General features: G+C 42.0%; 2 long non-coding RNA genes across 2 annotated transcripts; one reads left to right on the forward strand and one right to left on the reverse strand.

Annotated features, from left to right (window-relative positions):
- Positions 1 to 27,253: 27,253 nt before the first annotated feature.
- Positions 27,254 to 27,762, reverse strand: LOC115086227. The gene is made up of 3 exons (XR_003855173.1): positions 27,698 to 27,762; positions 27,513 to 27,613; positions 27,254 to 27,421 (listed from the first exon to the last, which is right to left on the reverse strand). It is a non-coding gene; the product is annotated as an uncharacterized LOC115086227 (long non-coding RNA).
- A 7,524-nt stretch (positions 27,763 to 35,286) lies between these two features.
- LOC115086228 lies at positions 35,287 to 35,832 on the forward strand. Its single transcript, XR_003855174.1, has 3 exons — positions 35,287 to 35,388; positions 35,473 to 35,573; positions 35,665 to 35,832. It is a non-coding gene; the product is annotated as an uncharacterized LOC115086228 (long non-coding RNA).
- Positions 35,833 to 72,089: the final 36,257 nt, after the last annotated feature.

Consider the following 72,089-nt stretch of genomic DNA (forward strand, 5'->3'; position numbering starts at 1 on the left):
GTGAGGTGAGGGGAAAGTGGAAAGGGTAGGAAGGTTAGGTAGGAGTATAGGGAACTGGGGAAGCCCTACTCATATCACCGAATGTTGCCTTTTAAAATTTCACCTCCCTGCACACGGAGGAGGCCACCCGCCTGTACATATGCACATGTGGACAATAAAATCTAGTGCACGTGAATGCTCGGGAAATGGATTTTATAACATGCATGTGCTGACGCGCATATTATAAAATCAGTGCGTCCACGTGCGCATGTCAGGAACTGCGCATAGATGGACGCGTACGCGCAGCTTTGAAAATCCGGCCTTTAGTCTCATAGCTCTCACTGGGCTTGATTTAACCAAATTCTGTACTAAGAAAATTTTATGGTCAAACGTTTTTCTTGACTTTGTGGAATAAAAGCAAATTCATCTTATCTTAAAAATGTAACTTAGAGGTCCTCAGTATCTTGGGAAAATTGTTTATGCATCTTTTTAGACCATTCCCAATACAGAATAACATATTAAATTATTAGCTTCATTATGTAGGGACCCTGGAGCTATTAGGACTTGTAACAGTTCCTAACTGAGGGATAATAATGGTTTGCACCATAAATAATTTACCCCTGCCACAGAGAACATTAATAGATTGAGCCATAGAAACTAGAGAAGCACATACATTTCGCAAAGGTAGAGGCTCTCTAAACTTGAAGGAGTGAGAATTCTCATCAAAGAGAAGCATAAAGAGGGGAAGTCTCTCAGAAACAGGAGAGCTTTTTGCTAATTGTTTCCAAAATCAATTGTCTTCATAGTGTGTAGTGAGCATAAGAAGAGTCATGCTGGATCAGACCAAGGTCCATCTATCCCAGTATCCTGGTTCCAATACTGGCCAGACTGGGTCTCAAATAAAGAAAGCTTGTTAGTGGAGTGCCCCAATTGTCTGTATTGGGACCTATGCTATTTAGCATATTCATAAATGATCTGGAGAAAAGAATGATAAGTAAGGTGACCAGATTTGCAGATGACACAAAGTGTTTTGAGCGTTAAAAACAGCAGAGGATTATGAATAACTGCAAAAGAATGTTGTGAGATGAGGACAGACACTGGGATTCAAAAATGGCAAATGCAATTTAATGTGGGCATGTGCAAAGTAATGCATATAAGGAAAAAATAATCCCAACTACAGGTAGATGTTGCTGGGCTCCATGTTAGGAGTCACCATCCAGGAAAAGGAACTCAGTCCTTATGGACAATACTTTGAAATCTTTGGCTCAGTGTGAGGTGGCGGTCAAAAAGGCAAATAGAAGAATGTTAGGAATTATTTGTAAAGGAATCAAACAGAAAACTGAGAATACCATAAAACCCTTGTATAGATCCATGATGTAACCATACCTTGAGTAATGAGTGTAGTTCTGGTCACCTTATCTCAAAAAAGACACAGTGGCCATAGAAAATGTGGGGTACCTTTGATCCCCCACTAGCTGGTTCTAGATCCCTGCCTGGTAGGTAACAGGTAAGAGGGACAGACCATTCTCTGCAGCATCTTCCCCTGTGGATGCCTTAAATAGTTCAGTCTTTGTCCAGATGGGGTGTTTGGAGCCTTAGTGAGTGTGGTCAGTTTAGTTTGGGTTTTCTTGAGAAAAGAGCTGGTTTTTGCTCCTGCACTGTTTTTGGTTGGGAGACTGCCCAATTTCAATGTGCCTCTTGCCTACTAGGGTCTATGTCTTCTTGAGAGGAGAAAGGACTTTAGTAAGAAGATTTTCTAAATTTGTGCCTGAGTAATTCTGTTCCTGTTGGTGAGGTAACCCACATAACCACCAGGCAGGAGGAAGAAGACCTGGTTATTCATTTCCATCCAGTGAAAGGACTACAGTGACTTCTCACACAATGGTGAAGTTTGGATTTTTGAAAAGTTGTGTTTTAGTGAGGACATTTGTTTTGTACAACCCCTCCTCACTGTTTGGCTGGACTGTAAAAACCCTGCTGGTATCCAGAAACAAACTTTTCCCCCTAAGAGGTCAAACTATAGAAAGAGTCCAGAGGAAAAGAGTTTTATGATCAAACTGGAGTCCCCAACCTGATCTCCACCCTGGGGAACACAGGACCGAAGCTGGGAACATCTAGGACTCTGTTGGACTGCAGGTACTATGAGACTTTTTTCAGGATTTAGGGAACTCCCCTCAATAGGTTTCCTTTCCCAGCTGGGACCCTTACCCCACAGACAAGAAAAGGTGATGAGCTGCTCCCAGAGAGTAGTACTAAGGATGCCTGCACAGAGTGAAGAAGCGAGAGTTCCCTATGTATGACTCAGATTGAACACAGATGTGAAGTAACCCATACATTGGATATTTATTTAATTTCTGCAAATCAAAGTAATGTTTCTTTTGAACACCCACATCATGTCTCGCCTGCTTCTACAGTTATAACATCACTTAAGGGGATACTAACACACCTCAGAGAAGATTCACATTCACTGCCTGGGCCTAAAAGTTCCAAGGAGTGGATTATTTTCCGCATAGAAAGAATCCACTCCTTGGAACTTGTAAAATTGGGGAAGTGGAAAAAGGAGATAGCCCTAAGAGAAATTCTTTTGTGTGCCCTTGGACTACCATAAAATCCAAAAAAAGGTTATAAAAAATACAGAGAAGGGTGACAAAAATGATAAAAGGAATGGAAAAGCTCCATTTTGAACACAGACTACATAGATTAAGGCTCTTTAGCTTGGAAAAGAGTTGACTGAGGGAATATGATTCAAATTTATAAAATCATGACTAGGGTGGAATGGGTATGTGGGGAATGGCTACCCTTTCAAACAACTAGGACTAGGGGACACTCCATGAAACTAGCAACTTGCAGATTTAAAATAACTCATAGGAAGTATTTTTTCACTAACGGCCCAATTTTAAATGGCTGGGGTGCATAAAAAACGGGGTTACATGCTTGGCCGGGCCTTGTGCTTGCTGTGCGCATTTTAGAAGAGGTACGGCTGCACGCTTAACCCTCGTTACGCGCACAAGAGCCAGGCTGAAGAAAAGGGGCGGGGAGGGGGGCAGGAAGGAGTGGGGCTTGAGGTGCTGGTACAGCGGCCATTTTCCACTGTGCCGAGGAAGTGTTGCGACCATCATTGCCCAACGTCTTCACTCCACCCTCCTCACCTCCTTGGCAACTCCCTCTTGCTCAAATAGAAGGTTGGCCAGCCGCGGCGTCTTTCTGCCGTCTTCCTCCGGCATCCCCGGAGCGGCTTGATGCTGCAATCCACCATGTTTCACAAGGGCCTAAGGGCACGCGCACAACGCGGCCCTGACTGATGTACCAGCAAGGGCACGAACCTCAGGGGCGTCCCCCTGAGATGACATCAGCAGTATCGGATATATAACGTCTTAGAAATCGCTAACTAATCGAGTTAGCAAGGACCAGTTTCGCACTCTCCTAGCTACTCTGCCTCCTCGGACTTACCAGAGGTACCCGCTCCTTGGGGGCCTCACTCTCTCTTTGTTTTTCAGGTCACAGTCAGGAACCGGCACTTGCTCCTCGAGGGCATTTCCTGTTGTCTAATCTACATTATTGCCTAAACGGCCTTCTTAGATAACTTACCCTCTTGTTTTATTGGTCCGATGGTCCCAGGGGCAGAAGGCAACTTCAATCTCAGACTTCTAAGGGAAGAAGTGAGGAGTCCCTCCATTAAGCTGGAAGATACACTATTGTGTCATCTTTTGAAGTGCTCTATGGACATTCCCCAACACCGCCACTTCCACTGAAGCTCAGTGACGTCCCAGCAGCTCATCCACTGCTGCTGATATTCATAATGCTTTCCACGTTTTCATTTGAAACCACTCATACTCAGAAAATTTTCTTCCAAACCTCAAGATCCGCCTGTCATCAATGCAGAAGATGACTTAGAATTCAGTCGAAGAGGATCTGGATGTTCGTATGAGGCAAGACTTTTGAATACCTTCTGAAGTGGAAGGTTTTGGCCCCAAAGAAGATTCTTGGGAGCTTCAGACCAATATCCTGGACAAGGAGATGCTTCATCAGTTCCACCTCGCGCATCCTTCTAAACCTAAGCCTGATACCCGAAGAGGAAATCGCCCTTTGAAGGGGGGTACTGTTGCGACTGTCGCTGCCCGACATCTCCACTCCGCCCTCCTCACCTCCTTGGTGACTCCTTCTTGCTCAAATGGAAGGTTGGCTGCCGCAGCGTCTTTCTGCCGTCTTCTTCCGGTGTCCACAGAGCTGCTCGACGCTGCAATCCGCCATGTTTCACAAGGGCCTAAGGGTGCGCTCGCGGCACGGCCCCGACTGATGTACCAGCAAGGGCACGAACCTCAGGGGCGTACCCCTGAGATGACGTCAGCAGTACCGGATATATAAGGTCTTAGAAATCGCTAACTAATCGAGTTAGCAAGGACCAGTTTCACACTCTCCTAGCTTCTCTGCCTTCTCGGGCGTACCAGGGGTACCCGCTCCTCGGGGGCCTTGCTCTCTCTTTGTTTTTCAGGTCACAGTCTGGAACCGGCACTCGCTCCTCGAGGGCCCATGTTCCCAGACTGGTTGCTGAATACTTACTCTGCCTGGAAGTTATCGCTGCCTACTACACCGGTGAGTTACCATCTCTCTCTCAGAGCTTTCCCTGGAACCAGTTACTCGCTCCTCGAGGGCCTAACTCATTCCAAAACCTAGACTACCTCTAGAGACTATTGTGTGAGTGTTACCATCAAGGTTCTGTTCCTGAACTCTGCATACTCTGTCTACTCACTATATTCAGTTTCTCTACAGCTCAGTTATCCAGGATCGCTGTTCCAGTACCTGAGGGACTACAGCCCTGCCGGGCATTTCCAGCTCATGACTGCCGCCTCTGGTGGTTCAATATACTGTTTAATAAAAGAACTAGTGTGTGTCTGAGCCTGATCGGTGGTCCCTCTCGGGATCTTCCCCCGGGGGCGTGGTCATCTGCCACCAGCCCAAGGATCCACCCACAACTATCTCAAACACCAACAGGAAGTGCACACTGGCAGGGTGCCGGCGCACGCAACTTGCTACTGCTCCTTTGGAGGAACAACAGGTAAGATAAAAAAACAAAGATAGATAGGATAGGGATAGGGGGAGGGGAGGAGAGAGGAAGGGGAAGGCAGGATAGGTTAGGGGGTAGGGAACTGAGGAAGACCACGATGTGTCGCCACGTGAAACTTGCAAAATTCTACCCCCCCTTGTGCTCGCCACTCTGGATTTTATAACATGCGTGCACCGGCGCACACATGTTATAAAATCACGCGCCGGGTAGCGCATGCACGTGGACGCGTGCGTGTATGTTTTTAAAATCTACCCCTAAGTGCACAATCAGGCTATGGAATCTATTGAGGACATGATCAGGGCAACTAACATAAGTGGGGTTCAAAAAGTGGGCTGTACAAGTTCCAGTAGGAAAAGTCCATAAACATATAGTAGTCAGGTAGACTTAGGAAGGCCAGCGCTTATCCCTAGGAGTAATATACAATAAGTAGATCAACTACTGGGGATCTGCCAGGTACCTGGTTGGAGCCCAGAAGCTAGGATTGATGGATCTTGACCTGATCCAGCATATCATTTCATATGCTCTTATGTTCAAGTAATCTGCTCTTTAGAGAGCTTAGCACCTCCTTAACTGTACAGGTACTCCTCTCTGGATTTTCTGCTTCTTTGAAATATTGTGTGACTTTAATTCATGTGGGTACTACTGTTTTGATTTTTTGATTTTGTGACTGCCTCCTCTGGATGTGGTAGTTTGAAATCTTATAACAATAAAGGGTATAAGGTTAATGATGCTTAAAGTGCAGTGGTATTTTAAGCGAATGAAGCAAATGAGCTTAATAGAAAAACTCCTTGCAGCAGTGGTGATTTTAAATCTATGCATGCACTTGAGACAGTTGCTGGTTCAGCAGTGGTGAGTTTAGGTCTATGCATGCAGTTGAGAGAGTTGCTGGTTCAGAATATTAAATTGCTAAGCCTGGAAAGGAGCCTGAGAAAAGCAAGCTAGTGGCTGAGATAAAAAATAAAATAATTTGGATTTCTATTTGAAGTTACACTGCTTGCTTTATGTCATTATACCATTTAGCTCTTCTCGTTCCTGTACTTTGACACCAATGAGCTGGAACATTTGATATAAAACAAAAACTATGCACTTCTCTGTAGCTCATTCAGATACAAATCTCCATTTGTTGTTTTCTTCTTTCTCACTGTAATTGGGGATGTTGGCAAGGAATTTAGCCTTGTCACAGTGTGATACGTGGCTAGCTTCCACCAATTGAATGAATCAAGGAATGAATGGATTATACTTAACAAGAGACCAGCTTTTCTCTTTCCTACATCTTTTAAAATATTTTTCCTACAGCACCCACTGAGATTTCTCAGCTACATACAATTCCCATGCACGTACAACAATTTCCTATCTTCCCCTCAAAGTTTTGGAGTAGAAAAGCAGTGACACGTATAATATGAAACACTAAAAAGGTAGTTATTTGAAGTGCTGGTGAAATCCCTTCTTCAGTACTCCATGTAATTAGAGAATTTTTCCATACATGAGGAGAAACCAGTATCAGAACCTCTTACTAAAAAAAAACCAAATAGACTAAGCTAGAATTCAGATCCTGTGTGGTTATTGAGTCCTCCTGAGATATTTATGATTATCTTACTTGGTAGCAAAGTCAGAAGAGCTCACATCTCTTCCATGAGAAATCTGTCCATAGGGTTTTACCTATTCATAGGGAGAGAGCAGTTTTCTCTGCATTGTATAGGTACTATATTATACAATTTGGGGGTTCATTTCTTACCTAGAACAACCTGAAATTAGAGGATAATTTATGGCTAGATGTAATTTTTATTCTGTTAAAAATCTTTGGACTATCCACAGGCACATACTGTGTTTTCTTCTGTGGGTTATCAATCTGGTAAAATCTAATGCATATTTTTATAGTCCCGGCTCAACTATGATGAGTTATATCTACTTTTCACAGAATGCAGCACTAATGCTAGTTCTTTACATGTGAATAATTCAGACTGAATCATATTTTTCAATTGAAACCAAATCTAAGCTGCTTTATTTCATTTATTCACATAATTGTAAAATGATGTCATAGGACAATATTTTCATATAGCAATGAAACTGGTACCAATTTAATATAGCAATATTTTCATATAGCAATGAAACTGGTACTGATATAATCATAATCCACCAACCACCTTCCTCCCTATATTGTTCCTTTTTTTTTTTTTTTCTAAACTCCTATAGTGAAATAAGTTGTTTCCTTCAAATTGGGCAAACTTAATGCTCCCTTATTGAACTGTTGCTTGGGCTCAATCTCCATTTAAACATCAAGCTAGAGAGATTTCTATACAATATCAAACCATAATGTCTTACTGCCCTCCCAATGAGGCCACGTCTCAGAGAAAATCCTTCATCAGGGGGAATACCTTCTTCTCCAGCTGTGCCGTTTCTATGCTGCTTTTAAACTTGTGTCTTTCACGATAAAGTGATACTTGCACAGTTTGCACAATTTGAAGGAATCTATTTCACTATTGAAATTTTGAAAAAAAAATATATGAACAATATAGGGAGAAAGGTGGTGAGTGGTTTATGATTATATAAACAGCATGATACTGGTTACCAGTTTCATTTCTATGTGAAACTATCAATCTCTTCATATATATTTTACAATTTTTAGTATTGTTACAAAGAAAATTGTTATATACATATAAATAATTTTTGGTTCATTTCTGGAAAGTTGAGGAATGGTGTGAATAGTTGATAATTTGGATATTATTATTACACCTCCTTGTGGTAATTTTAGAAATTGGTTTATGAAATAGACAAATATTTGATATTTTTTTATGTAATGGAGATGCAAAAGAATACTGAAATATGTGTACTGATGTTCTTGACTCTGAATTTGCTGATTTTTATGACTTTTTATAACAACCATAATGCAATTCTGAATTTTTAGTAAATGAGAAGGTAGACAAGGTAGACAAGGTAGACAAGGAATGCTTTCGGAAGTTTCTATCTTCTTGCACCTCTCTTGACAGTATGTTTTTGTGGCCAAAGGGAGGTAGGTGAGAGGGGGGTGTGTGTGTAAGGAAGTGGAGGTTGGGCAAATAGGGGAGAATGAGTAGTTATCGTTTGAATTGTGGCAGTTGAGGAAGGGTGGAATTTGTTTCAGTGGCTAGGGACCAGGGAATCATGGAAGTTGGGGGAGGAGTAGACTGTTGCGTGTGCCAGCCGCGGCAGGCCCGCGGCCAGGCCCTCTTACCCTCTTCTGCCTATTCCAGCTTCTGGCTCCACTTCCCTTGCAGCTGTGGGCCGCCGTCTCTGTCCTCAGGTCGTCCCCAGAATTCCTGTCTCCATGATAGACTCCTGTGCTCCGCGGTGGGCCTCTCTGCATGGCCTGCAGAGTGATGCCACCATCCCGCACCACGTTCCTCCCTAGGCGTGCGCATGCGCATCTCAGTTCCTTTTGAAGGGGAATCCAACCCGCAGAACAGGATGATGACGTCACTGGGCTCCGGTATATAAGGCCAGGCTCAGCTCCTGTTAGTCGCCTTTGCAACAGCTCTCCATGCTGGGCGTGTACTTCGTTGCCTCCTTGGTGATTTCCTCGTGTTCCTGGTTCCTGTTCCTTCCATGCTTTTGATCCTGGTTTCATCTTCTGGTTCCTGTGCTTCGTTCTACTCCACTGTTCTTCGGATTGATCTTCTCCTGGACCCGACCACTGCTTTGCCTGACTACACCATTGATCTTCTCCTGGACTCAACCACTGCTTTGCCTGACTACACCATTTATCTTCTCCTGGACCTGACCACTGCTTTGCCTGACTACGCCATTGATCTTCTCCTGGACCCGACCACTGCTTCACTTGACCACGCTACTGATCATCTCTTAGTCCTGACCTCTTCTTTGTCTGACTACGCTACTGTTTATATCCTGGACCTGACTTCTGCCTTGCCTTGCAACTACTCCTTGATTGCCGCTTGCCCTGACTTCATCCTGTTCCATGACGCCTCTACAGTCTTAGTCTTGGACGGCCTTTCAGGCTTCGGCCTGCTATTGCTCAGGCGCCCCCTGTCTGCCTCTTGTTGCTATTGGTGCCCGGGTCTCCAGGACTCTGCCTCGTCCATTACAGATTTTTCTGATCTACTGTTGCTGGTCCCTGGCTGACCTCCTCATCATCTTCCTGAAGACCTCAGATGGAGGCCCACCTAACTCCAACCGGCCCCGGCACCCAAGGGCTTTAGCCGTGGGGAACAAGGGCTGGTATTGGCAAAGCTCCAGCCGGCCTCCGTCAGTCAGCCAGCTCCGGCTGCTGATGGTGGGGACCCGTAGGGCCTCCCCTATGGGTAGCGTCAACCCCACCTTGGTCCAAGGGTCCACCTCCTGCACAACAGGTTGCAAAGGCCATGGACTTGGCGGAGCTGTGTGCCCTCCAGGCTATTCCTGGCCTGGCTTCCAAGGTACAAGAACAGCAACGATTCTTTGAGGCATTGGCCTCCTCCATTGAGCGTCTGCATGCCCAGCTTGATGCCCAATCTGATCACTCAGGTCCAGCACCAGTTTCTTCCAACAACAGCAGTCTCCCTCCATCTCCAGGGCCTTGTTGGCCCTACCATTTCCGCCTCATTTCAATGGTGTCTCCAAGCTCTGCAGAGAGTTTATCAACCAATGCTATAAGCAGTTTGCTCTGCAGCCCTCTGTCTTCCAGGATGAACTCACAAAGGTCATCTTCATCCTGTCTTGTTTGGAGGGGAAGGCGTTGACCTGGGCCTCGTTTCTATGGGAGCACTCGGACTTGCTCCTACAAGAACTGTCTTGTTTTGAGACCGTATTTTGTCGGACCTTCGCCAACCCTAGGCAGCATGCCATAGCAAGTCCTAATCTTCTTCACTTATGTCAAGGCCAACAGAGCCTGTTTGACTATACTATAGAATTTCTGATCCTAGCTACTGAGCTCTCCTGGCAAGAAGATTGCCTGCGAGCTATTTACCTGGATGGACTATCTCCTCAGCTAAAAGTGGAACTGGCAGTTTGTGAGCTCCCATCCTCACTTGAGGACCTTATTGACTTGACTGGCCGAATTGACCATCGCCTCCAAGAGCGCCATCGGGAGAATTGGATGCCCAGAAGGTCCACCTTGGAATGATCCAGCTCACCGCTGATCATCAGCCCTGCCACCGGTAGGGTCCCTCCTGTGGTTAAAGCAGAAGAGCCCATGCTCAAGGTGTGAGGGTGGGGCTGAGATATGCAGCCGGGGCAGGGGGACTGGGGAGACTAGAAGGGGGGAGGTTTGAAATAGGGGTTTAAGTGCACTTGAGGGACAAAGGGAGGGGTCAGGATCAGATAGCAGCAGGGAGTGGGGATGGTATGGTGGGAGTCAAGTTGCCATGGCAGCATAGGGTTGGTGGGGTTCTAGGTCTGGCTTCTGGTGGGGTATTTGTGGTGTGAATAGATCTGGGGGTCAAGATTGGGTATAGATGCTGCTGCTGTTGCAGGATAGTTTGGAGTGGTAGGAGCTATATCTGCTTTGCAGGAGGCGTAAGAATCCAGCAGCTCAAGCTGAGTAGACTTAGGCTGAATGCCAGTATGGATGAGGGCTGCAGCTGGGGCCCTTGACACAGTGGCATACCTAAAGTATGTGGCACCAGGAGCAGATACTACCTTTGGTACTCCTCTCCCCCACAGAGCAATCCTCAATTCACTTGGAAAGAGCCATAGACTCTGTCTCCTCTGGACCCCCTCACTTGAAACTAGTAAAACCATACTAATAAGAACATTTTAAATGAGCTGATGAATAGAATAACATCCAATAATTAAGAGCTCATACAAAATTTTTAATTTTTTCTAAACAGCAATAAAATATTCCAAAATGGCAGACACATCAGACATACAATAATTAAAACTAATAAGGACAAAAAAATTGCCCACTCTCCAAACCTGAAAGCTTTTAATTTCTGGTTACCCTGAGCTTGGTGGGGCAGCACAAAATGTCTTCACACACACACACAACACAGGCAAATTCTCATTGACACACATACACAAACTATCCAGAACATAAGAACATAAGATTTGCCATACTGGGTCAGACCAAGAGTCCATCAAGCCCAGTATTTTGTTTCCAATACTGGCCAAGCCAGGTCACAAGTACCTGGCAGGATCCCAAGGGGTAGATAGATTCTAAGCTGCTTATTCCAATAATAAGTAAAGCAGTGGATTTCTGCAACTCTACCTTAATAATTGTTAATGGATTTTTTCCTCCAGGAATTGTCCAAACCTTTTTTAAACACAGCTATATTAATAGCTTTCATCACATCATCTGGCAATGAATTCCAGAGTTTAATTATGCATTAAGTAAAAAAATATTTTCTCTTATTAGTTTGAAATGTATTACCTAGAAACCTCATTGTATTTCCCCTAGTCTTTGTATTTTTCAGAAGAGTAAGCAACTGATTAAAGTTTACTAATTTCATTCTACTCATTATTTTATAGACCTCAGCCGTCTTTTCTCCAAGCTGAAGAGTCATAACCTCTTTAGCCTTTCTTCATAGGGGAATTATTCCATCTCCTTTATCATCTTGGTTGCCCTTCTCTGTACCTTTTCTAATTCTGCTATATCTTTCTTGATATATGGTGACCAGAACTGAATACAATACTCAACATGAGGTTGCATCATGGAACAATACAGAGGCATTATAATATTTATTTATTTATTTATTTATTTATTTATTTATTTAATGTCTTTTTTATACCGATAGCCGTTCACACATCGTATCGGTTTACAGTTAAACAGGAACCATTGGGCAGAACCCTCTGTTTTATTCTCCATTCCTTTCCTAATAATCTCTAGCACTCTATTTGCTTTCTTGGCTGCTGCTGCACACTAAGGAGAAGATTTCAACTTATTTTCAACAATGACATCTAGATCCTTTTCCTGAATGATCACTCCTAATGTGTAACTTTGCATTTTGTAGCTATAATTTGGGTTAATCTTCCCTAAGTGCATCACTTTGCAATTGTCTACATTAAATTTCATTTGGCATTTTCATGCCGAGTTTCCCAGTTTTGCAATGTCCTCTCGTAATTTCTCACAATCCTCTTGTGATTTGACAACTTTGAATAATTTTGTTTCATTGGTAAATTTGATCACCTCACTTGTTGTTCCCATTTCCAGATCATTTGTAAATATATTAGAAAGCATCAGTCCCAGAACAGATCCTTGGGCACTCAACTATTCACATTTTTTCATTGAGAAAATTTACAATTTAGCCCTACTCTCTGTTTTCTATCTTTTAACCAGTCGGCAATCCACAATAGGACACTGCCACCTATCCCATGACTTTCTAATTTCCTAAGAATTCTCTCATGAGGGACTTTATCAAATGCTTTCTGGAAGTCCAGATACACTTTATCAACTGGATCACCTTTATCCACATGTTTATTTACACCCTCAAAGAAATGTAGCAAATTTGTGAAGCAAGACTTTCCTTGGTTAAATCCATGCTGGCTTTGACCCATTAAACTATGCTTATCTATTAGGGATGTGAATCGGGCTTCGGACGATTGAAAATATCATCCATATTTTCAAAATCATCAGAAATCGGGGGCTCCCCCAAAACGATAGGAAAACCCCACAATATTGTTCGAGGGGGTTCTCTTATCGTTTTGGGGGAGGGAGGGAAAAACGGCACACAAAAATAACCCCTAAACCCACCCTGACCCTTTAAAACTAATCCCTTAGCTTCCCCCACCCTCCCGACCCCCCAAAAAACTTTTTACAGGTACCTGGTGGTCCAGTGGGGGTCCCGGGAGCGATCTCCTGCTCCCGGGCCGTCGGCTGCCACTAATCAAAATGGCGCCGATGGCCCTTTGCCCTTACCATGTGACAGGGTATCTGTGCCATTGGCTGGCCCCTGTCACATGGTAGGAGCACATGGTAGGAGCACATGGTAGGAAACACAAAACACCTGGGAACTTAACTAAATACAGAAAACATCAAGCTTTCTACAAACAGCTAATACTCAAAGTTAAGAGAGAATACGTCAGCAACAAAATAGAAAAATTTGCAAATAATCCAAGAACCCTATTCTCAATAGTCTCAAACCTAACCAGTGACAAACAGGAATCATCAAAAAACCTACCAGAAACAAAATGTAATGAAATTGCCAATTATTTTAGTGACAAAATTACTAAATTAAGAGACAAACTTCCAATCACTACCAAACAAGAAATTAAAATGCAAAAAAGGGATGTCAACCCATGGACATCTTTCACTGAGATATCTGAAATGGAAGTGGAACAGATGCTAAAAAATGTAAACCCCGCCCCACACAAAACTTGACACAATACCTACAATTGAACTGAAGAAATCAGCTAACATAGTCGCCCATATGCTGACTAAAATCATAAACCTATCCCTAGAAGAAGGAACAATGCCAGATAATGCCTGCTTTTTCTGTTTTATGTAAACCGGTATGATTTGCATTTTAATGTAAGAATGTCGGTATATAAAAATTCTAAATAAATAAATAAATATACTGAAAGGAGCAATAATAAAACCAATAATTAAAAAAAAAACCCAGTGATCCCCTTATCTTAAACAACTACAGACCAGTATCAAATCTACCTTTAATAGCTAAACTAATCGAAAAAACAGTACAGAAACAGCTAGCTGAACACCTGGATAACAATAACATAATGTACCCATCTCAACACAGATTTCGAAAACACTACAGCACAGAGACTCTGCTACTCTCTCTAACAGATAACATTCTAAGAGGCTTTGATAGTGGTAAACACTATATTCTACTAATGCTTGACCTATCGGCTGACACAGTAAACCATAAAATACTACTAGATAGACTGGAAGAAATCGGATTACATGGCCTAACATTAAAATGGTTTAGTTCATATCTAAAAAACAGTTTTTTTCCAAGTTCAGATCAACAACAGATTATCAGAAAAAATTAATCTCACAACAGGAGTTCCACAGGGATCAGCCCTATCTGCGACCCTTTTTAACATATACATGCTGCCATTATGCCACTTACTTGCAGGACTAGGAATTATGCACTACATTTACGCCGACGACATTCAACTAATTCTACCCATAGAGGACACTTTAGAAAAAACATTAAACCTAGCCAACATGTACCTAAGCATTATAAAACAACTACTGACACAAATGGAACTTGTAATTAATATTGATAAAACAGAATTTCTACACTTAGAACGAAAAAATTCTGAAATCAGTCAAACATCAATAATAGTCAAAGACAACCAGAAAATTGAACTGGCTGGAAAAGTACGTAACCTAGGAATAATTATAGACCCTGAAATCAATCAGAAACAACACATATCACTAAAAGTAAAGGAAGGTTATGCAAAGCTCATGGTACTCAGAAAACTTAAACCACTACTAACTCAAAATGACTTCCGAACAATACTACAGGCACTAATTTTCTCCAGCACGGACTACTGCAATGCTCTTATGCTAGGACTACCTAATACGACATTAAGACCACTGCAAATACTGCAGAACACAGCAGCTAGAATACTAACAGGAAAAAGGAGGGACAATATAACTGAAACCCTAGCAGAGTTACACTGGCTACCAATTGAACACAAAATTAAATACAAAACCCTATGTATCATGCACAAACTAATTTATGATGAGAAATCAGATTGGTTAAACACAGCATTACGGGTACACACTCCACACAGGAACCTCCGATCAACAAATAAAGCCCTCCTAACCATTCCATCAGTTAAAACAGCAAGACTGACCCAAGTGAGAGAAAGAGCCCTATCATTAGCAGGACCCATAATCTGGAACACAATGCCTCCAGAGATCAGACTACAAAGTGATCTTAAGGCATTCAAGAAAAGTTTAAAAACATGGCTTTTTAGACAAGCATTTTACAAAGTGACGGGAAAATAGAGAGAAATCATTCAGGAAAAGACAGAAAGGCACCAACACACAGTACTTAGGACTTTACAGTAGATTAGTCTATGAACTCTACACAATAAGCATAACTATAATACTATGTGTGATAAAACTACCCGTGTACGTACCTTGGTACAATTGGTTTTGAACTACTTCACTAAATGATTATGTCTAATGATTTATTGTAACCGAACCTTTGATGGCACCTGTTAGAATGTACTATAGAACACTTTCACCTACATTAAATATGTGCCTACATGTAAACCGTTGCGATGGTATTTAACTTAGTAATGGTATAGAAAAGTTTTTAAATAAATAAATAAAATAAAGATGGCGCCGGCCATCCAGTGCTCCCTCCATGTGACAGGGGCCAGCCAATGGCACGGATACCCTGTCACATGGTAAGGGCAAAGGCCATCGGCGCCATTTTTATTAGTGGCAGCCGACAGCCCGAGAGCGGGAGGTCGCTCCCGGGACCCCCACTGGACCACCAGGTACCTGTAAAATGTTTTTTGGGGGGGTCGGGGAAGCTAAGGGATTAGTTTTAAAGGGTCGGGTGGGTTTTTTGTTTATCGGCTCGGGCGCAGCCAATAAATAAAACCGCGATCGGGCCGGACGAAAAAAAAAAAACATGATGTGAATCGGAACCGGAATCCGAACCGATTCCGGTTCCGATTCACATCTCTATTATCTATATGTTCAGCATTTTAGTTCTTTATTATAGTTTCTACCATTTTGCCTGGCACAGATGTCAGACTCTGTTAGGAGTTCTGTTAGGAGTTAGCAATCTGTTAGGGAGTTAGCAAACAGATAGGGATATTTGCGGGTGGATCCTTGTGCTGGTGGCAGATGACCACACCCCCGGGGGAAGATCCCGAGAGGGACCATTGGTCAGGCTCAGAGTTTGGAGACAGACACACACTAGATCTTTTATTAAACCATATAAGGAACCACAGAGGTGGCAGTAGTGAGCTGGAGTGCCCGGCAGGGCCGTAGTCCCTCAGGTAATGGAACAGAGATCCCTGGATGGCTGAGCTGTTGAGAAACTGAATATAGTGAATAGGCAGGGTATGCAGAGTTCACGTAAGGAACCTTGATAGAACACTCACACAATGGTCTCATAGAAGCCCAGGAGCTGGAATGAATAGGCCCTCAAGGAGCGAGTTCCTGGTTCCAGGGAAAGCTCTGAGAAAGTGATAGTAACTCACTGGTGTAGTTGGCAGTGATGACTTCCAGGCAGAAGAGAATACAGAGCAAGTCTGGGAACAAGGGCCCTCGAGGAGTGAGAACCGGTTCCCGATTGTCACCTGAAAAACAAAGGAGAGAGCAAGGCCCCTGAGGAGCGGGTACCCCTGGTAAGTCCGAGGAGGCAGAGTAGCTTGGAATCTGAAGCGAGTCCTTCCATTCCATTCCATTCCATTCCTTGCTAACTCGAAGTATTAGCAAATTCTAAGACCTTATATATCCGTCGCGGGTGACATCATCTCAGGGGGATGTCCCTGAGGTTCGTGCCATTGCCAGTAGTTATGTTGGGGCTGTGCCGCATGCATGCCCCTATGCCTCCAGGAAACATGGCAGGTTGCAGCGTTTAGCCGGACCGGGGACGCTGGAGGACTTCGGCAGAAGTACGCCGCGGCAGTCAATCTTCCTGTGGTCAAAGAGGCAGTCGCCAAAGAGGTAAGGAGGGTGGAGAGAAGGCGTCGGGAACCAATGGACACAACAGTACCCCCCTCGAAAAGGTGATTTCCTCTTCAGGTACCAGGCTTAGGTTTTGAAGGTTTTGCGAGGTGGAATTGACGAAGCATTTCTTTGTCCAGGATATTGGTCTGAGGCTCCCAGGAGTATTCTTCGGGGCCGAAACCTTCCCATTTTCGAAAGTATTCAAAAGTCTTGTCTCTTTTACGAACATCCAGGACTTCTTCGACTTTGTATTCTAAGTTGTCTTCTGCATTGATGACAGGTAGATCTTGAGTCTTGGAAGAAAATTCGCTGAGTATGTTGTAGATATCAGCAGCGATGGATGCTGCTGGGGACGTCACTAAGATCTTCAGTGGAAGTGGTGAAGTTGGGGAACGTCCAAAACCCACTTCAAGTTGTAACACAATAGTGGATCTTCTAATTTGATGAGGGGACTCCTCAGGTCTTCCACTAGATGTCTGAGAATGAAGTTGCCTCCTGCCCCTGAGTCCACCAGGGCAGGAGTCTGAACCTTGATCGGGCCGTTGGTCACAGAGTCTGGGAGAGAGCGTGGAGGAGATGTCGCGGTATGGCCTAAGAACAGTCCTCCTGCAGGACTTAGGCCCGTCCGTTTCCCGGACGAATGGAGCATGTAGAGACATCATGGCCGGACTGACCACAGTAGATGCAAAGGCCGCGCTTCTTCCGAAATCTTCTCTCCTTGGAGGTCAAGCATCCATGACCAAGTTGCATTGGTTCATCTTTATCAGCAGCAGGGGTTACTGGAACCATCCGAGGTGCATAGACAGCACTAGCCTGTTTTAACCCGGGTGACACCTTAGGCCGAGTTCCTTCATCTTGTCCCAGAGTCGGTGATCAATCCGAGTGGCCAGGGCTATTAACTCATCCAGCGAGTCAGGTGTTTGGCGAGTGGCCAGCTTGTCCCTCAAACAGTTATCCAGGCTTCTGCAAAAGAGAGTCTTGAGACATTTGGGGTCCCAGCGGAGTTCTGCTGCAAGAGTTTTGAACTCTATGGCAAATTCAGCCAATGATCTGTTGCCTTGCTTCAATTCAACCAAAGCAGAACCGGCTACAGAAGTTCGAGCAGGGTCATCGAAAACTGATTTAAATAAGTCCATAAATCCTTCTATTTCTTGCAAAATGGGGTCCTTGCATTCCCACAAGGTGGATGCCCAAGACAAGGATCTACCATCCAGGTATGAAAAGATGTAGGTAATCTTGAAGAGAGCTGTAGGAAATAGATACTGCTGTAAGGCAAAATGCATGCAGCACTTGTTCAAAAAGCCCTGGGTCTTCTGGATTTCTCCGGAAAAGCGGATTGGAGCCTCCAGTGGTACAGCAGTCTTTAAAGTTACCTCCTGTAACTGACCTTCTTGGTTGGAGGCAGTGCCTTGAATCTTCTGTGTGTGTAGCTGATGAAATGCTGAAGTAAGTTTCTCCAAGACTTCTTGCTGCTCCGTAATGCGCTGGGCAAGGCCTGGTATGGCTTGCAAGGCATGGAGTTGTGCCGGATCCATGGAGTTAGCAATCTGTTAGGAGTTCTGTTAGGAGTTAGCAATCTGTTAGGGAGTTAGCAAACAGATAGGGATATTTGTGGATGGATCCTTGGGCTGGTGAAAGATGACCACGCCCCCGGGGGAAGATCCCGAGAGGGACCACCGGTCAGGCTCAGAGTTTGGAGACAGACACACACTAGATCTTTTATTAAACCATATAAGGAACCACCAGAGGTGGCAGTTGTGAGCTGGAGTGCCCGGCAGGGCCATAGTCCCTCAGGTACTGGAACAGCAGTCCCTGGATGGCTGAGCTGTTGAGAAACTGAATATAGTGAGTAGACAGGGTAAGCAGAGTTCAGGTAAGGAACCTTGAGAGAACACTCAAACAATAGTTTCATAGAAGCTCAGGAGCTGGAATGAATAGGCCGTCAAGAGCGAGTACCTGGTTCCAGGGAAAGCTCTCTGAGAGCAATGGTAACTCATTGGTGTAGTTGGCAGTGATGACTTCCAGGCAGAAGAGAATACAGAGCAAGTCTGGGAACAAGGGCCCTCGAGGAGCAAGTACCGGTTCCAGACTGTCACCTGAAAAACAAAGGAGAGAGCGAGGCCCCTGAGGAGCGGGTACCCCTGGTAAGTCCGAGGAGGCAGAGTAGCTTGGAATCTGAAGCGAGTCTGTTCCATTCCATTCCATTCCATTCCTTGCTAACGCGAAGTGTTAACAAATTCTAAGACCTTATATATCCGTCGCGGGTGACGTCATCTCAGAGGGACGCCCCAGAGGTTCGCACCATCGCCGGTACTTATGACGGGGCCGTGCCACGCGCGCGTCCCTAGGCCTCCAGGAAACATGGCAGGTTGCAGCGTCTAGCCGGTCCGGGGACACTGGAGGACTTCGGCAGAAGGACGCCGCGGCAGCCAATCTTCCCACGGTCGAAGAGGGAGTCGCTGAAGAGGTAAGGAGGGCGGAGAGAAGGCGGCGGGAACTGATGGACACAACAGACTCACAGGTCTGTAATTTCCTCGATTATCCCTTGATCCCTTTTTAAAAATTGGTATTACATTGGCAACCCTCCAGTCTTCAGGTTATTGAAAGTTTTCAAATTTCCAATAGCAAGTCCACAATTTAATTTCTCAGTTCTTTCAGCACTCTGGGATGTATACCATCTGGTCCAGGTGATTTGCTACTCAGTTTATCAACATTCCCAAGTACAACTTTCAGGTTCACTGAGATTTGTTTCAGTTCCTCTGAATCATCACTCTTGAATATCATTTCTGGCATGGGTATATCTCTTACATCCTCCTCAGTGAACAGTGAAGCAAAACATTCATTTAGTCTATCTGCTATGGCATTGTCATAAGAATATAAGAAGATGCCAAACTGGGTCAGATCAAGGGTCCATCAAGCCCAGCATCTTGTTGCCAACAGTGGTCAATCCAGGCTACAAGTACCTGGCAATTACCCAACAACAAAGTCTATCCCATGCTACTTTTGCTAGTAATAGCAGTGGCTATTTTCTAAGTCAGCTTGATTAATAGCAGGTAATGGACTTCTCCTCCAAGAACTTATTCAAAACTTTTTTAAACCCAGCTACACTAGCTGCACTAACCACATCTCCTGGCAACAAATTCCAGATTTTAATTGTGCATTGAGTGAAAAATAACTTTCTCCACTTAGTTTTAAATATGCCACATGCTAACTTCATGGAGTGCCCCCTAGTCCTTCTATTATCCGAAAGAGTAAATAACTGATTCACATTAACCCATTCTAGTCCTCTCATGATTTTAAACACCTCTATCATATCCCCTCTCAGCCATCTCTTCTCCAAGCTGAGCAGTCTTAACCTCTTCAGTCTTTCCTCATAGGGTAGCTGTTCCATTCCCTTTATCATTTTGGTCGCCCTTCTCTGTACCTTCTCCATCTCAATTATATCTTTTTTTGCGATGCGGCAACCAGAATTGTACACAATATTCAAGGTGCGGTCTCACCATGGAGTGATTCAGAAGCATTATGACATTTTCTGTTTTATTCCCTAAGTGCTCCTTTTACCCCTTTATCTCTAATGGTCTAACTGACTCTCTCACAGGTTTTTCATCTTGAATGTACCTGGAAAAGTTTTTATTATGAGTTTTTGCTTCCTCCACCATTTTCTTTTCAAATTCTTTCATTGCATTCTTATCAATGCTTTGCATCTGATTTTCCAGTACTTATGCTGTTTCCTGTTTTCTTCATTCAGATCCCATTTCCATTTCTTGAAACATGTTCTCTTAGATATTATAGCCTCCATCACCTCACCTTTCAATCATGCCTGTAGTCATTTATCCTACTTGCCACCTTTTCTAATGTGTGGAATATATCTGTTCTGGGCTTCCAATATGGCATTTTTAAACAATATCCATGCCTGAGCTAAATCTTTGCAATTGCTCCTTTCAGTTTTTTCCTAACCATTTTCCTCATTTTATCATATTCACCTTTTTAAAATTTAAATGCTATCATAGTAGATTTCTTTTTTGTGCTCTGTCCAGTTATTAAGTCAAATGTTGTTGTCCTTTTTGCCAAGAGGCTTCAACACTATTTCCTCTCGCACCAAATGTTACAAGACCATTACAATTATTACAGAACTCAGCAACTAGACTTTTGACAGGAACTAGAAGATCTGATCATATTACACTAATATTAAAGGACCTTCATTGGTTGTCTGTTAAATACAGGGCTCAGCATAAAGTTCTATCGCTAATTCATAAAACCCTCTACAACAAAAAAATAGAATGGTTAACCTCAACATTACATTTTCATATCCCATCAAGAATTACAAGATCAGCAGGTACAGGGATGTTACACATACCTTCTCCTAAAATTGCTCATTTAAATAATGTGAAAGAAAGGGCTATTTCCATTGCTGGGCCCCAGCTGTGGAACTCTCTACCACAGTAACTAAGGATGGAATCAGACTTTAAAATATTTAAAAAGGGTATTAAAACATGGCTATTCAAACAAGCCTTCCAAGAGTTTTAACCTAAGGATTATATACCCCCTTTAATATAAATATTTAGTTAATTGTATTATCTCTGCTCTTACCGTTCTGCTTCTTTAACTGTTTAAATTTTATGATTTATTATTTTACTATTTTATTTGTTTTTATTAGTTTATTATGAAAATTTGTATTTACTTCTCTTCATTTAATTGTTACGGCTATGGCTGCTGTGCAACCGCCTCACCACCAGGGGTCCCTCTAGTGCTGGCTCTCCTGACAGGCCCAGTCCATCTCCCTTCTCCTCTCTATGTTCTGGGCTGTCCCTTATAACCCTGCCTGACAGTTCCCTCAGTGCTTCGGCATTGAGCTCGCCTGGGCTCCCTGCTCTGGCCTTCCTTGCTTGCTGTGCATTTGGTCCCTGGACCTTCCCTTGCCTTGCGCGGCCTTCGGGCCTTATTCCTTGCCTTGCCTTGCCTTGCCTTGCGTGGCCTTCGGGCCTTATTCCTTGCCTTGCCTTGCGCGGCCTTCGGGCCTTATTCCTTGCCTTGCCTTGCGTGGCCTTCGGGCCTTATTCCTTGCCTTGCCTTGCGTGGCCTTCGGGCCTTATTCCTTGCCTTGCCTTGCCTTGCCTTGCGTGGCCTACAGGCCTTCTGTGTGTGTGTGGCCTACGGGCCTTCTGATCTGCCTTGCCCTGCTTACTGTGTGTGGCCTACGGGCCTTCTGTGTGTGTGTGGCCTACAGGCCTTCTGTGTGTGTGTGGCCTACGGGCCTTCTGACCTGCCTTGCCCTGCTTACGGTGTGTGGCCTACGGGCCTTCTGTGTGTGTGTGTGTGGCCTACGGGCCTTCTGACCTGCCTTGCCCTGACCCAGCCTGGACCCAGACACTGCTACTTGCCGCCTGCCCTGACCCAGCCTGGACCCAGACACTGCTACTTGCCGCCTGCCCTGACCCAGCCTGGACCCAGACACTGTTACTTGCTGCCTGCCCTGACCCAGCCTGGACCCAGACACTGTTTATAGCCTTTCCTGTCTCTCTCCACCTGGAGCCACCCTGCTGGGTGGTGTTCACGACTCCTGACCGGAGCCCAAGTGTAACATTAATTTTGGAAATGCAAATATTTTTAAATGAATATTTGTTAACTAATGTAAATCAATGTGTTATGTTCTCATGAGACTTTTGTATATAAAAATTAATAAATAAAAAATAAAAATAAAAGTACTAGGTCTAAAATACTTTCCTCTCTTGTTGGTTCTTGTTCAGCTGCTCCATGAAGCGGTCATTTATTTCATCTATGAATTTCACTTCTCTAGAATGTACTGATGTAACATTCACTCAATCAATACTGGGGTAACTGAAATCATCCATAATTACTGTGCTGCTGATTTTGTTAGCTTTCCTAATTTCTTTTAACATTTCATTGTCTGTTAGTTCTTTCCAGCCAGATGGACCGTAATACACCCCCATTACTATTTTATTCCTTTTTTCTCCTGGAATTTCTATCCATAAAGATTCAACATTGCATTTTGTTTCCTGAAGAATTTTTAGCCTACTTGCGGCATAAACCGAGGCAAGGAGAAGGAGAGAGAGACCAGAGCTTACCAGGGGTGAGGAACTTTCCCGGCCCCTACGGAGCGACTGCACCTCCCTGTGACATCAACATTGTGACGTCAACATTGTGGGACTGGCTGGCCCCTTTAAAGCTGACTACACTTGCGGCGCAGAGACCACCGGCGCATCGCCTAAACCGCGTGCGCCGGAGGGGCGTGCAACTTTTTTCGACTTTGTTTTGAGTTTGCTTCAAGGAGATTATGGTGGGAATTTATTAACTCTTGGAACTTCTCTGAGCCCCCAATAAAGGATTGAAGGAGACTGTAAAATAAGGAGAGGCCGGATCTGGTAAGCCCTTCTCTTTTTCGATTAACATTTAATAATGCCTCATACAAAGCATAAGGGACGCTTGCAAATGGAGTCTTCTGCCCCAGCGCTAACTACTGCTATGCAACAACTGATAGAAGGGTATTTCATTCCGGCAGGAGCTTCAACACCAGGTGGGTCTACTGAGGGTTCAGGTAGGGAACACAACCTGACCCTCATGGACATGCAAACTTCTTTGAGCCTGGGAGCACCTGAAATTCCCTCTCACCCAATCCAGGGTCACCTCCAAGGAACCGTTTGTGAGACCCGGCCTGCAGCTGGTGAAGTCACGAATGCAGAAGGAGGAATTGAGAGGGGTAACAAGGAAACAATAAAAATATCTAGCCAGGATATGAGTAATGTTAATGTGAGTGCTGAGATAAGCAATTGTGTAACATCTGTGATTCCTGAGAATGTAATTACTTATGGGAGAGAGAAAAACCTGGAAGGTAAAATCAAATTGATTTCAGAAGCCAGCCAGGAAGGAGGGATGATGACTGGTCTCACCATGAATAAGTTAACTAAACCAAGTACAATTACTTTAGATTCCATCTGGAATGCATTAATAACGATAGAAAAAGCAATTTCATCATTAACAAAAGCAATAAATTCTTCTCAAAATAAGATACAAGACATGGATCCCATGTTAAGCATACATGAGACTAAAATTAATAAAATCTCAGAGCAGTTTTCATCTGTGAAAGAAGTGCAAGTAAATTTAATTCAATCTGATAATATAATGAGAAGAAAATATGAAAACATCGAAAATAAGTTGCGTTATTTGAATTTAAGAGTATTAAACTTTCCATGTATTAGGTTAATATCACCTAGGGAACAATTTAAAAAATATTTCATGGAAGTGCTTTGGATTTCTCCAGATTCATTACCACAGATATCAAAAATGTATTTTGCCCCTACCCCTAAGAATGGTAACGATACAGGAGCAAGACTACCAAATATGAATATAGATTCAGATCTAACTGCTTTCTTAGAAGCGCCAACTGAAGAACAGATTGAATATAGGGGAATATTATTGGTAACTTTTGTTCATATGACTGATAGAGATTTAATCTTGAGACTGTATCTTCGAAGTCATAATAGATTGTACTATGGAAAAAAAAAGTCTGGATCTACCCAGACGTTACAAGGGAGACACAATCTAGAAGAAAAATCTTTGTGGGTATGATTCAGGAAGCGAAATCATTGGGAATTCAGCTAAATATAAGATATCCCTGTAAATGTATGTTGAATTATAAGGATAATAGATATATTTTCTATGAACCTTCGCAACTAAGATCATTCATTGATAATTGTAAGAGTGAGACCAGTAACATCTAACCATTTCAGGTTCTGGTAAGAAATAAGCTATTATCCTCCTGTTAATTATGTTGTAGGTTTGAAAAGATAGATTGAAGTGTTCCAGATAAATCCCGAGACCCTTTTTATTGCCTTATAAAGTGATTTACAGAAATAATAGTTTATATTATCTAGATTACTTGTGTAATTGTATATGAGGTATCAACATATAAGATGTAAACTTTTCTGTTTAATGTTATAAAAAATTGATAAATAAAGAATTAAAAAAATAAATAAAAAATATATGCATGTATATTTTAAGCATGAATATTTACATGTGGAAGTCAGCATATTTTAAAACATGTACGCGTAATTGAAATTACCAGTTTTCCAATTATTTCATCAGTTTGCCCAGTTCTTCTCCAGGTCATTGATACACCTCCTGGTTCTTCAGCCTGAACTCTTCCCATTTTTCCCAGACATCCCACCCAGCCAGTAATACACAATAAACAAGTCTGATAACAAGTAAGCAAGATAATGATCAGGTGTAAAATTACAGGAGTAAGTTGCCAAATGTGCACATGTAAGTCTCTTATAAAATAGAAATTTACATGCCCAACTGTTAGCCCTATCCCGGAACCCCCAGACTGCCCCTTTTTCTTGAGTATGTGTGCACGCAAAACCAAAAGTATGCCCATACGTTTGATTTTTATAAAATAGTAATTATGTGAGTATAGGCTACCTACGCGGGTATATGCTAATTTTTGAAAATGTACCCCATTTTGAACTGTTTTTCCAAAAGTTTGGCTTAGTGACAGGGATTGACACATACTTTGCCAATTTTCTTTCTTTCTTTTTTTTTTTTAGATAACTGAACATGTTTGGAGAAACTTGAATAAAGTAGTGTGGTTACCATATTAGTCCATGTGGATAGTAAAATAAGGGTCAGCAAAGAAGTTGTTTGTGATACCTTTTTATGGGATTTATTTAATGTGTTTGACAGTTAGCCACAAAAGCTGTGCTCCCCTCATCAGTTCAGAGCAGTAGAAGCTACAGAATTTTTTGCCCACGTATGCAAGTATAGATTGCATTTGCTATAATGGTTTGGCAGTATTTGTTTTCAAAGCTGTGCATCTATCACAAACATTCATAATTCAATTAGGTTACAAAATCACAAACAAATCTGTCAAAAGTAAATAGAATTCTTTCATTCACGCACTTCATGCATGAATCAACAAGTTCCAAATGTAAGCTAATTCAACCCTTTTATGCGAATACTACATCGTGTTCATTAAATGTGCACATATTCTTCTTTCCAAGGAGTTGTAAAATAAAAGGAATGGAGGAAGGAGGTATGATGTGCCTGTTGAGCGGGTACGAAAACTGAGAGAGGCTAACAACAAAATGTAAAATTAATAGAGGACTATGTCTGATAATGAGTGAGAAAAATCCATGTTCCTGTTAAGTTCTTTTGAGTTTGTTTCAAAGTGATCATTTTAATTTCAAATGCCTGAATGTACACAGAATTCCCCTTGAACTGTACTAGGTACTCATTATTAAGCTGCAGGATAATTATTTTTAAATTAAAACAATTTCCAGATGCACCTTGATACTGATTAAAGGGAAAATTAACATGAACTCCAGACAAAACGAATAGAAAAATAATTTACTCCCACGTTTCTTCTAAATTAACAGATAAGGACTCTTGTGTAGGAGCTGTTTCTCCAATATTGTGCTGTATTTAAGCTAATGAAGATGAATAATATTCTATAAGAGTTTCCATAGGCCACTATAGCCTTATTTCAAGAATCAAGCATAATTTCACTTGCAAGAACACAGAATAGCTAGTACAGCATTCCCAGGGAGGATCACTTTCAAGTTTGGGTTTTCTGGTTTTCCATGATGGATAGTCATCAGCTGCATTTGTGTATGTATAGTGCCAGTTTCATTGAGCTTTATTTCTCCATAGATATAGAATGGGAGAAAGGGTTTTGTGAATCAGGCCCATAGTTTAAGAACAAGGCTAATTAGCATAGACCCATTTGTGGCACCTGAACTAGTCTAATTCACAAAGGCTGTTGAAAAATGTTTTTTGGTTCGTTTAGGGCTTCATTCCATCTGGGAGTTTAACATAGTTTACATAAAAAAAAAAGATATTTGGCAATTTCAGTGAATAAAAATAATTGCATTCTTTAATTTAAGAACATGCAGTCCTATCTGCTTCAGATATTTGGGGTTTTAGACTGATCCCCCCCATCCTCCCCTATTCAGATATGGTTAATGTATTAACAGACTCATATAACATGAATGATCCTCATCCTCCCGTATTGGCTATGCATAGTCGCTATCCTGATGATACCAACATCTGGAATTGGACCCACTTGGCTTCAGATTTTATCAGTGATCTACTGCCATCAGCAGGCAATACTACCATATGAGTAATAGTCAACAGGTTCTCGGGTATGGCCCAATTTGAGCCCCTCCCAGGACTACCATCAGTACCCGAATTAGCCCAAATCTTCATATAGCACATCTTTTGCCTACATGGCCTCTCCACTCAAATTGTATCTTACTGAGGTGTCCAGTACACTGCTCATTACTGGCAAGACTTATGCAAGAAATTTGGTATCACCCGAAATTTTTATCTACATACCATTCTCAAACTAATGGTCAGACTAAATTGACCAACCAACCACTTAAAATCTTCCTACTGTCCTACATCAATCAGTTATATTACGTCACAGAGAGACAACATACATAATATAATTTAATATTTATTTAGAAAACACAAGGTATTCACCTATCTAAACATTTTAAAATCTAAACTTACACATTCAACCACCATTCACACACCAACATAAAAATTCTGTGTTACATAAACAATTCTGAATTACAATTAACCAATACACATCGTTATTATAATTTTAAGACAAAGATTTATTTTATATTGCTTGACTTATTTTATCCATGTCCTGTCCATATCCTGTCCAACAAAGGATCTCCTTGTTTCGCCTTCCAATCAGGCTTCCTCAGGGACTTGGTCTCAAAAAAGCCGATTGATTTTCTCCCAATATTTCTGTCTTGAGACCTCTTATGTTTATATCCTTACTAAACAACCAAAAACAACATACAAAAACTTTATCATTTTTCAAAAAGTTGATAAATCAACCAATAACCATTATATTAACCCACAGCTTACCTCTCAGAAAATAGAAATCTCCACACAATTTTTATTCTACCTTCAATATAAGTCAGGGTTATTTCCAAACGGACACCTCTTCCAGAATCAACTTTTGATCACTACAATAAAATGGCCAAGACATTATATAAACCTTACCCCAGAAAACTATCCCAAACTTTTACCCCATATCCCAATTTACTCACATAACTCAATAATGAAAAACGTTATAACCAAGCATCAACACTGGTTCCAAGCCTCCAATAGTGTTCCTCCGATAATTCATAAGTCTTAATTCATTATGGAACCTTGCGTGTGCCTCATTGTATCTATTAAAACAACAATAAAACATTCTTTATCACATATCCTTTAAATACAAACTTACCATTTACTTTATAGCACTCCTGACCACAATCGATTCACCTACGCCATACTTACGTGTGACCTAACGTAACATTCTACGCCGGAAATGAAGTAACGATGTTGAATACCTGAAGCTTTATATACTCTCCTTCAAACAATTCATTTCTCCACCCCTTCAATTAATTCTCATTTAGAAAAATGCATGCCATTCAATGGCATCATTTAAACCCAAGGGTATAACAGTACGCCAATTAAAAATGAAACGTTGTTCCATTCTTCTCAAAGCTCCGGACAAATCCCCACCATACTTTAATGTAACTTTATTAATCACAAAGAATCGGATCTCATCAACAGAATGATTTTTTAGCACCCAATGTTCTACCAGAGGGGCATGTTCTCGGCGCGTCCTAATGCGACTGCGGTGCTCAATAATTCTTAAACGTATTGGACGCGCCGTTTGACCCACATAGATCAACCCACATGGGCAAAGTATGGCGTATACTACACCGCTGGAATTACAATCAAATCTCCCCGGAATCTTGTACGAACGCTTTAAATGGGAATGTTCAAAAACCTTGCACACCATTGCAAAAGAGCAAACCGAACAAGCCTCGCATCTAAATTGCCCACAACTGTCATCAGGGTCCCTCGGGTCATTATAGTTTCTTAATTGATCACGTAATGACTGGCGCTTTTTCATTGCGAAAATTGGTGTCTCTCTAAATTGGGAACTATTGGACAAAATATGCCAATGTTTTAAGATGGCTTGTTTTATACCACCAGATTTTACAGAATAAGGAATGGTGCAAACTGGTCGAGTCAATTTTTCTTTGACATTTGGAATCAATAGATTGTCCCTGTTTGAATATAATGCCCGTTTGTAGGCCTTTTTTACTACAGATTTACTATACCCCCTAGATACAAATCGTTCAGATAATTGATAAGCTTGTGCCTTAAACTCTGCTGTCGTACTGCACAGGCGCCTATAACGAAGGAACTGTCCCGTTGGAATATTATTTTTAAGCATCCTTGGATGAAAACTCCCATAATGCAATAAAGTATTACGATCTGTAGATTTTCTATGTACACTGGTTACCAACCTGTGTTCATAAACCGATACTTTCATATCCAAAAATACTGTAAATCCTGTATTTTGAGTCACAGTAAAAATCAAATTTGGATCGCTGGAGTTCATCATATCCAAAAAGCTTTCCAAGTCACCCTTATTGCCACTCCAGATGAAAAATAAATCGTCGATGAACCGTTTCCAATAAACGATATTATGATATAAAGGTGAACTATAAATAAAAGTTTCCTCAAAATTTGCCACATAAAGGCAAGCTGTACTAGGGGCTAATGGAGACCCCATAGGGATACCACTGACTTGTAAAAAATAATCAGTTTTGTAACTGAATATATTTCTAGTGAGTGCTATTTCTGCAATGGTAACCAAAAAATTCAACCTTCGTTTGGGCAAATTCATCTTTATAAGTTCACCTTTAATAATATCAAGTGCCGACTGTTGTGGAATGCTGGTGTACAACGAGGTTATATCCGCAGTCACCAATAACCAATCCGGTTCTATATGCTGTAATTCTGTCAATGAATTAATGAAATCTGTAGAATCCTTTATATATGACCGGATGGACAATACACTAGGTTGTAATAAGTAATCTAACAATTTAGCAATCGGTTCTAATACAGTCCCAATTCCAGCCACTATAGGACGACCAGGTGGATTAACAAGGGTCTTATGAATTTTTGGGAGTATGTAAAAATGAGCTGTAACTGGAAAAGATACTGTTAAATAACGAAATTCTTTTTCAGTAATGATCTTTTCTTTCAATGCAACTTCCAAGGTCTCATTGATATATTGATGTAATGAATCGGTGGGATCATTAGCCAACTTCTTATACGATTTCTCGTCTGCCAACAGTCTATAAACTTCATGATCATAGTCCCCAATGTTCATAAGGACTATTCCACCACCCTTATCAGCGGCTACAATTTTTACAGTAGGATCACTTCTTAACTGTTTAAGTGCTCTCCATTCATCCCTTGAAAGATTATATTGTAAATATTCATTCTGTTCGTCAATATGATCAACTTCCGCCAGTACCAGTGTTTGAAACGTTTGTAACAAGTGACTAGGGGGGGTCGGAGGTACCCATTTTGATGGTTTATACAATCCTCCTCTTTCAAACGGGGTATTTTCATTAGAAAAATATTCACGAATGTGTAGCCGTCTAAAAAATTTTTGCAATTCGGTACGAGTCTGAAATGCATCATTCTTACTACACGGCACAAAAGACAATCCTCTATTCAAAAGATTTAACATAGGTTTAGTAAGTGTCATATCAGATAAATTGAAGACCAAAGTCTCACCATCTATTCTACCATCCACCCTCACCGGCGTAAATTGTAATTCGTGTTGTTTGTTCTTCCTCTCTGGGATTTTGAGCCCCGCGTCCCGCGACTGCCCCTGACTCGTGAATCTAAAAAATTAGACCCAGAGTAATTTGCTGACTCACCTGAGTCACCCACTTTTTCTCCCTCAAGAAACCTCACTTTTCTATTATCTTTCTTTTTGTGCCACTCATCAGAATCTTCAGATGATTCATCTGATGATGAAAAATCGCCCTTTTTCTTATACTTTGGTCTCTTATTTGTCTGCATCCAATGATACACATACCCTCCATTGTAATCTTTATCATCCCTTCTAAACTTTTCTATCTTCATTTGTTTGGTTTCCTGTTTATATTCATCTAACTGAGTTTGTAACTCACTCAAGTGAGTCTGCAACGATTCTGGTGGAATCTCCTCCTGAATCTTAATCAACTCTAAATCAATTTCTTTAGTTAAGGTCTCCATCTGAACTTTCGTATTTTCTATGATCAAGATCATTAGATCATGCGAGCATTTATTGAGTATGGAGTTCCATTTCTGAACAAAACTCTCATCCTCACTAAATAATGACGGTGCCTTATTAATTCTTAACCCCCGTGGGATACGTTTTACATAACAATATTCCGCCAGTGTGGCGGCATGCAATTCCATCCTAATTACTTTTTTCCGATTATTGGCATAACTGTCCCAATTTCCCATCTTTTCACCAATGTTCGATGAATCGAATAAATGAAATCCAGCTAGAATATTATTAGCATCTTTTTCCGAATAGGAGTGCATGTCTTCCATTGTTTAACACCCTCAAAATGGTAACCAACACGGTAATTAAACAGAGGGAAATCCTAACACAACTCTCTGATATCCTATAAGCTATATTACGTCACAGAGAGACAACATACATTACGTCACAGAGAGACAACATATATTACGTCACAGAGAGACAACATACATTAAGACTTATGAATTATCGGAGGAACACTATTGGAGGCTTGGAACCAGTGTTGATGCTTGGTTATAACGTTTTTCATTATTGAGTTATGTGAGTAAATTGGGATATGGGGTAAAAGTTTGGGATAGTTTTCTGGGGTAAGGTTTATATAATGTCTTGGCCATTTTATTGTAGTGATCAAAAGTTGATTCTGGAAGAGGTGTCCGTTTGGAAATAACCCTGACTTATATTGAAGGTAGAATAAAAATTGTGTGGAGATTTCTATTTTCTGAGAGGTAAGCTGTGGGTTAATATAATGGTTATTGGTTGATTTATCAACTTTTTGAAAAATGATAAAGTTTTTGTATGTTGTTTTTGGTTGTTTAGTAAGGATATAAACATAAGAGGTCTCAAGACAGAAATATTAGGAGAAAATCAATCGGCTTTTTTGAGACCAAGTCCCTGAGGAAGCCTGATTGGAAGGCAAAACAAGGAGATCCTTTGTTGGACAGGATATGGACAGGACATGGATAAAATAAGTCAAGCAATATAAAATAAATCTTTGTCTTAAAATTATAATAACGATGTGTATTGGTTAATTGTAATTCAGAATTGTTTATGTAACACAGAATTTTTATGTTGGTGTGTGAATGGTGGTTGAATGTGTAAGTTTAGATTTTAAAATGTTTAGATAGGTGAATACCTTGTGTTTTCTAAATAAATATTAAATTATATTATGTATGTTGTCTCTCTGTGACGTAATATAGCTTATAGGATATCAGAGAGTTGTGTTAGGATTTCCCTCTGTTTAATTACCGTGTTGGTTACCATTTTGAGGGTGTTAAACAATGGAAGACATGCACTCCTATTCGGAAAAAGATGCTAATAATATTCTAGCTGGATTTCATTTATTCGATTCATCGAACATTGGTGAAAAGATGGGAAATTGGGACAGTTATGCCAATAATCGGAAAAAAGTAATTAGGATGGAATTGCATGCCGCCACACTGGCGGAATATTGTTATGTAAAACGTATCCCACGGGGGTTAAGAATTAATAAGGCACCGTCATTATTTAGTGAGGATGAGAGTTTTGTTCAGAAATGGAACTCCATACTCAATAAATGCTCGCATGATCTAATGATCTTGATCATAGAAAATACGAAAGTTCAGATGGAGACCTTAACTAAAGAAATTGATTTAGAGTTGATTAAGATTCAGGAGGAGATTCCACCAGAATCGTTGCAGACTCACTTGAGTGAGTTACAAACTCAGTTAGATGAATATAAACAGGAAACCAAACAAATGAAGATAGAAAAGTTTAGAAGGGATGATAAAGATTACAATGGAGGGTATGTGTATCATTGGATGCAGACAAATAAGAGACCAAAGTATAAGAAAAAGGGCGATTTTTCATCATCAGATGAATCATCTGAAGATTCTGATGAGTGGCACAAAAAGAAAGATAATAGAAAAGTGAGGTTTCTTGAGGGAGAAAAAGTGGGTGACTCAGGTGAGTCAGCAAATTACTCTGGGTCTAATTTTTTAGATTCACGAGTCAGGGGCAGTCGCGGGACGCGGGGCTCAAAATCCCAGAGAGGAAGAACAAACAACACGAATTACAATTTACGCCGGTGAGGGTGGATGGTAGAATAGATGGTGAGACTTTGGTCTTCAATTTATCTGATATGACACTTATTAAACCTATGTTAAATCTTTTGAATAGAGGATTGTCTTTTGTGCCGTGTAGTAAGAATGATGCATTTCAGACTCGTACCGAATTGCAAAAATTTTTTAGACGGCTACACATTCGTGAATATTTTTCTAATGAAAATACCCCGTTTGAAAGAGGAGGATTGTATAAACCATCAAAATGGGTACCTCCGACCCCCCCTAGTCACTTGTTACAAACGTTTCAAACACTGGTACTGGCGGAAGTTGATCATATTGACGAACAGAATGAATATTTACAATATAATCTTTCAAGGGATGAATGGAGAGCACTTAAACAGTTAAGAAGTGATCCTACTGTAAAAATTGTAGCCGCTGATAAGGGTGGTGGAATAGTCCTTATGAACATTGGGGACTATGATCATGAAGTTTATAGACTGTTGGCAGACGAGAAATCGTATAAGAAGTTGGCTAATGATCCCACCGATTCATTACATCAATATATCAATGAGACCTTGGAAGTTGCATTGAAAGAAAAGATCATTACTGAAAAAGAATTTCGTTATTTAACAGTATCTTTTCCAGTTACAGCTCATTTTTACATACTCCCAAAAATTCATAAGACCCTTGTTAATCCACCTGGTCGTCCTATAGTGGCTGGAATTGGGACTGTATTAGAACCGATTGCTAAATTGTTAGATTACTTATTACAACCTAGTGTATTGTCCATCCGGTCATATATAAAGGATTCTACAGATTTCATTAATTCATTGACAGAATTACAGCATATAGAACCGGATTGGTTATTGGTGACTGCGGATATAACCTCGTTGTACACCAGCATTCCACAACAGTCGGCACTTGATATTATTAAAGGTGAACTTATAAAGATGAATTTGCCCAAACGAAGGTTGAATTTTTTGGTTACCATTGCAGAAATAGCACTCACTAGAAATATATTCAGTTACAAAACTGATTATTTTTTACAAGTCAGTGGTATCCCTATGGGGTCTCCATTAGCCCCTAGTACAGCTTGCCTTTATGTGGCAAATTTTGAGGAAACTTTTATTTATAGTTCACCTTTATATCATAATATCGTTTATTGGAAACGGTTCATCGACGATTTATTTTTCATCTGGAGTGGCAATAAGGGTGACTTGGAAAGCTTTTTGGATATGATGAACTCCAGCGATCCAAATTTGATTTTTACTGTGACTCAAAATACAGGATTTACAGTATTTTTGGATATGAAAGTATCGGTTTATGAACACAGGTTGGTAACCAGTGTACATAGAAAATCTACAGATCGTAATACTTTATTGCATTATGGGAGTTTTCATCCAAGGATGCTTAAAAATAATATTCCAACGGGACAGTTCCTTCGTTATAGGCGCCTGTGCAGTACGACAGCAGAGTTTAAGGCACAAGCTTATCAATTATCTGAACGATTTGTATCTAGGGGGTATAGTAAATCTGTAGTAAAAAAGGCCTACAAACGGGCATTATATTCAAACAGGGACAATCTATTGATTCCAAATGTCAAAGAAAAATTGACTCGACCAGTTTGCACCATTCCTTATTCTGTAAAATCTGGTGGTATAAAACAAGCCATCTTAAAACATTGGCATATTTTGTCCAATAGTTCCCAATTAGAGAGACACCAATTTTCGCAATGAAAAAGCGCCAGTCATTACGTGATCAATTAAGAAACTATAATGACCCGAGGGACCCTGATGACAGTTGTGGGCAATTTAGATGCGAGGCTTGTTCGGTTTGCTCTTTTGCAATGGTGTGCAAGGTTTTTGAACATTCCCATTTAAAGCGTTCGTACAAGATTCCGGGGAGATTTGATTGTAATTCCAGCGGTGTAGTATACGCCATACTTTGCCCATGTGGGTTGATCTATGTGGGTCAAACGGCGCGTCCAATACGTTTAAGAATTATTGAGCACCGCAGTCGCATTAGGACGCGCCGAGAACATGCCCCTCTGGTAGAACATTGGGTGCTAAAAAATCATTCTGTTGATGAGATCCGATTCTTTGTGATTAATAAAGTTACATTAAAGTATGGTGGGGATTTGTCCGGAGCTTTGAGAAGAATGGAACAACGTTTCATTTTTAATTGGCGTACTGTTATACCCTTGGGTTTAAATGATGCCATTGAATGGCATGCATTTTTCTAAATGAGAATTAATTGAAGGGGTGGAGAAATGAATTGTTTGAAGGAGAGTATATAAAGCTTCAGGTATTCAACATCGTTACTTCATTTCCGGCGTAGAATGTTACGTTAGGTCACACGTAAGTATGGCGTAGGTGAATCGATTGTGGTCAGGAGTGCTATAAAGTAAATGGTAAGTTTGTATTTAAAGGATATGTGATAAAGAATGTTTTATTGTTGTTTTTAATAGATACAATGAGGCACACGCAAGGTTCCATAATGAATTAAGACTTATGAATTATCGGAGGAACACTATTGGAGGCTTGGAACCAGTGTTGATGCTTGGTTATAACGTTTTTCATTATTGAGTTATGTGAGTAAATTGGGATATGGGGTAAAAGTTTGGGATAGTTTTCTGGGGTAAGGTTTATATAATGTCTTGGCCATTTTATTGTAGTGATCAAAAGTTGATTCTGGAAGAGGTGTCCGTTTGGAAATAACCCTGACTTATATTGAAGGTAGAATAAAAATTGTGTGGAGATTTCTATTTTCTGAGAGGTAAGCTGTGGGTTAATATAATGGTTATTGGTTGATTTATCAACTTTTTGAAAAATGATAAAGTTTTTGTATGTTGTTTTTGGTTGTTTAGTAAGGATATAAACATAAGAGGTCTCAAGACAGAAATATTGGGAGAAAATCAATCGGCTTTTTTGAGACCAAGTCCCTGAGGAAGCCTGATTGGAAGGCGAAACAAGGAGATCCTTTGTTGGACAGGATATGGACAGGACATGGATAAAATAAGTCAAGCAATATAAAATAAATCTTTGTCTTAAAATTATAATAACGATGTGTATTGGTTAATTGTAATTCAGAATTGTTTATGTAACACAGAATTTTTATGTTGGTGTGTGAATGGTGGTTGAATGTGTAAGTTTAGATTTTAAAATGTTTAGATAGGTGAATACCTTGTGTTTTCTAAATAAATATTAAATTATATTATGTATGTTGTCTCTCTGTGACGTAATATAGCTTATAGGATATCAGAGAGTTGTGTTAGGATTTCCCTCTGTTTAATTACCTACATCAATCAGTGACAGGATAACTGGTCATCACTTTTCCTGTGGGTGGAAGATTGCCATAACAACCATGTCAACAAGTCCACCAGCTCCTCTCATTCTCATCCAATATCCTCGGATCCCAGTATCACTATTCACTACTGGAGGATGTCTTGCTGCTGATATTAAGGGATAAGAACTTTTGAATCTTTGGCATTCTACTAATCAACTTCTGAAACAGTCAGTGGCATGTTCCAAAGCACATGCATATACAAACATTGGCCTACCCCACAACTTCAACCAGGGGACTTAGCTTGGTTGAGCACATGCAACCTGAAACTCCATCTGTCGTCCTTCAAGTTCACACCACAGCTTTGTGGGACTTTTTCCCAATGTCTGTTCTTTAGGACCAGAAGCCTATAAGCTGAAGTTAGCTCCCTCATTGCATATCAATGACATCCATGTGTTGTTCTTCAAGCCTGCTATCCTCTTGTGGCCCTCAAGACCCCTCCCCCAAACCAGGGAAGTTCCAGTAGAAGAGGACATGCAATATGAGCTTGCAGAAATTTTGGATTCAAGGAGACTTCGTAGTAAACTGCACTATCTCGTTGCCTCCACAGTCCACGAATGGCTTAGGAGTTGTACAGTCTTAGAGGTTAAAGCTTGGGCAGCTAGGTATTTTTTGTTGAATCCATCAAGAAGTGTTTAATTGGCAGCCACAGAGATAATGTGTTGCCTTATGTATGACATGTGAAAAGAGTATTATGGGAACTAAGAGAACTGTGATGATGAGACCATGCTGATGAACTGCTCAATAGGGTGCTTGCTCAATAGGGTATGTGAGTATATGTTCTAGGGATGTGAATCGTTTTTCAACGATTAAAATTATCGTCCGATAATGTTTATATCGTCTTAAATCGTTATAGAACACGATACAATAGAAATTCTAACGATTTATCGTTAAAAATCGTTAAATCGTGTTAGTGCGCACTAACTCGAGTTAGTGCGCACTAACTCCCCGTTAGTGCGCACTAACTCGATTTAGTGCGCACTAACTGAAAATGATACAAATAAACACTTTCCAGGTCACTGAAGGTCAGTTAGGAATGAATATGTGTTCCTATTGGCTGGCTGCCCTCTTATCTATTGATGTTACCAAGGTTACCACTGAGGTGATGGTTGGGGGGATGGGAAATGGAACTGGAAACTAACGAACACCAACAGAAAATGAAACAAAGTGTTCACACTTCCCAGGTCAGTAAAGGTCACTTAGGAATGAATATGTATGTATGTATTCCTATTGGCTGGCTGTGCTCTTATCTATTGATGTTACCAATATGGTTGGGGGGATGTGAAATGGAAACAGTTGGAAGCTTGACAAAAAAAGTAATGTAATGATCAGCACTCACGTGACTAGAACTTGTTTGTTTATTATTTTTGTTAGCAGGCACCTGAAATGCTAGTGCATGTTGAATTTGCCAATCACTGTGCATTTTAGAAAGGTGGTCCTGGCTGGAACTGTACACAGTTCAAATATATGTAATTGATTGTTGGTAAGTGTATTTTTTAAGTAGCCACACTGGCACCAGTATGTTTACTTTTCCTCCTACTTAACTCACTAGCTCAGCTTTGTAAGAAGGGCTTCTCTGCTTGTGTGTTGTTTTTGTTTGGTGTGAGGAGAGCAGAAACATCAGATCTTTATTCAATCTACTACAGTCATCTCTTACAGTGCCCTATCCCTATTAATACCAGGAGTGTTGTGATCTTCCTGCACACAGTGCCCTAACCCTGATACCAGTCTGAGACAGCTCCCTCCCTGCATTACTAGTGAGAGGCTGGCTTCACAGACAGGGGGGAGCTGCCTGACCCTCACTCCTGACTTCCCCCATGTCCCAGCTAGTGAATGGTGTGTGGGTGAGGGGGGGGGGGGGGGAGGAGGGTGAAGTCTGAGACAGCTCCCTCCCTGCATTACTAGTGAGAGGCTGGCTTCACAGACAGGGGGGAGCTGCCTGACCCTCACTCCTGACTTCCCCCATGTCCCAGCTAGTGAATGGTGTGTGGGTGAGGGGGGGGGGAGGATGGTGAAGTCTGAGACAGCTCCCTCCCTGCATTACTAGTGAGAGGCTGGCTTCACAGACAGGGGGGAGCTGCCTGACCCTCACTCCTGACTTCCCCCATGTCCCAGCTAGTGAATGGTGTGTGGGTGAGGGGGGGGGGGGAGGATGGTGAAGTCTGAGACAGCTCCCTCCCTGCATTACTAGTGAGAGGCTGGCTTCACAGACAGGGGGGAGCTGCCTGACCCTCACTCCTGACTTCCCCCATGTCCCAGCTAGTGAATGGTGTGTGGGTAAGGGGGGGGGGGGGGAGGATGGTGAAGTCTGAGACAGCTCCCTCCCTGCATTACTAGTGAGAGGCTGGCTTCACAGACAGGGGGGAGCTGCCTGACCCTCACTCCTCCGGGGTATTGTGATCTTCCTGCACACAGTGCCCTATCCCTGATACCAGGGGTGTTGTGATCTTCCTGCATGCAGTGCCCTATCCCTATTAATACCAGGAGTGTTGTGATCTTCCTGCATGCAGTGCCCTATCCCTATTAATACCAGGAGTGTTGTGATCTTCCTGCATGCAGTGCCCTATCCCTGATACCGGGATGTGTGCAAGAAGATCACAACACCCCCGGTATCAGGAATAGGGCACTGTGTGCAGGAAGATCACAACACCCCTGGTATTAGGGATAGGGCACTGTGTGCAGGAAGATCACAACACTCCTGGTATTAATAGGGATAGGGCACTGTGTGCAGGAAGATCACAATACCCCTGGTATCAGGGTTAGGGCACAAGTTCTAGTCACATTGACTGATCACATTACTTGTTTTGTCAAGCTACCAACTGTTTCCATTTCCCATCCCCCATATACTGTCAGTAGGAAACTTGGTAACATGAATAAATAAGAGGGCAGCCAATAGGAATACATATTCATTCCTAAACTGACCTTAACTGACCTGAAAAGTGTCAAATTGTATCATTTTCAGTTAGTGCGCACTAACTCCCAGTTAGTGCGCACTAACTCCCAGTTAGTGCGCACTAACTCGAGTTAGTGCGCACTAATCGGAAAAAAACGATTTTTAACGATTTTTTAACTAAAAAATCGTGCCTAAGACGATTTTCTTGCCCTGCCACACGATTTCTATCGTTAAGACGATATGGAAAACGATTCACATCCCTAATATGTTCTATGATTTTGATGTTTAGAACACTTTTCACTATTTTTCCTGGCACTGAAGTCAGGCTAACCGGTCTGTAGTTTCCTGGATCGCCCCTGGAGCCCTTTTTAAATATTGGGGTTACATTTGCTATCCTCCAGTCTTCAGGTACAATGGATGATTTTAATGATAGGTTACAAATTTTTACTAATAGGTCTGAAATTTCATTTTTTAGTTCCTTCAGAACTCTGGGGTGTATACCATCTGGTCCAAGTGATTTACTACTCTTTAGTTTGTCAATCAGGCCTACCACATCTTCTAGGTTCACCGTGATTTGATTCAGTCCATCTGAATCATTACCCATGAAAATCTTCTCCATTACGGGTACCTCCCCAACATCCTCTTCAGTAAACACCGAAGCAAAGAAATCATTTAATCTTTCCACGATGGCCTTATCTTCTCTACGTGCCACTTTAACCCCTCGATCATCTAACGGTCCAACTGACTCCCTCACAGGCTTTCTGCTTCGGATATATTTAAAAAAGTTTTTACTGTGAGTTATTGCCTTTACAGCCAAGGAACAATGCCCGCTCACCTTTAGAAAGAAATTGAAGACATGGTTATTCAGACAAGCCTTCCCTTAATATCACTAACTCGGACTCCTGATGCAGTTAACGCGCAATTCTTGTTGCTACTACGTTGAATTTTCTTTCCCTTCATGACCCTTTGGCCTCTCCCTTCCCCCTATCCCCCCATCCCCCCATCCCCCCTTTCTACCCTGTCTCTATTCAAGATCCGTACTATGTGCAGAGATAGTCTGTAATCTAGTTGTTTCCTCACACGAGGTTTTTTCTACTACAGTGGTTTTTTTTTATCAACCCTTGTTATACGTTATGTCATACCCATTGTTATACTTATTCTCTCATCTATGTTTTATATCTAACAAGCAGTTAAGCCCGTTAAAACGGGCTACATTAACATTTTTTTTTGGATCATTTCCTTCCCCCTCATGCTCCCTCCCACCTCCCCCACTCTCTCCCCTCAGTCACTCCTCTCTCTCCCCCTCCCTCCTCCCCTCAGTCACTCCCCCCTCCTCCCTCCCTCAGTCACTCCTATCTCCCCCTCCCCCAGTCACTCCCCCCTCCCCCCAGTTACTCCTCTCTCCCCCCCCTCCCTCCTCCCCTGAGTCACTCCTCTCTCCCCCTCCCCTCAGTCACTCCTCCCTCCTCCCTCCCCTGAGTCACTCCTCCCCTCAGTCAGCTCCTCCCTCCCCCCTCCCCTCAGTCAGTCACTCCTCCCTCCCCCCTCCCCCTGAGTCACTCCTCTCTCTCCCCCTCCCTCCCTCCTCCCCTGAGTCACTCCTCTCTCCCCCTCCCTCCCTCCTCCCCCCCAGTTACTCCTCTCTCCCCCCCTCCCTCCTCCCCTGAGTCACTCCTCTCTCCCCCCTCCCCTCAGTCACTCCTCCCTCCTCTGAGTCACTCCTCCCCTCAGTCACTCCTCCCTCCCCTCAGTCACTCCTCCCTCCCCCCTCCCCAGTCAGTCACTCCTCCCTCCTCCCTCCCCCTGAGTCACTCCTCTCTCCCCCCTCCCCTGAGTCACTCCTCTCTCCCCCTCCCTCCCTCCTCCCCTCAGTCACTCCTCTCTCCCCCCTCCCTCCTCCCCTCAGTCGATCTCCGCCGAAGACCCAGAGTGGCGGCCCAAAGACCCGGAGCGGCGGCGGCCCGAAGACCCGGAGCGGCGGCGGCATGCGCGCGAGGGAGGGACAGACTTCCTTCCGTCCGTCTGTCCCTCCCTCGCGCGCATGCCGCCGCCGCTCCGGGTCTTCGGGCCGCCGCTCCGGGTCTTCGGGCCACCGCTGCCGCCGCTCCAGCCCGGGTCTTCAGGCCGGTGCTGCCGCCGCCGCTCTTCGGGCCGCCGCTGCCGCTCCCGCCGCTCCTCGGGCCGCCGCTGCTGCTCCCGCCGCTCCGGGTCTTCGGGCCGCCGCTCCTGCCGCTCCGGGTCTTCGGGCCGCCGCCGCCGCTCCGGGTCTTCGGGCCGGTGCCGCTGCCGCCGCCGCTCCGGGTCTTCGGGCCGCCGCTCCCGCCGCTCCGGGTCTTCGGGCCGCCGCTCCTGCCGCTCCTACAGCGCCATTTTTATTTTTAAGAGGCACACTGTGACCGACGTGCTCGCATGCGCGGTAGAGCTGCTCTCTACTGCGCATTTGCGGCACGTTGGTCAACCTTCGTTTATTAGGTTGATTGATTTTGAAGATACTTGTTATTTGTAACTTTTCCTATTTGGTTCGATGGAAACCGGGGTGATAAGAATCTTCGTCTTGAACGTCGGTATAGTAAAAAGATGTAAATAAATAAATGTAAATAAAAGCAAAGCTTTTCTGATAACCCTTCTGTATTATTATTTATGAAACTGTTAAGCAGAACCAGATCAAGAAACTGATCCCTGTGACACACCACTGGTAACATCCCTTTTCCTGAAGTGACTTCATTTACCACTACCCTTTGTTGCCTCCCTCTCAATCAATGCTTAATCCAGTTATTGTAGGGCCATACCTAAAGTGCACAGGCTATTTAGAAGTCACTTATTCAGAACCCTATCCAGGGATTGAAATACAAGAACACTATAACAAGTGTTTCTCCAGATCTAACCCTTTAGTACACATATTTGTCTGACAAGCCTACCACTGATAAAATAAACCATACTGCCTCAAATCTTGAAATCCAGTGGATTACAGAAACTGTGCCATCCTATGTTTTAACCACTAATAGACTAATGGCTAGTGCAGTGGGCTACTACCCAGGGAAACTAGGGTTCAAATTCCACTGCTGCTCCTTGTGACCTTGGGCAAGTCACTTTACCTTCCATTGTCTCAGGTACAAACCTAGGGCTAGATTCATCAAAGTATTTTCCCATAGACACAGAATGGGAGAAAAGCCTTAGTGAATCAGGCAGTTAGATTGTAAGCCCTCTAGGGCTTGGGAAATACCTACAGTACCTGAATATAATCTGCTTTGAAGTATCAATAAGTGAAATATAAATAAATAATGCACTCATCAATGAGATCAGACTACTAACCATCTAGGCCTGAATTTATGCACAGGGCCTACTGGGTCTATGCCTAGGGTGGCAAACTTTTGGGAGGATGGGCAGCACATTTTCTGATCTCTACCACCACCCTGCAAGCTTGTCCTGCCTGCTGCTGCTGCTGTTGCTGCCACCACCATTGCCTCTGCCCCTCTTCCCAGAGTTTGGCTCTCAGCTCCAGCAGCAATCCTCATAGTAAAGTACTCATGGGACTAAGCTTCTGTTTACAAGCCCCATCCTCTCTGGGCTTTTATAAGGCTAGCAGGGACTGTTAGTGCAGGCTTAGTCCTCTCATTTACCGTAAGAATTGCTGCTGGATTCAGGTGCTGAGATCTGAGGGCAGGGGTGGCACAGCCGTGCAATTCTCGGAGATTTGCCTAGGAGGAGGGGCAGCTTGGCACTGGCACTGAATCGGTGCACAGAGGCAGTAGCTGACCAAATCCATCCCTATTACCAGCCTATTGTTCCCATCCTCCTTTCTCCCACTTTTATGAAAAGGAACAAATCTGCCTGTTTGCAGGCCCTTGGGACCTCTCCTAGATCCTCCTGGTTCATTGACACTGCCTGAAGAGTTCAGCCAGGACTAAATATGCATTGCTATTCAGTTGCATGGGTATTCAGTCACTGACCCCTCCATGTCCTAATGTTTAAAGTATTGTTTGTGCCTCCAACAGAAAAGAAGATGCAGAAAAGAAGATGATTCCTTACACTAGATGGATTTCTCCCATGTATATAGGATCTGCTATCTTCTCCATGATCCATAAAATGGCCTGATTTGTGAATTCATTTGGACCTTGCTGGAGTAAGATACAACAGTGCCCCTTTGGTCATTCTCACATTATCCCTAATGCATCCACTCAGAATCAAGGGTAACACTGTAAAGTGAGAGGGCAGAGTCAACTTTGTGTGCTTGGTGTTCCCAGTCCCCTCCAAATGGTAACCAGAACTGCTCACAACAGTCAAAGTGCACTTGCACCATGTATCGATATTGTTTGGGCCCGGCGGACTGCAGGTCTATCCTGCTGCCCGCCTCGCTTACCTCCAGCCTGGGCCCATTCTGACTGCCTTCTCATGGCACAACAGATTCTTCCAACTGAGATGCGGTCACCCACCATAGCACAGCTGGGCTGCCGCTGATGCTGCTGTGGGTCCTGCTGTAGAGCTTGCCTAGGCATGTGTGCAAAAAACTTGCTGGGAGTTAAAGGGCCCGTGATGGAAAATCCACTGCGGAGCAGTCTGATAATATCATGGAGCCATCTCTATAAAGATCCTGCCTGGACACCCCTCTAACACCTCAGCAATAGGTCAACTCCATTGGAGGAGTGTTTTGCCTCTGTGTTCCTGATTCCTGGTTCCTGATCCTTGCTTCCTGGTTCCTGCTTCTGCTGTGTCCTTGACAGTCTGATTTGTTTTCTGAGTTCTTGCCTTCATGGTCATTCTTCCCTTTGTTTGTCTTCAGCATTTAGTCTTGCTCCTATGGTTCTTTGTCTTCCCTCCTCCTCTTCATTCCTCATCCCATCAGATTGGACTTCTGGCTTTGACTTTGGATTAGACTTCTGACTTTGACTTGGATAAGATCATGAACCAATGTTTCATGTACTTCTCTCTCCAGATGATACTTTTCCACAATGAATCTGTCAAGGCAAACTTTGTGCTTTTCCTACTGGATGGTAAGGCCTTTGCCTGGGCCTCCCTCTTATGGAAGTGAGCAGATCCTCTTCTCCAGAATCCAGGCCTTCAAGCTCATCTTCGATGAACCCAGCCGGCTGGTCACGGTATGTTCAGACTTCCTGCATATATGCAAGGATTCCCAAATGCTGATGGACTACACTATATAATTTTAGACCCTGGAAACAGAGCTAAATTAGGGGGAAGACAACCTCTTTAGTATATTCATGGAGTGGCTGTCTTCATGGGTTAAGGATGATTTGGCTGCCTATGAGCTCTCAGAATCCCTGGATGGTCTTATTGATTTAGCTGGGAGAATTGACTGTCACCTCCAGCAAAGGGCCCGGGAGCTCCACCCACCATACAGACCCATTGTGCTAGGTTTTCGATTTCAGCAGCCCCTCTCTCCCATTTCAACAGCAGCATCAGCCCAAGCATGCCTGGAGGAAACAATGTAGCTCGGCCAGGGGCACCTCACCCCTGAAAAAAGGCTCTGTCAATATCAGCTGAGGATTTGCTTCTATTGTGCTAGGACCAGGCAGCAGCTGGCTTGCTGTCCACTGAAGCCAGGAAACTAACTAGCTTAGGATCTAGTGGGGAGGTGATCCTAGGTTTCATGATTTCTGCTCCTCAACTGACGTTCTCAGTGACTATCATTGTGAATAATCAAGAATTTCCTACCTAGGCCCTGGTAGACTTTTTGCCGGGGGAAATTTCATAATGAAAGCTCTCATTGACCACTTGCAGCTTCCCATGGTTACCAGAAAGACACCCCTATCATCTCCTCGGTTCATGAGGATCTGCTCAATGGCCAGATGACCCTAGCCTATGCACTGGCTTGCTATACATAGAGAAGATAGTATTTCATATCATCAACAAGGCAGTACATCCCATGTGCTGGGTTTACTCTGTGCATTTTGACTGGGCTTTGTTACATTTTTTAAAAACTCTTTATTTAAACAATTTCCAATACAAAGTCAGTGAAATCCCCCCCCCCCCCCCCCAACCAACCCATTCCCATGAAGACCACAAGAAGATTATTCTACATATAACAACGGTGATATATGGGCTGCCAGTAAACATCATCATGCTACCCATCTTGGTGAGCATACCAGGACTATCCCAGGTGTGTGTTCCAGTATTTTCAGTAAGGGGACCATATTTTGTCATACAGAATCACATTCCGTTTAAGCACATGAGTAAGCTTCTTCACCTGAGTGTGCCACCTGCTCAATGTAGGAGCAGATTTCCACATTAAGGCTATTGTGAACCTACAAGCTAGAAATAGTTGATTGGCCAAATTTCTCTGAGATGTACAGAGATTATGCACCCCCCCCCCCCCCAAATTCCCAGTAAACATAATTCAGGCTTAATGTCGATCTCTCGGCCTAATATCAAGTGATATTTCACCTTGACCAATTGCCAGAAATGAGCAACGTATTTACAAGTGCACCAGACATGCAAATAAGAGCCTGGGTGGCCACAGCCCCACCAACATAACCCTGTAGAGGATGAAGAGAATTTAGTATAAAATAAAGGGTACCTATAAGCTCTGTGGAGAAACCTAACCATCATTTCAACTAGATGAGTGCACAAAGATATCTTATGCACTCTTTTCCCAATACCTTCCCACTGCTGACAAGTAAATTCAATCTGGAGATCCTTGTTCCATTGCTGAATAATATCCAGAGGGGGATCCCATTTGATATGATCCTTCTGTAAAGCTTTATAAAAAATAGAGATGCCTCTGTGAGGAATATTTTCCTGAATAAGTATCCTCTCCATCGGGCCTGGGACTTGAAGTTGTCAACCTCTATCCACCAAGCGGCCCATTTCAGCTACAAGAATGTAATAAAAAACCTCAAAATCTGCCTTCACCTCAAATTCATCCTTGAGATCTTGAAATGATTTAAACTGAATGCCATCATCTTCCTTTAATTAACTATGAATTTTAATCTAAGTTTACTCCAACTAGCAGCATCCCTATATAACATAGAGGTTGCAAGTCTAAGATTACCTCTCAAGGAAGTGAGCATGGAGAGGCCCTGGTCAGGCCACTGAAGTTTGGCACTGAATGCCCTCCAGATTTTTAAAGTGTGCGATATATGGGAACTGGGCCCGTAAGCCTTCCGGGCACCTACAGGCAGATCTGGCTGCAATAATAACATTGGGAGATCTGCCCCACCCACCAACTTGGCTTCAAGTGAATACCAGGGCACCAACTTATCCTTGTGCAGCCATACCATGGCTCCCAACAGACTACAAGCCCAATAATAGCTCTGAAAGTCTGGCAGAGTCATGCCTCCAGCCTCCTTAGGCTGCCACAGCATCTGCAACTTGATATGGGTGGGTCTCTGATGCCAGATGAATTTTTGCATAAGGCCCTGGAGAACAGAAAAGAAACCCCAGGTAAGTGACAAGGGAGATGTTGAAACAGATACATAAATCGAGGCAGGATGTTCATTTTCAGCACTGTAATCCAGCCAGCCCAAGAAAGAAAATGGCCATCCCAGCCCAGAAGATCCCATTTGACCTTAATGATCACGGGCAAATGATTACGTTTATAAATGTCCCAAGTTTTATATGGCACCCAGATAATCAAATATTTAAAGCCATCCCAAGCTTTCCTAAAGGCAGAAAAGCATCTCGGGATCCCCTCTAGAACTAGAGGCCCCAGAGGAAAACTTATGACTCGGTATAATTCATTTTGTACCCGGAGACCCCACCATCTATGACAATATAGCCAAAAAATTGTGACCAGATACCTTGGGGTCAGTCAAGAAAAGAAGGACATCATCTGCATAGAGGGATATGACATGGTTAATCCCATCCACTCAGAATCCATGCACATCGGGATTTTCTCTGACTTCGCAAGCTAGGATTTCAATGGCCAAATTAAACAATAATGAAGAAAGATATCACCGTTGTTGCGTGCACTGAGAAATAGGAAAAACCTTAGAACAGAAACCATTCGTAAATATCTTAGCATGAGGATGCACGTATAATATTTATTATTTATTTATTTTATTTAACTTCTTTTACTATACCGACACTCAAGACCAGGTCTTATCGTACCGGTTTACATTAGAACAAGGGGAAAAATCAATTAACGTATAAGTGGAAAAGAGAAGTTACATTAAAACAGGGAGAGTAAAAACATGGATGTCGGAAGATAGGACAGAATTAAGTAATTGAACAATAAGTTAACAAAATTACAAACTATAAATTAACATAAAACAATAAATTAATAATACAAAAAACATGGATTATAATCAGCGGAAATATACATGGAAATATATATATATGGAATATATACAGCTGGAATATACATGTTATGTCAGATGGGAGGAGTGGCGGGGGTGAGGGAAAAGGGTGGGTTAATATCTATATCAAATTGCGAAACTCAATGGGGAGCCACACCTTCTCCAGTATCTTAAATAAGAAAGCCCACTGAAGACAGTCAAAGGCTTTCTTAGCATCAAGTGTGACCACCAGGCCCAACCAATTATATTTAAAAGCCTCCAGTGTTCGTAGAGGAGAGGTATCGTTTAATGAATCCCGTCTGATCCTCCCATACTAAAGTGGGCATTACCATCTCCAATTGTAACTGTAAAATGTTTGCAAGATTTTTACATCCAAGTTCAAAAGCGAGATTGGATGGTGTGAGCCCAGATCCAAACCATCTCTGCCCAGTTTGTGGAGCAGTACTATGACCGTATATGCATGGTATGCATCAGGATTGCTCTGCAGATAATCGTATGTTTCTTTCAGCCTCAAGGCTAACTCAAAGGGAAAGGCTTTGAAAAAATCTATATGAAAACCTTCCAGCCCCAGGCTTTTTCCCTTAAGTAAGCTCATTATGGCCCTATAAACTTTTCCCTCTGAATGGAAACCCTTAGACTGACCAATTGTCTTTCGGTGAGAGAGGGCAAATCCTCACCCATCAGGTAATTCTCAATTTTCCCTTCCTGCCTTTGCTCATCAATGCCATACAGAGTTTGAAAATAGGCCTTAAAGACATCATTGATCAGCTGTAGATGAGAAGTAACCTCTCCAGAAGGCCTCCGAATGCTATTAATGATAGTCTGGGTTCTCCTTTTTTGAATGGCTCTAGCCAAGAGCACCCCCTTTTGTTCCCATGTTTGTAAAACCTCTGGTGGAAGAACTGAAGAAACCTCTCAATGTCCTCCACTTCTAAAAGACGGAGCTCCTCCCATGCCCATTGCAGTGACAGATAGACACCTAGGGAACAGGTAACCTTATGCTGCTCCTCTAAAGATTTAATTTTCTTCTCCAGGGATCTCTCCCACTGCAATCTAATTTTCTTTTGGTGGGAGGCAAAGATAATAATCTTGACCTGTAAGACAATTTTGAGCATCTTCCATAAACAACTGGTGACTGCTCTGCTGCCTGGTATACCAGAGCAGAATCCTTGATAACATCTCTGTTCATCTGACAAAAACTCTCGTTTCCCAACAAAGATGGAATAAAATACCAGACTTGAGGGACCCTGAGATAATTGCAGTGGCAAGAAAACTGGACAATGATCAATGATAATACTGGACAAGATATCAAGTTTGCCCAGCTCTGAGATTATAGAAGCCATCAAAGAAAAAAGTCAATCCTACTATATGATGAGTGTCTCGGGAAAAAACAAGTATAATCTCTGCCGGATGGGTATTGAGTCTTCCAGACATCCACCACCCCTAAGTGGAACATCAGAGTTTTAAGATGAGCAGCCTGATACACATCTGAAGTACATCCCATAGAGCGATCTTTAAGATGATTGAGGCATACATTCCTATTCTCCCCATCACCAAAGGGGAGGAAGAGAATCCTTCCAGGATTAGCCCCAGTCTCTTATAAAAGGCAGTCTGGCCTATGTTGGGCCCATATACATTAACCAATGTGAAATGATCCCCATAGGGTTCACACTCCAACGCCAGATAGCAGCCCTCTTGATCTTTTAGGGACTTGCTCACAGTTAGTGGTAGAGTTTTATTTATTAAAATAAATACTCCCCTGCTTTTTGTATTGTAGGAGGAGTAAAACACCTGGCCTATCCACTCCCTCAGGGGCTTAGCATGTTCATTATCAGACAAGTGTGTCTCCTGCAGGAGCCCAATATGAGCTTGATGTTTTTTCAAATAATCCAAAATGCACTTTCGCTTCACTGGGGTTCTTATACCCCTAACATTGAGCGTGTTGATGTTGATCTCTAGATCAGTTATAATCCCAAAGTAATTGATAAACTACTATACTAGAACAAAAATTCTCATGTCCAAAATAATCCCCCAAAAACGAAATATCTACTAAAATGAACATTCAAATAGGAATGCCACTCACTGATGAAGCAGTCCTTTCTGCAAAACATCGGCTGGTTGTCGAGCTGATTTGAGAATTGCAAACAGTGATTATACATACTGAGCTGTTTTGAGAATTGCAAACAGTGACTATACATGCAAGAATATGTGCAAAAATTGTCTTTAAAGAAAAATAGATAAAAAAAGAAAAAATTGAAAAATTATGACCGCAAGTGATTAGAAGACCGGGCAGCCCCAGCTTTGAAGACACAGGGAGCACGCTGTCAGGCTTGATGATGCGGTTATATACTTAAAAATTTAATATTTTTGGTGAGTGGCATTCCTATTTGAATGTTCATTTTAGTAGATATTTCCTTTTTGGTGAATATTGTTCAGTAAGTGGAAAGTGAGATAAGTTATTTTTTCTTGTGTGTCAAAAGAATCCCCCTCCATAATTCCCACCACCATCTGGTAGCCACCAACCTGAAAACATAGAAACTAAGCCCCACCCACATTTTCACAACCCAGCATAATGAAAAGCAAAGAGTGCATACCATCCACAAATCACCCAGCTCTCCACCTTCCAGAAAATGATGAATGAGATCTTCAGAGCCCTCTTCTAGGTCTGTGTCATAGTATAGAAAGCAAAGAGTGCATACCACTCACAAATCACCCAGCACTCCAATATGGGAGTCCTCCACCCATGCTCCTTCTTCTCACGAAAATTCTCCTCTACAGAATGGAACTATGTGGCCTAGGACAGAGAACTGTTGGCCATCAAGCTCACACTTTAGGAATGGAGCCATTGGCTCAAAGGTGCTCAACATCGCACTACTATTTACACCAATCACAAAAACATAGAACATCTTCAAGCTCAATGGATTTCATGGATTACAAACTGGCTAAAAGACAGGAAACAGAGAGTAGGATTAAATGGACAATTTTCTCAGTGGAAGGATGTGGGCAGTGGAGTGCCTCAGGGATCTGTATTGGGACCCTTACTTTTCAATATATTTATAAATGATCTGGAAAGAAATACGACGAGTGAGATAATCAAATTTGCAGATGATACAAAATTGTTCGGAGTAGTTAAATCACAAGCATATTGTGATAAATTGCAGGAAGACCTTGTGAGACTGGAAAATTGGGCATCAAAATGGCAGATGAAATTTAATGTGGATAAGTGCAAGGTAATACACATAGGGAAAAATAACCCATGCAATAGTTACACAATGTTAGGTTCCATATTAGGTGCTACAACCCAAGAAAGAGATCTAGGCGTCATGGTGGATAACACATTGAAATCGTCGGTTCAGTGTGGTATGGCAGTCAAAAAAGCAAACAGAATGTTGGGAATTATTAGAAAGAGAATGGTGAATAAAATGGAAAATGTCATAATGCCTCTGTATCGCTCCATGGTGAGACCGCACCTTGAATACTGTGTACAATTCTGGTTGCTGCATCTCAAAAAAGATATAATTGCGATGGAGAAGGTACAGAGAAGGGTTACCAAAATGATAAGGAGAATGGAACAGCTCCCCTATGAGGAAAGACTAAAGAGGTTAGGACTTTTCAGCTTGGAGAAGAGATGGCTGAGGGGGGATATGATAGAGGTTTTTAAAATCATGAGAGGTCTAGAATGGGTAGATGTGAATCAGTTATTTACTCTTTCGGATAATAGAAAGACTAGGGGGCACTCCATGAAGTTAGCATGTGGCACATTTAAAACTAATCGGAGAAAGTTCTTTTTTACTCAACGCACAATTAAACTCTGGAATTTGTTGCCAGAGAATGTGGTTAGTGCAGTTAGTATAGTTGTGTTTAAAAAAGGATTGGATAAGTTCTTGGAGGAGAAGTCCATTACCTGCTATTAATTAAGTTGACTTAGAAAATAGCCACTGCTATTACTAGCAACGTTAAAATGGAATAGACTTACTTTTTGGGTACTTGCCAGGTTCTTATGGCCTGGATTGGCCACTGTTGGAAACAGGATGCTGGGCTTGATGGACCCTTGGTCTGACCCAGTATGGCATGTTCTTATGTTCTGTTAGTTGCTGCTCTTTGCACATTTTGACTTTGAACTAGGATACCGGCCTGCCAACAAGAATGTCAGAGTGGATACCCTCTCCCAGTACTTTCTGGCAAAGGATACCCAAGATCCATCCAGGAACATTATTGATCTAGATCATATCCTTCTGGTCACTACCATGACTGTCCTATAAGGGAAGATGGTTATTCCATGCAAACTCTGAGAAAAAGTGTTAATGTGTTTCTACGACTCCTGTGTCGCAGGTCACCCTGGATGGGCCTGAACTCTTGCGATGCTCCAGCAATACTACTGGTGGCTCTCAATGCAGAGAGATGTCCAAGTCTACATGGACATGCACACAGCATAAACCTTTGGCCTGACAACCCTGGGGGTTGTTATAGCCATTGCCAGCCCCCAGGAATCCCTGGATCCATTTGTATACTGACTTTGTGGTGGACCTCCCTTTCTCAAATGGCTGCACAATCATTTGGGTCATAGTCAACAAGTTCTCAATGATGGCTCATTTTATCCTGCTTCCTGGCTTTCCCATGGCCCTGGAGCTAGTCTGACTATTCATGCACCACATTTTCTGCCTGCGCAGCCTACCCAAAAACATTGTCTCTGACAATGGGGCTCAGAATGCAGTCAAGTACTGGCACTTCCTCTATAGAAAACTTTACATTTCCTTGGACTATATAATGGCATACCACCTTTAATCTAATGGCCAGTCCAAATGGACCAATCAGATACTAAAAGGCTTTCTTAGAACCTATGCAAATGACCATCAAGATAACTGGGTCGCTTTCCTTCCATGGATGGAACTTTCCCATAACTCCCACATCAGCACTGCTACGGAGTCATCTCCCGTTCAAATTGTTTATGGGAAACAGTCGTGACCTCCTTTGCCTATCCCATTGACCGTTCCCTCGTGTGTGGCTCAATTGAGTACCCAGAAGCTCCAAGAACTCTGGATCCACCCAAAGGAAATGCTTGAGGAAGCAGCTGAGAGAGCCAGAAAAACTATTGCTGCACACTATAGGCCAGCTCTGCAATTTAAGCCAAGGGACAAGGTCTGGTTTAGCATCCATCACATCCGGCTTCAGATATCTTCTATGTGGCTCTCCTCCCAATACATCGTATGATTATGTATCCTGCACCAGCTGGGACCAGTGACTTACCAGTTATGGTTTCCAGCCCCCCTAGGAATGCACAATTTATTCCATGTTTTGCTTCTGAAGCCTTTGATTCTCTCCTGGAGACCACAAGAACCTCAAGAAATTCCCACTGAAAATAATGTCATCTATCAGGTGAAAGAGGTCCTGAACATCAGACATTGTGGAAAGATATGGGAATACCTTATCTCCTGGGAGAAATATGGTCCGGAGGAAAACTCTTGGGAACCTACTTCCAATATATTGGACAAGAGCCTCCTTAAGGAATTTCAGGCCGCACACCCCAAGAAACATAAAGCTCAAGGGGAGAGTTTAGAGGAGGGGGAGGGTGCTGTTGTATTCAGTGGATCACAGGTCCATCCTGCGGGCTGCTTTGCTTATCTCCAGTCCAGACCCATTCTGACAGCCTCCTCATAGCACAACAGATCCTTCTGGCCGAGATGCTGACACTGACACTAATGCATAACCTCCCTAGGTGCACACACCTGTCTTGTCGGGATTTAAAGGGCCTGTGGCAGGAAATCTACTGCGGCACCCTCTGATGATATCATGGGGCCTCCTGTATAAAGAACGTGCCTGGACACCCCTCCAATGCTTCGTCAATAGGTCAACTCTGTTGGAGAAGTGCTTTGCCTCTGCATTCCTGATTCCTGGTTCCTGATCCTTGCAGCCTGATTCCTGCTTCCACTGTGTGTCCTTTTCCTGGTTCCTTGGCAGTCTGGTTTGTCTTCTGAATTCTTGTCTTCGTGGTCCGTCTTCCCTTTGTCCTTCTCCAGTATCTTATATTGCTCCAGTGCTTCCTCAGCCTCCCTCCATTTCTTCGTTCTTGCCCCATCAGATTGGATTTCTAGCCTTGACTTCAAATTGAGCTTCTGGCTTGACCTCAGATTGGACCTCGATGCTGCTTGACCTCTGCCTGCCTCTGACCACTGCCTGCTTATCATTACTGATGAACTCTACCTGCCCTGACCACTGCCTGAACCATGGCCCTGAGTGAACTCCACCTGCTCTAATCATTGCCTGAACCACGACACTGAGTGAACTGTGCCTGCCACTGACCACAGCCTGAATCTGTCTCCATTGACCGCCGTTTGTCCCATCCACTGCTCGTACCAACTCTGGTTCTTCACCATGCTGGCCTGCAGCATCTTCTAAGCAACTGATCTTCACCTCCACAGAGGCTTGCACCTAAGTCCAGCTGGCCCCGGCACTCAAGGACTCAACCTAAGGGGAACGAGGGCTGGTATTGGTGAAGCTACATTTGGACCTCTTCTCCAGCCAACTCCATTTGCCAATGGTGGAGACTTGCAGGACTCATCCCTGCAGGTTGTATCAACTCCATCTCAGCCCAAGGGTCCATTTTCGCAACACCAGACCCCCAGTCTCGCAAGGTTCTTCAGCAGTTTCTCAAACCAACATATGTTTTAACAACTTTGAACAGCGTATTATCTGCAAAATTGATCACCTCACTCATTGCTCAATTTTCTACATCATTTATGAATATGTTAAACACTGGTCCCAGTACAGATCCCTGGGGCACTCCACTACCTTTCTGCATTGGGAAAACTGACCATTTAGTTCTACTTTCTGTTTCCTGTCTTTTAATCAGTTACAATACACAATAAGACATCACCTTCTTTTCCATGACTTTTTCATTTCCTTATGTAGGTCTCATGAGTGACATTGTCAAATGCCTTCTGAAAATCCAGAGACACTAAATCGACTGGCTCACTCTTATTCACATGTTTAGTTTATTATTATTATTATTATTATTATTATTAGTTTATTATTTATTATATACCGACATATCAGGGTTCCATCATATCGGTTAACAATAGATAAAACTTAAAACAGTAAAATCACAATCAATAAGCACAGTAAAACATTTAAATAGGTAATATTGTTAAAATAGTGTTAAAGTATTGGGAGAAAATAAGTATAATAATATAACTTAAATACTAAAATTAATTGCATTCATTAATGTGTACTAAAATTAATTACTTATATTAATATATACTAAAATCAACATAAAATTAACATGTAACTACTATATAAACCTATATAAAACACAGCATTAAAATAGCTGCAATCGGATTAAACATTTTCAAAAATCGAGTAGATTGGACTTTCCTTTGTAAAATCCATGTTGGTTTTTTCCCATAAGGCCATTCATATTTATTTATTTAAGGTTTTTCTATGCCGACATTCATTGTTGTGAAAAATCAAACTGTACAAAACAAGTGATGGAATCTTATAATATCAACTTTCTAAATACCATCAACGTATTGCTGTAGCCTGTATTATATATAAACAGTGAGACCTCATATATTGTGGCGGGTTCAACGTGTGAACGCCCCGAACGCCACTTTCGAGGTTGTGCGGTGATAATTTTTCTGAATACACCGTAAACAAAGTTTAAATCATCGGTCTCTCTGTTAAGGTTTACGTTAAAGTGATGACAGCTTGTGTCAGTTTCCTGAAATATAAGGCAGCGAAAAACTCTTATTATAGCGTGTCACTTATCGTAGCGTATTGTAGCGGAGTATGCAGTAGGGATATGGAACACTGGCACTGGCCCGACACGGCTCGTGTTTCTTTCAAAAGCTTCCTCAGGGGCCGCACTGTGCCACTACTGAAAAATAAAAACAGGGTGATCAATTCCTTGCAAAACAGCATTTGAAATCAAATAGCTAACTGCTTAATACCTACGATTCCCAGACACTGCCGCTTAGCTCTGCTACTGGGCTGCAGCTTTTCTCGGGCAGCCGGATCCGCCATTTTACTCATTAGATTTATACCTACCGCAATGGGCGGAAACAATTAATTGTGACGTCACACTGATTAGCTTGAAGCGGATAGAATAACTAGAAGAGCGATGTCCATTCCACAGAATCGTTAAGGCCATTGGGGGATGTAGATGCTAAAGTAAAAATCCACCATTGTTCACGTGCATTCAAAATTTGATTCATGTCGCCTCCATGAATATTGGGTACAATATGTTCAAGGATAGTCCATCGAAGTTGGTCAAATGTGTGTCCGGATGAAGTGCAGTGAGACACCATAGGTGCCTCCATATTTAAAGTATTCAGACGACTTCGATGTTCAAAAAGCAAAAGCGATGTTCAAAAAACATTCATTGTTGGACATCATATCGGTTTACAGGCAACACGGAATCAGCAACAGAGCTTAACAGTGTAACCAATATAACAGCTTTTACAGAATAACTATAACAGTTTAACAGAAAAACAACTAAGCAGGTTACAGATTTATAATGTGACTCTAGGGATTGCTAAATATTTAACTAATATAATTAATGTGATAATATAGTTTGGTGTGTATACTGTGCCGTTATCAGTAGAATAAACTCAGGTATGGAGAGAAGGTCATATTTGTGGGAGGTTTAGAACTCTCCGTGAGATATTTAGTACTCTCCGTGAGATATTTATCATCTGTCTTCTCTGTTACCTTGTCTCTTTGGATCTGTCTTTCTGAAAATGTGATGGTCTGTCAGTTTCTTATACATGCTCATAGAACAGCATAACTTCTTGCTTAGTAGTATGTAGGGATGTGCATTTGTTTGCAACGTATTGGCAATCCGCAACATATATGCCATATTTGTATTCGTGGGGGTCATGAAACGTATGGTGAACCCCCACGAATACAACGTATCACTAACGAATAAACCCCCACCCTCCTGACCTCCCCCCCCCCCCAAGACTTGCCAAAAGTCCCTGGTGGTCCAGCGGGGGTCCTGGAGCGATCTCTTGCACACGGGCTGTCGGCTGCCGGTATTCAAAATGGTGCAATAGCCTTTGCCCTTACTATGTCACAGGGGTTACCGGTACCATTGGTTGGCCCCTGTCACATCGTAGGAGCACATGGTAGGTGGGGGGTTGTAGTTAATTAAATTTAAAGGGTTGGGATGGGGATTTTTTTGGGAAACAAATACATATGTAACTAATGAATGGATCGGGGTCCCCCGAGAACGGATGCAATGGATTTGGGTCCCGACGAATATGAATACCGAATGGGATTTTATTTATTTATTTATTTAAAATTTTTATATACCGGCATTCATGTTGCAAACATATCATGCCGGTTTGCATATAACAGGGGTGTACAATGAACAGTTGAATAACCTATTAGTGTAGAAGGAAGCAGTTACAAATAACAAGGTAATAGAACTGGGAGAAGAGAAGAAAAGGGAGAGTATTAGGTATAGGTATTTACATTAGTAATAACATTACTAATAAGTAATTACTAAGTAATAAGTAATAATAAGTAATAAGTAATAATAAGTTATTACTAGTAATAACATACTAATAAGGATGTGCAGCAGGGATGAATCCATCCCTGCTGCACATCCTTAGTAGTATGCATGTGAGTTTGTCTGAGTTGTCCCATATGAACATGCAGAATCCCATATTAAATAAATTTAGTTATTGTTGCAAATTATCACATAAAAATGCAATCTATGACTGAAATCCTAAACAAGAGGTTTAGTCTATAGGAAAATAATTATGTAATCAGTGATCCTTGTAAATTATTGAAGAAATATCAAATTATGTATTTATATCAGGGATTTTGACATTTTCTTCCATTTTCCAGAAACCTTATTATCATGATCTCTGATTACATTCCAACAAACCTCATCTGCACAAAAATCATCAATTATAGATGGGGCTTAGAATCATTATTGCAGACTGATATTTTTCATCTGATAACATAAGAATAAAATTAGAAACCATAATGTCCGTCTGAAAAACTAAAGGCTAGTATTAACGCAGAGGTTCTTACTATATTAGAGAGTTGCAAGATTGTTGTCAGTTGGTTACCTTGGCTTTTCTGAATTTGGGTTAACATTTTATGTTTACATTTTAAAGCTTTGAAAGGATTAGGTCCTGAATGCTTGAGGAATCGATTGATTTATTATAAGCCATTGTGGTCCTTAAGGTCCTCAAATGATATTTTGTTGAAGGTACCCTCTTTATCTTAAAAATGATTTTAAAGTGGTTAGAACTCAACTATGTTTCTTTAGATATACAGTTCTGATTAAATGGAACTTTGTTTCTAAAGGGATCTGCAAAGTGGGAAATTAGCTATTTTTTTTTGGTGTCTTGTGAAGACATTGGGGCCGATGCAATACAGTGCGCTCAGCCGAGCGCACTGTATAACCCGCAGTCAGCATGGGTTGAATAGGTGCTAATGAATCCCCTAATGCAATGTGATTGAGGCTATTAGCATTCACTCCAGATGCAAAAAAAAATAAAATGTGCATCTAGGACAGGTGTTAATTGCTGAGCGCTCCTTAATTCAGTACAGAAAAGCTAAAAAACTGTTTTTCTGTACTCGTCCTACTTAATATCATTTCCATATTAAGTAGGAGGAAAAACACAATTAAATAAAGTTAAAAAATAGAAAAAACAAAACAAAACACTGGCAGTTGGGTGCAGGAAACAGACGCTCAAATGGCAAGCGTCCATTTCCTGAACCCCCTGGCTGTGTGGCCGTGCGGTGTTTAGGGAAACCGACGACGATAAACTCGGCATTGGTTTTGCTAACCATCAGACCGCCGACGCCAATCGGGTACGCCTTAGGAAGGAGGTGTTAACACGATTCCCTAATTTAAATATCGCATGGTACCCACTTTCTATGCAAATTTATTGCATCAGCCCCATTGTTACTTGATAGCCAGGATTTCAAATATTATATTCTAGTTATATAACAATCTTTTATATGTTTAAATAAGAGTATATATGTTTCTGTTGGTTGTATTTTATATTAATTTATGAATGTGTTTACTTTCTGTACATTGTCTTGTGGTTTATTTATCAAATTTGGTTACCAGCCTCCTTATTATCAATTCCAAGATGGCTTACAGATGGAAACAAAGCAAAAGTTCCAGTCCTTTTAATACAAATTTACATCAAATAAATCCAAACCCCCAACCTAAAACAAAAAGAAGTGCACATGTTTAAATCAATAGCTAAAACCATAAGCCGAACCCTTCATGACACATTCTGCCTGGTTCTTATGGTCGAGGGGATAACAAGTACCCTAGCAGAAAATTGCAATTGTCCCCACATTGATTACGTTAGAAATTCTTGTTCAAAAAGCTATGATTTTACTTTCTTCCTGAAAGCCAGGTATGATAACTTCAAAGAAGTGTCCACTGGAATCCTATGCCACTGCAAAGGAGCTGCATAGGTAAATGCCATTTGACAAGTTTTCTATCCTTATTGGGAAGGAGGTAGAATAGTCAGTAAAGATTTCTGCAAGGAATGCTGGGCTCTACCTGGAGAGTAATGTTTTAATAAGTTTTGAAGATACTGAAAACTTCTTTCATTAAGGCATCTAAACACAATTTGAAGAGCCTTCAATTTAGTTCTCCATTTGAATGCAAGCAATGTAGCTCCTCCAGAATTAATGTAATCCATAGACTTTGCACTAGTCTGTATCCTAGCTGCAATATTACATACTACATACACAATTATCTACGCACTGAAATTCAACTGAACATCCCTAATTCTTCAGGTCAGAATGACCTTGAAACTTCCTATCCCAGTTCTTCAACACAACCTCCTCCACACAGGAAAAACCACAATGACACAAAGATCTCGCAACTACACAGCCCTCATCCCTATTATGATTTCTCCTCTCACACAACTACTAGGTCTAACACTATTTTCCCTTACGCTATTCAACGCTCAATCTCTCACCAAAAAATCCCTGATCCTCAATGACTATCTCTTGGACTCCAACCCAGACATATGTACCATAACAGAAACCTGGCTCAAACCAACAGACATAGCAATAATAAACCAACTCCCCACCGATCTCTACGACTTCTTCTCCCTCCCCGTCTCAAAAAAAGGGGAGGGGGCATCCTTTTGGCAGCTAAAAAAGAGCTGAAATTCACCCAGCTTCCAGTCAAGTCAGATTCTAAACTTGAAGTAGGACTTTTCAAAACAGCCGATCTCCAAGTCCTACTCATCTACGCCCCTCCGGGTCTCCTGGACTCAGATGCCTCCCCTTTGATAGAAATCATAACAACACACTTGAATTTAGACTCCCCGACTATTGTTTTAGGAGATTTCAATTTACATGTGGACAACCCTACTCTTACCACCAATTGCGAGGCTCTACTCATGGCCCTCTCAGCTATGGGCTTTAATCAGATTGTCAACAAGCCCACCCATAAAGCCGGCCACACCCTGGACCTCATTTTCGTGAACGCAGGAATCAAATACACTTCCCCTCCTTCTTGCACTCCGGTCCCGTGGTCAGATCACTCACTAATCACCGCCACTTTCTCCCTGACACAACTCAGAAAAAATCCCCCACCGAAATCCTCATTTCTCTACAGAAAATCCTGTTCTTCTAATGACCTCAACAACCAGCTCACCTCAGAGCTTCCCCATCTTAACCTCTCTGACCCTAACTCAGCCATCCTATCCTGGAACAACATCACCGAGACAGTAGCAAACAAACTATGTCCTCTTTCAGCAAAAAAACTAAACACAAACTCAACAAAAAGACAACCATGGTTCTCAAACAACCTCCATACGCTTAAGCAGAGCCTTAGACACAAAGAAAACAAATGGCACAAGGCCCCAAGCCCCAGCACCTTAGCCGCTTACAAACTCGCTTTACATCACTACAAGAACTCCACACTAAAATCAAAAAGGGATTACTATGCGAGCAAAATACATGACCTTGTATTTGATGCAAAAGCTCTTTTCGCTTACGTATCCAACCTGACTCACATCAACACTCCAGATATACCCATAGACCTAGCTCAATCCAAAGCCGAGGAATTAGCTACTTTCTTCCAAGATAAAATATCTAACCTACTAAAGCGATTGACCCCTAGTAACAATCCTATCACCGCTGACCTACAGATACTAAACAAAAGAACCTCCTTGGAATCTTTCGAACCCATCACAGCCTCTGACATCCTTCTGTTACTTAAGAAAATGAAACCCTCCTCCCACCCCTTCGATCACTTACCTACAAAGCTCCTCCTTCTTATACCGGAAACAATCTCCAAAACCCTGGCAGATATCATAAACTGCTCATTATCCCAGGGAATTTTCCCAGAAGAACTTAAACTAGCTTCTCTAAAACCACTTTTAAAGAAACCCAATCTTGACCATAAAGACCCCAACAACTTTCGCCCGATTTCAAACCTTCCTTTTATTGCCAAGATAATGGAAAAGCTGGTCAATACTCAACTCTCCAACTACATTGAAGACCACAAAATACTTTACCCCTCTCAATATGGATTCCGTAAAGCATCAAGCACGGAAACTCTACTCATATCCCTGACTGACAACATCATCATGGGACTAGACAAAGGCCAATCCTTCTTACTCATCCTTCTAGACCTTTCGGCTGCGTTTGATACTGTCAACCATTCGACCCTCCTCAACCAACTGTCGAACATAGGAATATCAGGAACTGCCCTATCATGGTTCAACTCATTCCTCAGCAACAGAGGATATAAGGTAAAGATCCACAACAAGGAATCTTCCCGACATTCCTCATCTTTAGGAGTTCCTCAGGGTTCCTCCCTCTCACCTACACTCTTTAATATTTACCTCCTTCCGCTCTGTCAACTACTAACCTGCCTGAAACTAATCCACTTCCTATACGCGGACGACGTGCAGATCCTGATCCCTATCAATGAAACCATCGCCAAAACTCTTGAATTCTGGGAACTCTGTCTTAAAGAAATCAATCTCCTCTTATCGAATTTAAACTTGATATTAAATTCGGCTAAGACGGAACTTCTGATCATCTCACCTGACAATAGTAACCCACTTCTGAGTCTTCCAACCAACCCACCTACCACCCAAACAAGGGATTTAGGAATAATTATCGACAACCATCTCAACTTAAAATCGTTCATCAAACAAACTACTAAAGATGGATTCTACAAACTCCAAGTACTTAAAAGAATCAAACCGCTCCTGCACGTTTGAGACTTCAGAACGGTAATTCAAGCAGTTATCTTTTCTAAGACACACTACTGCAACTCTATCTTACTAGGTCTTCCTTCCGCTTCCATCAAACCCCTTCAGATGCTCCAGAACACAGCTGCGAGAATTCTGACCAACACCAGGAGAAGAGATCACATCTCCCCCATTCTCAAGAACCTGCACTGGTTGCCTATACACTTCAGAATCATCCACAAATCCATCACTATTATCCACAAGGCCATACATCACCAAACAACGCTCGATTTACAAATTCCTCTCAGACAACACACTTCCACTAGGCCCATCAGAGAAGCCTACAAAGGATCACTCCATGTCCCCCAAATCAAAACCACTCACTACCTAACTTTCAGAGACCGAGCCTTTTCCACAGCCGCCCATTCATTATGGAACTCTATCCCTCCGGAGCTGAGACAAGAACCATGCCTACCGACTTTTAGAAAAAGGCTTAAGACTTGGCTATTTAAACAAGCCTTCCCAGACCTGATCTAAATGATAGTAATTTTACAAGAGATAGCAAACTATACAATAGATGTCATATTTATTTATTATTTATTTATAGTTTTTTATATACCGCCGCTCATCAAAGATATCACGTCGGTGTACAATGAACAGGAACTTACGCCGGAGCGTTATACATTTAACAGGATTAAATAAGCATTATACATTTAACAAAAGTAAGAATATATATATTTGAACATAAAACAAGTAGAATCTTTTAAAACAGAACTATCGTTTAGGATTAACTGAGCTGAGTTAAACAGAGCTGGAAAGTAAAGGGATTTTAGGAAATTAGGTATGAGGTTAGGGACAGGTTATGAGGAGATGGAGTTATAATTAGGAGTGATAAGAGAGGGGAGAAAGCGCTTCAGGTGCAATTAAGAGCAAAAGTATGGAATGGTATTTACAGTAAGGACATAAAAAAGGGAAATTAGAGATAGTGTAGAGAAAGGGGGTGTTGGGTAAATAAGGCAGGGCATAAAAAGGGGAAGAAAGACATATATATTTCAGGTATAGGCATGTGTAAATATCATAATGTAAATAATGTAAATATTTTAATCCCTACCGTTCGGCTCTCTTATTCTAATTTCTCTTCCCAGTTTTAAGACCCTGTTGTAATGTAACTTTTGTTCTCCTTGCACTTGTTTTTCGTTTCCTGTTCTCACCCCTTGTTTTATGTAAACCGGCATGATGTGGTTTCTAATCATGAATGCCGGTATAGAAAAACACTAAATAAATAAAAAATAAATAAATATTCTAGAGAAACTGGAGGCATTTTAATAAACTAAGAGAGAGATTCTGCTAAAGTGGATGACAGTACTCAATTGTACTGGTCACTAAAGCATGAATAATTATGGCCAATTCGCCTTTGACAAGTGTGGACACAATTGATCTTACAAAAATGAAAAAATATGGACTTGATTACAGTGGAGATCTGAGGTTCCATCAAGAGGCTGAAGTTTAATAAGACTCCTAGACTATGTATCACATCCTTTAGTCGAAGTTTCGTTTTAATAATAGATGGGAAAATTGTAAGTGCCCTTTCTCATCTATTTACCTTACCAAAAGAAGTTCAGATTGCAATGGGTTAAACTTCAAAATATGTAATTTATGGTAATGGTAATTGTATTTAATATACCAGTTTCCAGAGATTTAAATGGTATACAATAAAATTATAATAATTTAAACAACTCCATTACTCCTGACAAGCAAGCATTCTGGCAGGCTATAGCCAGGACTTGATCCTTATTTTCATTAATAAGCTGCGTATAGAAGACATGCAACACTGCAGCACTGGATAACATTAATAAGGGGATGACATAAATATTAGAAAGAACCAGGGGCAGTATCAACCCCTGAGGGACTCCACATGTTAAACTTCTGAGTATAGAGCTCAGCTGGATCTTCCTCTTTGCACATTGTTCATGAGAAATTATTTTAATACAGTTCCTTCAATACCGATGGCCTCTAAATGAGTAAAAAGAAGATCATGGTTTAACATATCAAATTCTGCAGATAAATCTAACAGAATGTAATACAAGCTTTTATGATTATTTTGTTGAACAATTGTAATGCCATGTATATTCACCTACCTAAACATCTCTAACATGTATTACAATTGATCCAGAACTCTGCCATTAGTCTGATTTGGATGCAAGCATAGAGACCATATTACACCTGTCTTGTATTTTTTTTTTTTATGGGCTTCTGTTAGCCTTTTGGATGCAATTTAATGTTGTGACAGTCTTTAAGGCCATCAAGGGGTTGGTCACAAAAACTTCAAAGATCTCCTATCCACATATTCTTCAGATCCATGTCTGAGTTTGGCTGATAGAAATTTCCTTGTATCCTTCTTTAAAATGTAACGACTCCAATGTGCAAAAAATTGTGCCTTCTCAGTTATTGGTCCTGTAATGTAAAATAAATTTCCTCAGGTGCTTAAGATAGAATCGGACATTGCATTTTTCAAGTTAAAAATCTATTTATTTAGGCTAGCATACCTTCTTTGATTCCTACATATATAAGTATTTTATTCTGTGTAGCAGCATTTTAAAGAATTTAGTCTTATTTTTTTATGTATTTGTGAAATCCTTTGTGTATGATGTTTTGTTTGTTTATATTATTTGTTGAAACATTTTGTGTATGTTTGAAACTGTGATCCTCTTTGAATTGTAAATATTGTAAATATTGCTTCCCTTAAAATAAGGCTTGGGGGTAACCTACAGCAGTTACCACCCTTAAAGAAACATTGGGGTAACTTGCATGGAGCAGCAGTTACTACCATAAGAAACTTGCTAGACGGACTGGATGGACCATTTGGTCTTTTTCTGCCATCATTACTATATTATGTTTGAATGATAAATTTTCACATTGAGCGGAATATAAAAATGTTAAATAAAATAAATAAATAAATAAATAAATAAATACCGTTTGCCACTGCGAACATCGCTGCCTCTGTTCCATGACCTGGATGGAAGCCTGACTATTGTGGATGGAGGAACTCCATATTTTCCAAAAATTATTTGAGTTGTAGATAAATCACCTTCTCCAGTATTTTTCTTAAAAATGGGAGATTAGAAACAGAATGGTAGAGTTCAAATCAGGGCCTTGCTTTTTAAAAATTTGTCTTATACCCTTGACCTTTAGCTTTTTTAAAATTGGTCTTATACCCTTTAACCACCAGCCAAGGCATTACATCATTGCTAATAGTTTTGATCAAGGCAGATGGCAGTGGGTCCAAACTACACATGCTAGTATTAACTGATTGGAAAATTTTAGACATAGCATTACTTGATATTACCCTATTAAATGGGCAATGGTATTACTTTTGTGAGAATATATGTCATTTATAGGCAATGCACTCTCCAGTGATTCTACTAAAACATAATCTTTTCTTGTAATAGGTTGAAACTCTGTGATTCCCTAATTACAAAAATCTTCTGATCAAATAATTCAGCAAAGGCCTTGCTCATCAGCACACTTGGACTAATAATCACAAATGGTAAATAAACACCCTAAAGGGAATTCACAATGTGAAGCCATTTCTAAGGAGGATTTCTTGCCAATGCTACTTGTTTAGCTAGAAATGATTTCTAGGGATGTGAATCATTTTTTGTCGATTTAAAAAAATCGTCAGATATTTTTGAAATTGTCAAAAATTATTAGAGTCGCGATACAATAGAAATTCCCCCAATTTATTGTGAAAAATCGTAAATCAGGGGAGGGGGGAGGGCGGGAAAACCAGCACACCAAAACAACCCCTAAACCCACCCCGACCCTTTAAAACAAATCCCCCACCCTCCTGAATCCCCCCAAAATGTTTTAAATTACCAGGTGCTCCAGTGGGGGAGGTCCCGGCACAATCTCCCACTCTCGGGCCATCGGCGCCATTTTGGCTGCCACTAATATAAATGGCACCGATGGCCCGATAAAAAAAACCCCACCCGACCCTTTAAAATGACCCCCTTAGCCTCCCCCACCCTCCTGACCCCCCCCAAAACCTTTTAAAATTACCTGGTGGTCCAGCGGGGGCGCAGGGAGCGATCTCCCGCTCTCGGGCCATCGGCTGCCACTAATAAAAATGGCGCCGATGGCCCTTTGCCCTTACCATGTGACAGGGTATCCGTGCCATTGGCCGGCCCCTGTCACATGGTAGGAACACTGGATGGCCGGCGCTGGACCCCCAGGGATTTTGGCCAGCTTGGGGGGGCCTCCTGACCCCCACAAGACTTGCCGGCCGGCCCCTGTGACATAGTGAGGGCAAAGGTAGCGCCGGCGCCGTTTTGAATACTGGCAATACGGCCCGACTGCAGGAGGTCGCTCCCGGACCCCCGCTGGACTTTTGGCAAGTCTTGTGGGGGTCAGGAGGCCCCCCAAGCTAGCCAAAAGTCCCTGGGGGTCCAGTGGGGGTCCAGGAGCGATCTCCTGCACTCAGGCCGTATTGCCAGTATTCAAAATGGCGCCAGCGCTACCTTTGCCCTGTCACATGGTAAGGGCAAAGGGCCATCGGCGCCATTTTTATTAACGCAGCCGATGGCCTGAGAGCGGGAGATCACTCCCCGCACTCCCGCTGGACCACCAGGTAATTTTAAAACCTATTTTGGGGGTTCGGATGGGTGGGAGAGGGTTTTTTGATTATCGGATCGGGTGCAGCCGATAATCAAAACTCAAATCGGGCTGGGCGATAAAAAGTTTAAGATTTGGATCAGAACTGGAACTGATCAGATTCTGGTTCCAATTCACATCTCTAATGATTTCTTTGCAGCCTTCATGCTGCAGTTCTGACCGCGAGCACTGCAGCCAGGCCCTTACCTCCGGGCTCCCGGTCCTGCTCCCGCTTCCAGAGGCCTGGTTTGCGGCCTGTTTGGCGGCTTCCCCGCTGGGGCTGCGCCGCTGCAAGCTCTCCCATGGACGCCCAGCTCCTAGGCGCGCGCGAGCACCACTTGGGTGCTTTTCTAGGCCGTTTCCCGCCAGTGGTGACTCCGTCCAACTCCTGACGTCAGATGCCATGGCCTTGATAAGCCGGCTGCGGCCATCCAGCCTTTGCTTGCAACGGGTTAGCCTCCTGGTTTCCTGTTGCGCTGTGCCCCGGAGTGACTCACTTTGCTTCGTCGCTCCATTCCTGCTACAGTACCTGCCTGGTTCCTGCCTGCCTGCTACAGTACCTGGTTGGTTCCTGCTTGCTTGCTATAGTACCTGCTTGGTTCCAGCCTGCCTGCTACAGTTCCTGCCTGGTTCCAGTACCCGAATCCTGCTACAGTTCCTGCCTGCTTCCAGAACCCGTACCCAGTTACAGTATTGCTACTGTACTAGTCTGGTTCCAGTTACCTGTCCTAATCCACAACCCGCCTAAGTCCCAGCGGCCGGGCCCCTAAGGGCTCCTCTCGGGGGGGCTTCGGCTTCCAAGGGTGAAGCCACCTAAGTCCCAGCGTTGGGCTCCTACGGGCTCCTCCCGGGGGAGTACCAGCTTCCAGGGTGAAGAGCATCTACGTCCTGCCTGAACATCTGCCTCCCTGCCTGCTATTCATTAGAGACATTGCCCACCTTTCCCAGTCTCCAGCAGGTCGGCCCAAGGGTCCACTAAACAGAGACTCCCATAACACTTCATCACTTCTTTATATCTAGTTGCATATTCTTTAAATCTTATTAAATTTACATCAGGTTTACATTTATGCCATACACATTCTACCTAACATACCTACTGCTTAAGTACATCACCCTATTATGCCCCTCCCCCTATCATCTCCAACACCCTCCTCCTTTCAGCTTTCCTAACATGCCAGAGTCTTAGGGGTCATCATCGACAACCACTTTAATCTAAAAAAGTTCATCAGCAATACCCTAAGAGATGGCTTCTTTAAACTCCAAATCCTCAAAAAACTAAAACTACTTCTGCACCCCACTGACTTTCGCACCGTACTTCAAACTACGATTCTATCCAAACTTGACTATTGTAACTCCCTCCTTCTAGGGTTACCTAAAAATGTCACCCAACCCTTGCAAATTCTCCAAAACACTGCTCGAATCATAACCAACACCTGCAGAAATGAGCACATAACCCCTATATTCATGAACCTTCACTGGCTCCCCATTACTTCCCGCATACAGTATAAATCCCTCCCTCTCATTCACAAAGCCCTTTACAACCTTGAAATGCACTGGCTGAACGGTTCCCTTAAATTCCACCAAGCCAAGAGACCATCACGACATCAATACCATGCAACCATGCAAACCTTCTCGCACAAAACCACCAAACTGGCCACCACCAGAGCTCGCCTACTCTCCGTATCAGGACCAACCCTCTGGAACACTATGCCAGTTGATCTATGCCAAGAGGCCTGCCATGCACCATTCAAAAGAAAACTCAAAACCTGGCTTTTCACTAAAGCATTCAAATAGTACTTATTACCAAAACTCCCTCATTCCGCCTCTCTCCACAATCTCTCCACTGACTATCTTCTCTCCCCACCACGCATTGTTTTCCCTCCCCCCTCCCCTAACGCCCCTCTCCCCAACATACCTGCTCCCATCAGTTTCTCTTGCTCTGTCTCTATGATCTCGTACATGATAAATATCAATCACTGTCGCTACCAACTTGGAAATTCAACTTTATGCCATTATCTACATAATCACTCTACTGTACATTTTGTAAATAGCTTTTTACATCCCTGTTATATAACCGCCCCAATGCATTTACTGTAAATAGCTCCCTGCAACCTGTTTAATTCCTCCACTTCCTACCGCATGTAACTCATGCAACCCATCTTCCCCTCCCTCTATGCAACCATTGCAACCCTTTTCGCCTCCGCTTTGCATTCTTTGCATTACGTCTTTCCCCCTTCCCCCTCACCCTTCCTCCCCCTCTTCCGCCCTCTTTCCTTCCTCCCCTCTCCCCCCTCAAAACAATTTCTCAATGTCATCACTTCTTCCCTACAACACCTAATTAAGTTTCCTTATCAAACTTGTTGCCAATTGTATAGTTTTATCCACTGTTTTTTGTATTAGTTCCATGTAAAGCCTCTGTTTGCTGAGTTTGAAGTTATAATGTAAACCAAACTGATGTTTTCTACGAAGTCCGGTATATAAAAACCACAAATAAATAAATTAATAAAATAAATAATCCCTCATGAAACCATGATGATTTCTAAATTGTTCTAACCACATAAAATTTATCTGGTACCAAAGAATAAAAAATTGACCTAAGCATCATGTTCCAATTTTCAGTCATCGTATCAGTTGGTAAATTGTCCAAGGAGATTTGAGAACTAACTAGGGCTTCCTTTAAATTATCTTGGGTTAATAGAGCATGTATCTATTACCTTGTTACTGTGTGAGTGAAATGGTACATAGCTAAGAGCCAAGGATCAGTTAGCAATCTATTCAAAGTAAGAGAGTAAAGGAAAGACTCCATACACCCAACCTGCATCCTGCAGTTTTAAAATCAGTACAAGGGAGTGACCTCCTAGATGTGTAGGGGATCCCACTAACTAGAAAACTCAATTAAAAGATGTGTATAAATGAATAAATTACTGAGAAAGTTAGAAAAGGTCTGGGATAATAAACAATACAAAATGTCACTCTAATGATGTTGGCAACGTCTTTTTATGGATGTAGAGTGGGAAATTCACTGAAACTAGAAATGTATTCTTCTTGAGTAAACAAATTCAAAATGTCAATGCTTAACAAAAAGGAGGAAAAGACTGCAGATATGTAAACATTCCATTATTCTCATGGTTTTTGATTGAAGGAATACCCTCATACCAGGGCCAGTGCACACTTCCGCCTACCGGCATCTTTTACCTTTATGTACCACTGCCACTTTGGCTGCCCAATATCAAATGCAATCATAGGGTAACCTCTATTTTGTTTAAAACCATGATGTACTGCCGCACACTTTTTAGCAGTTCAATTCATTTTTCATGTTTTTTTTAATTTTATGTATATTTTTTTTCCTTTTTTCAGAATATCTTGTTAACTCATTTACTTTTCAATAACGCTACAAGTCCGAATATTTTTTTCTTTTTTTTCAGAATATCTTGTTAACTCATTTACTTTTCAATGACGCTACAAGTCCAAGAGTCTCATTTGCTCTCTTTCATTTAAACTTTAAACTTGAAAAGTGCAGTATCTTTTTTAAGAAACACTTTTATCTAGCACTTATCTTGTTCTTTGGAGCCAATGCTCTGCCTAATCACTGGAGCCGAAGTTTCAATGCTCTGCAAAGGTAGCCCAGAGACAATGCTCTGCCAATTTGCTGGAGCCAAAGTTTCAATGCTCTGCAAAAAAAGCCCGACACCGCTGGTGTTTCGAAGTCACTTCTTCGTCAGGGGCTAAACAGGCGTTTCCACAATGAAATTAGCGCATGTAATTTCATTGTGGAAACACCTGTTTAGCCCCTGACGAAGAAGTGACTTCGAAACACCAGCGGTGTCGGGCTTTTTTTGCAGAGCATTGAAACTTTGGCTCCAGCAAATTGGCAGAGCATTGTCTCTGGGCTACCTTTGCAGAGCATTGAAACTTCGGCTCCAGTGAATAGGCAGAGCATTGGCTCCAAAGAACAAGATAAGTGCTAGATAAAAGTGTTTCTTAAAAAAGATACTGCACTTTTCAAGTTTAAAGTTTAAATGAAAGAGAGCAAATGAGACTCTTGGACTTGTAGCGTCATTGAAAAGTAAATGAGTTAACAAGATATTCTGGAAAAAAAAGAAAAAAATATTCGGACTTGTAGCGTTATTGAAAAGTAAATGAGTTAACAAGATATTCTGAAAAAAGGGAAAAATATATACATAAAATTAAAAAAAACATGAAAAATGAATTGAACTGCTAAAAAGTGTGCGGCAGTACATCATGGTTTTAAACAAAATAGAGGTTACCCTATGATTGCATTTGATATTGGGCAGCCAAAGTGGCAGTGGTACATAAAGGTAAAAGACACCGGTAGGCGGAAGTGTGCACTGGCCCTGGTATGAGGGTATTCCTTCAATCAAAAACCATGAGAGTAATGTGACCCTTATTCTTAATGATATTATTTTGTCACATTGATGCCAGTTTTTTCCGATTTTGAACATTCCATTATTGACATGCACATGTAACTTTACAGCCATTAGTCATAAAAACCTCTCAAAACAAAATACAAATTTAAAAATCAAGCATAAATGGTTATATTTAAAAGAAGCAATTTTCAATAAGGAGTTTCGGGAGGTTTTTATGACCAATGACAGTAAAAATACATGTGCTTGTCATTAGAGGCATGTTCATATATCTGAGGCCTTTTCATCCTTTTTCTTAAGCACTGACATTTTGAATTTGTTTCGTGAAGAATTTTTGTGTGTGCATTAACTTGCCTTCTTCTTGAGTGCCACATTCTATGTGCAATTTACTAGTATAAGGAAATATTTTTAGCACTCTCACAACAGGTATCATCTCTGTCAATTTAAAATAAATTGTATGAAATAAATGAATTCTTTTAAGTTTTAAAAATCTTAAACACAGAAGTATGCTGTCATAATTTGTTCACAATGTAACAGGCTCTTCATTTATATATACTGAGGCCAATTTTCTAAGGCACTTAGGCTTGGATTTATCAAAATGCAGTAAATATTGCATGTGATGGGAAAAGGAGTGTGTTTTATGGTAATAGGGAGTTTATTGCAATTTGCACTAATACCTATGTGAAGGGCTAAGTTACTGCAAATTGCGATAACTTTTTTGCACTGTGAAGTGCCAGAATGTGGTATTTCCTACATACAACCAGTGGGGGGACCATGTTTACTGCGAGAGAGAAAAAGAGTGAGAAAGAGAGAGAGTAAGAGCACCTAGCTATAATGTCATTATTCTTGATACGTATTTATATCTCTATGGGAGGCCCACCTAGTAACTCGAGGTGAGGCTAAGGTATTAGTGTAGGGGTTAGGGGCCACTTTGACATTCAATGTGAGACTTACGAACAGAACAGTGCTCTCTTTTGAACATTTGATGACCCTCGGAGTGAGGAAACTCACCTAAAGATGAGATGTGTGCAATGTTCTCTCAACCTAGCTTGATGGACTCTCTACCTGGGTAACATCAATCTAGATTGAGAGAATACTGCACAAATCTCATCTTTGGGTGCGTTTCCTCACTCCGAGGGTCATCAAATCTTCACAAGAGAGCACTGCTCTGTTCATACGTCTCACATTGAATGTCAAAGTGGCCCCTAACCCCCTACACAAATACCTAAACCTCACCTCGAGTTACTAGGTGGGCCTCTCATAGAGATATAAATACATATCAAGGATAATCCCATTATGGCTTGGTGCTCTCACTCTCTCTCATTCTCACTCTTTTTCCCTCTCTCTCACAGCTAGGTGGATTCTCTGAGAGCTCCAAACTACCAAAACCAGCATCTGCAAACCACATTACAATGGGTGATCAACCATAACACTAGCTATCGCATGACTTAACACTCCTGAAAAAGTTGTAGCTAAACTTGGTGTTAAAGCCATGTGATAGGGCTTTGCAAAACAGTAATCCCAGCCCACTCCTACTCTTTTTCAGATTTGCATCGCACCATACAATATGGTGC

Source organism: Rhinatrema bivittatum, chromosome 2, assembly GCF_901001135.1.
Source record: "Rhinatrema bivittatum chromosome 2, aRhiBiv1.1, whole genome shotgun sequence".
NCBI classification, from domain to species: domain Eukaryota; kingdom Metazoa; phylum Chordata; class Amphibia; order Gymnophiona; family Rhinatrematidae; genus Rhinatrema; species Rhinatrema bivittatum.